At 30.1% G+C, this 62,396-nt stretch overlaps 6 protein-coding genes across 10 annotated transcripts in view; 4 read left to right on the forward strand and 2 right to left on the reverse strand.

Moving 5' to 3' along the window:
- Positions 1–7,280: 7,280 nt before the first annotated feature.
- On the forward strand, positions 7,281–14,238 carry LOC111684757 (putative uncharacterized protein DDB_G0271606). Its single transcript, XM_046951038.1, has 3 exons — positions 7,281–9,599; positions 13,646–13,862; positions 14,028–14,238. Exons 1-3 carry the CDS (start codon positions 7,668–7,670, stop codon positions 14,066–14,068), a joined length of 2,190 nt encoding a protein of 729 aa, XP_046806994.1. The 5' UTR covers positions 7,281–7,667; the 3' UTR covers positions 14,069–14,238.
- Positions 14,239–23,015: 8,777 nt separating this feature from the next.
- Positions 23,016–24,866, forward strand: LOC111684753 (esterase-5B-like). The gene is made up of 3 exons (XM_023446950.2): positions 23,016–24,459; positions 24,527–24,647; positions 24,713–24,866. The coding sequence occupies exons 1-3, from the start codon at positions 23,064–23,066 to the stop codon at positions 24,816–24,818; spliced, it is 1,623 nt and encodes a 540-aa protein (XP_023302718.2). The 5' UTR covers positions 23,016–23,063; the 3' UTR covers positions 24,819–24,866.
- LOC111684758 (THO complex subunit 6) lies at positions 24,790–27,970 on the reverse strand. 2 transcript variants are annotated; one of them, XR_006940929.1, is made up of 4 exons: positions 27,668–27,970; positions 26,607–27,599; positions 26,451–26,539; positions 24,790–24,851 (listed from the first exon to the last, which is right to left on the reverse strand). XR_006940929.1 is itself a non-coding variant. In XM_023446956.2 (2 exons), exons 1-2 carry the CDS (start codon positions 27,808–27,810, stop codon positions 26,696–26,698), a joined length of 1,047 nt encoding a protein of 348 aa, XP_023302724.2. In that variant the 5' UTR covers positions 27,811–27,970; the 3' UTR covers positions 26,604–26,695. The 2 variants fall into 2 exon arrangements, 1 of the variants encoding a protein (XP_023302724.2); XM_023446956.2 differs by lacking the exons at positions 24,790–24,851; positions 26,451–26,539 and having other exon boundaries at positions 26,604–27,599.
- A 2,086-nt stretch (positions 27,971–30,056) lies between these two features.
- On the forward strand, positions 30,057–37,830 carry LOC111684751 (myb-like protein X). 3 transcript variants are annotated; one of them, XM_046951416.1, is made up of 10 exons: positions 30,057–30,214; positions 30,291–30,422; positions 30,482–30,679; positions 30,736–31,846; positions 32,200–33,468; positions 33,794–33,832; positions 34,043–34,078; positions 36,337–36,584; positions 36,645–37,086; positions 37,156–37,830. In XM_046951416.1, exons 1-10 carry the CDS (start codon positions 30,203–30,205, stop codon positions 37,371–37,373), a joined length of 3,705 nt encoding a protein of 1,234 aa, XP_046807372.1. In that variant the 5' UTR covers positions 30,057–30,202; the 3' UTR covers positions 37,374–37,830. The 3 variants fall into 3 exon arrangements, with proteins under 3 accessions (XP_046807372.1, XP_046807373.1, XP_023302717.2); XM_046951417.1 differs by lacking the exon at positions 34,043–34,078; XM_023446949.2 differs by lacking the exons at positions 33,794–33,832; positions 34,043–34,078.
- Positions 37,831–41,323: 3,493 nt separating this feature from the next.
- Positions 41,324–45,687, reverse strand: LOC111684754 (mitochondrial import receptor subunit TOM22 homolog). 2 transcript variants are annotated; one of them, XM_023446951.2, is made up of 4 exons: positions 44,463–44,667; positions 44,241–44,377; positions 44,087–44,128; positions 41,324–41,720 (listed from the first exon to the last, which is right to left on the reverse strand). In XM_023446951.2, coding segments are annotated over exons 1-4 (489 nt in total). In that variant the 5' UTR covers positions 44,464–44,667; the 3' UTR covers positions 41,324–41,411. The 2 variants fall into 2 exon arrangements, with proteins under 2 accessions (XP_023302719.2, XP_046807374.1); XM_046951418.1 differs by lacking the exons at positions 44,241–44,377; positions 44,463–44,667 and adding an exon at positions 45,497–45,687.
- Positions 45,688–56,117: 10,430 nt separating this feature from the next.
- The window catches only part of LOC111684756 (calcium-binding protein E63-1), a 20,908-nt gene continuing 14,629 nt past the window's right edge, over positions 56,118–62,396 (forward strand). The window contains exons 1-2 of the mRNA XM_046952470.1: positions 56,118–56,122; positions 60,541–60,689. Of these exons, the coding sequence (XP_046808426.1) occupies positions 56,118–56,122; positions 60,541–60,689 (154 nt within the window). The remainder of the gene's footprint in view (positions 56,123–60,540; positions 60,690–62,396) is intronic.

The following is a 62,396-nucleotide window of genomic DNA, read 5'->3' on the forward strand; positions in this document are numbered from 1 at the left end:
CTAGTCTATAGTCTAGTCTATAGTCTAGTCTATAGTCTAGTCTATAGTCTAGTCTATAGTCTAGTCTATAGTCTAGTCTATAGTCTAGTCTACAGTCTAGTCTTATTAGTCTTTACTGTCTGATGCGATAACTTTAGTCTGGACAACAGCCTGAACCATTGACTGATTTCCAGTCTAGTGTAAAGTCTGGACTATAATCTGCTCTAAATTCCTAATAGTCTGGACAATAGTCTTATCTATAGCCTGGTCTACAGTCTGAACTATACTCTGGAATATTGTCTGTGCATATTCTATAGTATGATCTATGGTCTTATATATACTATATACTCTACTCTGATCTTTAATTTAGTATATAGTCTGGTAGTCCGGTGTTTAATTTGCTTTACATTCTAGGCTACAGTTTTGATTATTGGTCTATATCCCTATTTATATATAGGTTTATAGTCTGACTAATACTTGTCTATAGTCGTTAGTGATGACTGGTTTTCGAATTTTAACTTTAACGGTTTAATACAGAATAGTAGTTTTTATTTGTGAGGCCCACTGTCGAAAAGAATGCAACCATAAAACCGTACATAAAACAAACAAAACAAAAACTAACACATGCCAAACTAGTTTAAATTGTTTTAACATAGACTAAACCGTTGTTGTTGATTGTTAGTTGGTTGGTTGCTTAGCTGACTGTTGGCTGTTGGCTCAAATGGTCCACAATTAATGGCCATTTATACAGGCAGCAAACGAAATGAATTTTCTAAACGTATAAAATAATAACTACTGTTGCACTATATATGTATGTATATTCTTCATCTCATTCTTAAAAATAAAATAAAAGTGGAAGAAGACGAAGAATGAATTTTTCAAAACTATTGAAATAATTTGAATTTCTCTTGAGATTAAATTTGATATTAATAAAAAACACACAAACTCATACATATGTAGTTGTGAGCAAATACTTTAATGGATTTAAAAAAATGTTAAAATATTTTTTAAAATTTATTCCATGTTCTATAGAAATGTTAAATATCGATCAATCTTTCAAAATAGATTGATCTATGAAAAAATCTTTTTAAAATTTTCAAGATTTTCTTCAAACCGATCTATCAATATTGATTGATCTTGTTATTAGAAAATTCACAAGATTCACAATATGCCTATAATCAATCAATCTTTATAAATTTTTCTATAAAATATATAAAAATATGAAAATTTTCAAGATCGAAATAAAATCTTTTATAAAAATTCGATCGATCTTTAGAAAATAGTCTATAAAAAATGTCAAAATCGGGCGATCTTTCAGAAAATTGTCTGTAGAAATTTTAAATCAAGATCGTTCTGTCTTTTAAAATGTTTTACAAAAATTGTCGAGATCTTTAGAAATTTTTCTATGAGTTCATAATTAATCGATCTTTATAAAATGTTCTATAAAAGTTCTACATATTGATTAATTTTTAGAAAATGTTGTACAAAAATTCTGAAGATCGATCGGTCTCTGAAAATTTTATACAAAAATTCTTAAGATCGATCGGCACAGTTATCTATAAAAATTCTGAAGATCAATCTTTAAAAAAGTGCTAATTTAAAGTTCTCAGGATTGATTGATCTTTTTGACAATTTTGACAATACTGAAAAATGATCGATCTTTATAAAACTTTCTTTAAAAGTTCTGAAGATTAATCGATCTTTTACCAAAATTCAAAAGTCATAAATTCAAAAAGTCTATAATTCTTAAGATCGATCGGTACAGTTATTTATAAAAATTCTGAAGATCGATCTGTAAAAAAAGCGCTAATTTAGAGTTCTCAGGATTGATTTTACAATTTTCTTTAAAAGTACTGAAAAGCGATCGATCTTTAAAAAACATTCTTTAGAAATTCTGAAGATTAATCAAACTTCTACCAAAATTTAATAGTTATAAAAATATTTTAATGTAAAAATGTATCAATGAATAAATGCTGTAGGTCTTCTGCTGATATTTTCAACACCGCAAAGGAAGATAGCAAAACCTCCCAAAAAAAACATGAAAAAGTAAAAAAAGTGAAATTTTATTATTTTCATACCAAAAACAAAGTACAACAAAAAAAGTTAATAATAATAAATTGACAACAAAACGAAATATGATGAGATGAAATGAAATACAAATGAAATGTATTTTAAGAATGGCATGAATTTTTTATTAATCTTTAAATTGTTTTAAAATTAAAAGTAAAACAATAAATACAGACAGACAGACACCGAAAGTAATAAAATACATAAATAAATAAATAAATAATGGACAGCATATACAATGATATTTTATTTAATAATGTTTATTATTATGTTATTTTATTTATTAATGCGAAAAACTTTCGTTTTTTTTCTGTTCATTTAGTTAGATATTGTTAGGAAATTAGCATAAGAAAAGATTCTTTGCCAGCAGCAGTTAAAAATTATTAGGAAGAAATTTTCAAAATATTACGTAAACGTTGAAGACTTAATCCAGTTATTGTTTTTTGGAACTATATTAGTGATTAGTGGGTATTTTTAAATATATTAAAATTTGTTAGAAAATTACTTAGTGGGTGAAAGGAAGGTCGTCGTTTTATGTTTAACACCTGTCAGCAATAAAAATTTGGTAATTAAACAGAATGTATTTGGAACTTTGTTAAGAAACTTGTTTTTTTATGTAAAACAATAAAAAAGATTTCGAGCTGATTATTCAATATTGACTCAAACATTGATTTTAATTTCCATAGAAGATCTGTAGAACTGATTATAAGTAAGATTTGAAATCACAAATACATATACACGCCTTTTACGGTACATTTTCAAAAAACTTGTAGAACTTGGTAAGAAGTGCATATATAAGTCAATGGACCTATCTGCCTTATTTTATAGACTATACTAGTCTAGTCTAATCCATAGTCTAGTCTTTAAGAAATCGTCTTGTCCATAGTCTAGTCAATAGAGTAGTCTATAGTCTAGTCAATAGTCTAGTCTATAGTCTAGTCTATAGTCTAGTCTATAGTCTAGTCTATAGTCTAGTCTATAGCCCTGTCTATAGTCTAGTCTATAGTCCTGTCTATAGTCTATCAATTCTAGTCCTAATCTATAGTCTAGTCCTAATCTATAGTCTAGTCCATAGTCTAGTCTATAGTCTAGTCTATAGTCTAGTCTATAGTCTAGTCTATAGTCTAGTCTATAGTCTAGTCTATAGTCTAGTCTATAGTCTCGACTATAGTCTAGTCCATAGTCTAGTCTATAGTCTAGTCTATAGTCTAGTCCATAGTCTAGTCTATAGTCTAGTCTATAGTCTAGTCAATAGTCTAGTCTATAGTCTAGTCTATAGTCTAGTCTAATGTCTAGTCTATTGTATAGTCTATAGTCCATTCTACTGTATAGTTTAGTATACTCTATAGTCTATAAATAAAAAGCAAACTTATACATAAAGGGTATTAGGATTCGGCATAGCCGAAGAGATTATATCACACTAACTCATTATAATGTGACAGTAAAATTGCCATAAAACTTCCTGCGGAATATGAATATTATTTAGAAGAGAAATGATGATAGACTTCTTGTCAACGAAATTGTTAGATACAAATTAATATAGCATGTCGGTGCATTTGAGAACATTAATAATTTGGTTCAAGCGTTAAGAGTTAATAGAGGCCTTTTAACAAGTTTAATTATTGAGAATAAAAAATATATATGTATGTATTAAACTAAATGAACTTAATAAAAGTAAATATATTTAAACATAATATTTCCTGTTTTACCTGAAATTTTCAATAATACACTCTCATATTAACCTACACCAAAATTATATGCAATTTCAATAATCTAACAAAACTTGTTTTAATTCGAAATTTTAACCGCTGCAACTTTTAATTCCAATTTGTACTTATTCTAAAACTTAATAATGAATGGTGTTTAAAACAATTTCATAATCTGCTGCACAACCTATCATTAAAAACAACAAAAAATTTCTATAAAATATTATTTCTTATTATGAGTATTTTTCATACTTGCCACAAAATGTGGCAGCAGTTTAACCACATTCTTATAGCAGCTGATGAATTTCAAAAACAAGAAGTCAAAGAATCTATAACTTAATCTTTAGGCACAACTTTATAGCATTCTATGAAGCTCATTAAAATTGTTCGAGTAATAATTATTTTTTTTTAATGTTTATATTTGTTGGTTTATTATGAGTACATTTTTGCACAGACACCTGTTAAGTTAAGAAGAGCAAGTCAATTAAAGAAATATCTTTCACCGCCTTAAAAACGAACTAAAATTAAACTTGAAATCACCACAATAGTAATGGCAATTCTATAGTTTTCCAGTTTTCAGTGTAAAATAGTATCGATACTAATCTAAACTAGATATTCACAAGACTTTTAACATCATTTATCCAGTATGTAGACTAGAGTCAATGAAAAAAAATGCAGGAAATTGTTGATAGATAAATATTAACCAGGTAAAATGTAGATATTGATACACTTGAAATAAATTTAAGTTAATAAATGTAAGTTCTTAATAGCATATCCAATCAACAAACACAAAACGATCGAACCGCTTAAAAAAAGTAATAGTTGGATCATGTGGTAAATTCGATTGGCACCTGAGGTACTGATTAAGCTGCGGGCAACAGGCCTAATAGAGGCCAAGGTATATTTCTTCGGATTGAGGTATATACATCTCAACTGACTAACTATCTAACTACCTAACTAACTAGTGGTCCCGGAAGGTTAGTGGTTGGTGGGGTGTGTCTGGTAGACCGGAGGTGGTGGGTTCGATTCCCACCTGAGTAAGGTTTAATAATTTAGAACTTGAAGCTCGATCTAACGATTCTATTCCTAATCTCTATAATCCACTATCGTTCACGCAAATAGTGCAAGATCTATACTTCATAATCCTCTCTCGCTGAAGCAAACAGTTCAATTCCTAGTTCTTTTTGTTAAGAGCAGAGTCGCTAACTAAGTTTATCAGAAACGGATAGATATTATTGATTTAGACCTTGTTACTGGATGTAGTAATCCCATCTAGACCAAAACAATCATCGAAAGCTAGCAACTCTTAATCCTTACTTTTTACGAATAGTTCAAGATCTGTTTCTTCGAATTGAGTGCCAAGTAAACTTAAGTTTAAAAGCTTAAACAATCTCATCTAAATTATTGTATTAATACTAGCGAATCATGTGGAAATCGTGCGGTAATGTCAATTCCAAGGTAAAATGGTGTCTTAGGTTTCACTCTTAAATCAGGAATAACTAGAATTCCTATCACAAGAACCACAAGTTAACCGCAAGACTTCTCCTCTTAAGATTATTTAACGTGAGAAGATCCCAATGTCGTGAAAAGATTTGGCTAATAATTGAGAATCTCATACCTTTGTATCTATTTCCGAACTTTGCCCTCACTGTTTAAAGGTCCAGACTTATCTTCGTTTACTTCATACTTGGGATTTAACTGACATTAGAGATGCTTCGTCGAGCAGTTCGTTTCGGTAAAATGCTTTAGCCAATTTTATGTTCTGGACAACTAACTGTATTTCAAGAATATTGAGAGAGGATACTGCTAGATTTTACAACCGATATTCTACTCTCCTCAGTGTTGAGAAGAGAGCTTTCCCTAATTCATATTAAGTAGAGGTGTTCATTCTATTAGTAACAATTTCCCAATTATTGATGATCTTACCCATTAAAAATAAAGCAAAATACTTCCATAAAATAACATTTATCACCACTTCAAAGTACTACAATTTCAATACAATATCACTTTCTAAACACTTTCAAAAAAGAACATAAAAAGAATGACTTAAATAAAATAAATAGATATATACTTCAATGGAACAAATTCTACTTATTTTTCGCTTCTTTGGAAGTTCTTTCTTTGCTGGGTATATAACGAATTTGGAATTCAGATCAGTCAGCCTTTATTGATAACTTTCCTTCAGTTATCAATCTTCCACAAATTTTTTTGGCTGTGTTGTCGAATGGAGACGTTCTTTCCATTAGCAACAATTTCCCAATTATTGATGATCTTACCCATTAAAAATTAAACAAAATACTTCCAAAAGAATAACTTCAAAATAGTATTAAGTAAATTTGTTTATCTTCTGTGTAAGTGATGTTTATCAAGTTCCAATGAAGTGAAAAGAATCCAATTTTGTTTAAAACGGAATTGATCTATAATACTACAATTTCACTTTCGAAAAACTTCCAAAAAAAAGAACATAAAAATTACTTCCTAAGAATGACTTCAGATGTAGTGAATTTGAAATCAAATAAAAAGATATATATGAAAACTTCCAAGGAGTAAATTATACTTCTTTTCGCTTCTTTGAAATACTTTCAAAATGATAGCATTTATCACCACTTCAAAAAAAGCACTAAGTGAGTTTGTTTACCTTCTGTGTAAGTGATGTTTATTGACTTCCAAAGAAGTGAAAAGAATCCAATTATGTTTAAAATTGTTTTGATACTACAATTTTACTTTCTAAAAACATAAAAATTACTTCCCAAGAATAACTTCAGATGTAGTGAATTTGCAATCAAATAAAAAGTTATATTAGTACTTCCATGGAGTAATTTCTACTTCTTTTTCGCTTCTTTGAAAGTTCTTTCTTTGCTGGGTATATAACGAATTTGGAATTCAAATCAGTCAGCTTTCAGTGGTTAGCTTCCTTTAATTATCGTCCTTACCCAAATTTCTTTGACTGTATTTGAACCCATCTATATATTTTATATATATTTATAGAAAAAATAAACTTTATTTCTATCAATAAAATTAAACCACAATTTCTTCTAAGCTGTGTGTGATTGAGTATCGTTTCCAACATAGTGATCTAGCAAATAAGTATTTTTGGTTAAAGTTAGTCAGACAAGATGAATAGATAATAAAAAGAAAGAATATAAACAACTAGTTCCAAAGAGTCTTTTGTAATTTTAATACCATACTCGCGAAGTGTTTATATGTATATGAACCATATGTGTTTGGTTCAACACTACGAAATACAACAAACAATAAACCTTTCTTCGCGGCTCAAATGTAAACAACAAACACAATGCTTATAAGAAAAGCAACAAAAAATAACAAGAAATGCAAAAAAGACGAAAACTTGAAAACTAAGAAGCAACACAACATAGCGCAGGCGCAACACTCAAACTCAAACAAGAAAAGAAAAGTTTAAAATATATATAAAAAAAAATTAGTTTGTTGTTGTATGTGTTTGAAAGAAGAAGAAGAAAAAACTACATATAATATGTAGTCAGTCAGTCTTTTATTTCAATGACCATGGTCTTATAGTCTTTTGGGTAAAAGTTTAAGAAGTTGCAAGCAAGCTACGCTTATAGAGACCAAACCAACGGTATATTAAATGTAAACTAGACGTTGGCAAAAGAAGACGTTAAGAAGCAACTAAACGGAATAAAAAATTATTTATTTAAAAAGAAAATTAAACACAAAAGTTATATCCAGTTTAACTTTAAAGCGTTGAAATGTTTAGGTAAAATTTATTGAAAATAAAGAAAAAACAACTGTTTAAATTAAATTGTGTAACGATCAATCAATTCGAAACCTAACAGACACCTAAACAACAACAAAAAAGTAAAAGTGTTAAAAGATAAATATACAAAAAAATATATATAAATTAAAAACAAAATATCGAAACAAAAAAAAAGAAAAATGTTTTATTTAAAACCATCAATAAGTGGTTTATTAATTATAACCTTCTATGGTTTATTAATGTGTAGTGCTGAAAATATTAATAAGCAACAATTAGCTTTACAAGAAAATAACGAGCAATTAAATAAAACTTTTCAAGAATTAGTGAAAAATGTTACGAGTTCAAGAACGGGTCGTACGTTATTGCCACATCCTAGAACGCCTACGTTTACGCTGAGACGCCGACAACCGATTAAAATACGCGCAAGGGCAGATCATTTCCCTATACGTACTCAAATACGTCGTGTACATAATGGCGTACAGCCTCAGCAAAACATGCGTTTTGGTTATGAGTCCTTAAAGAGTTCAAAGTATGTTCCCTCCTCTAAGGGAGCCAATCCAGGATTTTTTAATAATGGCAAAGGATCTGCCTATAGACCACAATTAGCAGGAGCTCATCCTAATTCCGTGCATGCACCAGCTTTGTCACAACAATACATACACAATTTCAAAGCTTCGCCCGCTTTCAATGGTCAAGTGGTGGTACATCCTGTAACCCAAACTCAAAACCAAAAACCCAACACAGCTCAACCGGATAACATATATCCCAAATTTGTTAAGCCCCAGCAGCAATTGACACAAACTGCAGCAACACAAAATCAACAACAACAACAACAAAAACAGCCTCAGCAAACGTTGACCCAATATCCCGATTTTAAACAATTTCCCATACCCGATCAGGAGAAAATGCAAAAATACAATGAGCAACATGAAAAATATTTGCAACAACAGAAATATCTAACACCCAAAAACCCCATAGCCTACTATCAACTGCAACACACCCAACAACAGCAGCAAGAATTACAAGCACAACAACAACAGCAGCAGCAGCAACAGCAAAATTATGGAGTTCAACAACCTCAACAGTATTTGCCACAATCACAACAGCAACAGCCATCCATACCCATACATGAGAGTCCACAATCGAGCAGTATGAATAACGTAGCCTTTCCCGCAGCGGCCTCAGTGCCACCTAAAATGTATTCGGTTTATGAAGAAAACGACATGACAGAGTTACAAAATAACAATTATCAAACTGCCACATATCAAGGACTGGACAAAGAAGCTCAGGAATATTTACGTTTTATGAATACCAATGAATATTTTCTGCCCAAAAAAGATCCCAATTACAAGCAGATAGATGAGGAAACCGATAAACGCCAGTACAATGTTCTAAAGGCTCAACAACAGCAACATTTGCATTCATTGCAGCAATCACAACAACCCACACCATATCAGCAAACACAACCACAACAGACGCCATACCAACAGGCGCTACAGCAACAGCAACCAAGTTATGCAAGCTCCTCCTCCTCCTCTTCTGCTGCTGCTATAGCCAGCAGCCAATATTCTAATAATCCTTATTCAGACCTATCCGATGCCTCTTCCTACAATTTGGCTGCAAATCCTGCTTCCCAGTTCTTCTATCAAACACATGATCCCTCTACAGCAGCTTCCTCTACCGTGGTACGCACTAGTTATCAAACTGGTTATAATCAAAATCAATTTGTGGTCAATTCTCAAGATAATAAAGTTTCCAAATACTCCTTACCAATTGTCTCTACACCCAGTTCTATTGTCATATCTACTCAAAAACCTCATGTTTATGCTCAATTAAGACATAATTCAGCTGGTAATCGTACGCCAGAACCTTTACGTTTTGAATTTACCGAACGTGATGCTATGGTAGGAGGTGTTGCCTACACTCATGCTCCACAAGTTCAACTAAGATATAATTCTTTGGCCTCGAGTGGTATAACGCCCAGTGTTGAAAGTTCAACAGTTAGTTCGTTGGGTTCAAAGTTGCAAATTAGCAAACATCCAGTTAAACCGATAGTGGAAGATAATGATGATGATCCGGAAGATGGTGATGATATGCAAGAAGCGGGCACAGTAAGTTAATTTTAGATTTTATTTTTCGCATAATGTTGACTTTTTAAAATCGGTGATATATTCTTATTCTAAACACTGACACTCTCACAAAATGTTTTTCTTTATACAATCACTTTAAATCACAATTTTTTCTGTTTATTTGTATTTTTAAGAAAATTATAAAGAAAATGTTTTCTAAGTTGAAAAAAAGTCTGCTCGAGTGCTGCCATGTGTTCTATTGTATTACATTCTTTACCGTTAGCTTTAAAATTAATTGTTTTCACAGTGATGCCAGATAACTTATTTGAGTTTAAGTCTAGACATAAACCCTTTTTTTAATACAGTGTGTTTCATAAACAAAACAAAATATTATTTCTTTATGCTTAAAAGAATTCCTGCATATTTGGAAAAGTTTTTGTTCCGAGAGGATATACAAATGTGGAATTTCGAATTGGCACCTTTATTGCATAATTTGATTTAAAGTCAAAATAAGGCATTTAGATCACCACCGATCGCTATACCATCATTATTTGAGAGGTCGAAAATCGGGTTTAGATCGCTAACTAGTAGTGAATCCTATAATATAGAGAGATAACTGTCAAGTCACCTCCACTCACCCTATGAATACGTACTGTCATATTCTCTATTGTCGCAGTATCTATCAGTATTTTCTTACAAGAAAGGCTGTCTCTAACAAGAACCCTCTCCCACGAAAATTTTGACAATTCTGCCTGAATGTCAAAAATCCCATTAAATCCAAACTATAGCGAGGCCTTAGTCTGCGTTCTGCTATAAATAGCACATCCGGTTTATGTCTGTCTAAAAACAGTACTAAGTAGTGTCTCTTATGTCGTGAGACAACAGAGTTCGCAATGATAAAAATGCACTTTCAACACCCCGGGTTGAACCGGATGACGCTGCCGAAGCATACGCCTCAATCTTACGCAACAATGCAACCCTACGTGAACATTCCCTAGACGTAGGATGGTCACACCATCCACACCACAATTTACACATCTAACCTGATGAACTGTTCTTCTAATAGCTTGACCAGTGAAAGGATCAGTGACCAGAGTTTCCCTATTATCCTCACCTTTCGGAGGAATGCTACAATTTTCAGGGCCATGAGACGCCCCGCAGCAATATGGTAGTATGCCTTCTCTAATGAGTTGCTCTTTTCCGACCTTAATTGAGCCAGAATGATTCTTATATGATAAGGTAGGTCTGCTGAAGAATGTGGGATTCTGATATGAATAATCGTGCGCAATAATTCAATCCGAGGGATGTTTCGTAGGGGTAAAGGATTAAAAATGTTATGTTACTTTTACATATGGATTTTCATCATATGCTGGTCATTCATTAAAAGACCTTCACGATTTATGATCAGGAATTAAACCTGTTGTTCTAATCCTTCAGATGTGTTAGAATTAGTCTTGACAGTTGGTGACCTCTAAATACATGGCGTCGCTATGAATTTCAATTAAAGCTGCTGCATATATACAAGTTTCGATCCAACGGATCATATGTTCTAATCGAAGATCCTTTTAGACAAATGTACATCAGGGGAACATCCAACGGTGTTATTGAAAGTTACATCGTCCTAACTGTGGGTGGTGTTCAATATCAATATTTCTCAATATCCATCGTTTTATATGTAGTCAACAAAGTTCCCTTTAAAAGCAAATGATTTCGTTCCCACGACAATTTGATTTTTTCTCTCTAGGACGTTCTGAGACTCAATCAAAGACATTCAAATGAAAAAAAAAAAACAGTGTTAGCTGTGAATTTGTTCTCGATATGGTAACAATAAAACTGTTATAGTAATAACCGTTACAAAGAACTTATTGATATCTTTTATTAAAAATGAGTGTTTCCTTTGGAATAACTTTTGATTTATATATGTATAGGTCTAATATCGTTTGTGTTTGGATCTAATTTCGGCGGAATGTGCATTTGTCATATTCTCTTATTTGCTGTAGTTGTGCTGTGATCCTGTGTTTTCAGTCAGAATACTTTTCGTTTGGTTTACACCATAACATTTTTGTGTTCCTACTCTCCGTTCCATCATTTCAAGCTATAAGATCCGCACTCCTTTACACGAACTGTTTTCAAGTTAACAACTTTTAGAGCGGAGTTTTGAGTTTACAATCAAATGTCAATTAATAATTAGGGTTCTATAAATCGACTTTCGAATAATCGAACAATCGACTTTTTGTTGAAAAAAGTCGAAAAGTCGAAGTCGACTATTTTGTTCCAAAAAAGTCGATAACTCGACTATTGTCTATGAAAAAAGTCGAAAAGTCGACTTTGTAAATAAAAGTCGAAAAGTCGGAAAGAGTCGAAAAAAGTCGAAAAAAGTCGGAAAAAGTCGAAAAAAGTCGGAAAAAGTCTAAAGAAGTCAAAAAAAATCGGAAAAAGTCGAAAAAAGTTGGAAAAAGTTGGAAAAAGTCGGAAAAAGTCGAAAAAAGTCGAAAAAAGTCGGAAAACGTCGAAAAAAGTCGGAAAACGTCGAAAAAAATCGGAAAAAGACGAAAATAGTCGGAAAAAGTCGAATATAGTCGAAATAAGTCGAAATGTCGAAAAGTCGGAAAAAGTCGAAAAGTCGGATAAAGTCGAAAAGTCGACTATTTATAAAAAAATAAAAGTCGAAAAGTTGAAAAATCGACTATTAATTAAATGAAAAAAGTCGAAAAATCGACTTTTAACTAAATGCAAAAAGTCGAAAAGTCGACTTTTCATAAAATGCAAAAAGTCGAAAAATCGACTTTTCATAAAATGCAAAAAGTTGAAAAGTCCACTTTTCGTTTCAACTATAGAACCCTATTAATAATCAGATTAGTTAATCTAAAAATAATTTGGTTCTAACCCTAATCCTCTTTGATGTTTTTGAGTACTAGATTAAACTTTGCAGAAAACGTCACTGTTTGTTATCAAAACAATGCATGTTTTATAAAAAAAGAAGAAGACAATTGAAATGTAATATGAAAATTAATAAAAACTTAAATTTAAAACAAAGAAATATTTTGTGAAGTCCCCATAAAGTTGTATTAATGTTTTTTTGGCATCAGCTGTTAACACTTTTGTATTTCTTGCTCAAGTTTAAACCTCCTCCATTGGGCGCTTAAACTAGAAAAAAAATTAACTGATTGAGTATTCAAAAACAACTTTCGAAGGATTAATTTTAATTTAATCCCTAATCGTTTACATAAAGATTGGCGCTTAATTATTCTTTTGAATATCAATAGGAAATTGCAGTTAAAACATGAATTTTTATAATTTTTATAATTATAAGCAAGTTCGACAAAGAGTCAATGCATACGAAAAAGAAGGTAATTTCCACTAATAGTTAACCACCTGGATGATTGTAATTCGTATGTTTTGGGTTATTCATCACGAATGTACCCTTTGTAATCGAGAATGAAGACAGTCGTCACTTTAGTGTCCCCTTTGTAAGCGAGAGCGTAGGCAATCGTCTCTTTACTGTCTTTTTGTAGGGTGTAGAGTGACGATTGACTTTCCGTAGGACAAGCCCATGTTAAAATGGTTGGTCATCTAGGTAGTCAGGTGGCTAGGGGCCACCACAAGTGGTAGGTTAAGTGGTCAGTTCGGGACTGTCCCATCGAACTGATGGGTTTATATAAAAGATCTCTACAGAAAGTTGACATATTGAAATTTACAATAAAAAATTGACACGATTAAGAATTCTATATATTATAAAAGTAACGCGATTTCAAAGAAAAACCAAACATGATCAAATTTCCAATAGAAAATAAACACGATCAGGATTTCTTTATATAATACAGATGCGAGCATTTTTTATGGAACCTAAATACATAATTGGATTAGTTATTTTAAAATCAATTGCTACAATATCCTTAAGATCTCCTAAATGTCTAACCCAAAATCTTAAACCTTAAAATTGAAATAAAATATAAAAAAATCTAATTAAATTTTAAATTAAAAGAGAAATTTAGTTTATTAACCTCCAAAACCTCACACTTATATAAATATGCATGTGTGCAAATGTAAAGACCTCAACAAAAAAAAAACTAAACTTATTATTCTAGAATTTGTATGGCCGACAACCAGTTGTTAGTAGTGAATCAAATAAAACGACCACTACAACAGAGGCGCCTCCCAGTGAACAAAAAGACACCGAAGAATATTGTGAGCGCATCTGTGCAATAGTTGAAGATGAAAATGAAGAAATTGTTTGCGGTTCAGATGGTTATATGTACACGAGTGAGGCACAAATGGAATGTTATGCATCATGTTTGCATATTGGTAAGTTGTAGTTGTTGGTGTTGTGGTGCTGAATGTTTAACAATTAAGTTGTAAATATGTATGTTAATGTTTTTTTTTTTTTGTTGGTTGGTTGTAGTGGGAATTTTAATTTCGTGTGAAAGTGTTTTTAAAATTTACATTTTTAATTGTTTTATTTCTTTACAGATGTAACGATACAAGGAAAGGGCTCTTGTTCAACGCGATAAGCCATCCTGTTTAATATGTATTTGATATTTTAACTCAATTAGTGAAATAATTAATTTATTTTTTTTTTAGTTTTAGTTTTATACGAAAATGATAACTGTTAACTATTAAGGCATTCGAAATGAAAATAACGTGAAAATAATAATAAAAAAGTGAAATATTTTTAATTGTATGTGTTTTTGTTGTTTTAATTAGGAATCCAATTGGCGCAGTATAACAGATAACACTATCAACTAGGAACTAAGTTTGATTAAGTACGATTTACTAACTGATAAAATTATTATACCCTTCACCTTCGTGATATGGGTCATTCCGTTTGTAATTTCTATAATATAATTTTCCGACCCTATAAAGTATATATATTCTAGATCCTTATAGATAGCGGAGTCGATTAAGCCATGTCCGTCTGTCTGTCTGTCTGTCCGTCTGTCTGTTGAAATCATTTTTTAGAGGTCCCCAGATATCGGCGATATCCGAATCTTCAATAATTCAGTTACACATGCTTTCGAGAAGATCGCTATTTAAAATCAGCAAAATTGGTCTATAAATAACGGAGATATGAGCAAAACTCCGAGACAACCTCTGAAAATTTCATCAAAAAAGCCACATTTTTTCATGCTTTGTTAAAAAAGCAACAACAACACTGTGAATTGGATAAAGATGTACATGTGCGTGTGGAGATGTATTTGGTTTTATTCAGCTGTGTATTTATACCCTACACCATTATAGTGGGGAGGGTATTATACGTTTGTGCTGATGTTTGTAACATACAAAAATATTGGTCCAATACCCACCTTAAAGTATACCAATCGATTCAGAATCATTTTTTGAGTCGATTAAGACATGTCCGTCCGTCTGTCCGGCTGGCTGGCTGTCCATGTAAACCTTGTGCGCAAGGTACAGGCCGCAATTTTCAAGATAATGAAAATGGTTGAAATCGGTCCACCGTACCGATTTGAACTTTTTATGCCATAATTATGTCAAATATTCTATTATCTCTCTAAAAATTAGTACAAATAAGTTTTATTAGTATAAATGACACTGCAGATTTTCGAAAGGATTGGCCCTTATTTGACCCTAGCCCCCATACAAACCCCCCTTCAAAAAATGTCTTAAACGTCTAAAATTGACTTGTAACCATTTGTATCGCAATGAAACTCAACAAAACTAACTGTTATTTAAAAATATATCCTTTTCCAAATTTACCGAGGATCGGCCCATATTTGACCTATATAAAGCCTCATTTAGAAATTTTGTTTTTTTTATCAATAAATTGCTTAAATATTTTGGAATAATATTCAACATAAAAGTTTCTTTATAAAAAGTAAAAATTTTAAAAATATACTCATGGTGTAGGGTATTATATGGTCGGCCATGCCCGACTATACTTTTCTACTTGTTTTTTGTATGTTTGGATGCTGTTCTGTTCTCACGAAGGTAACAAGGAGATAAAGCAGTAATATGTTGGTAATACAGCTGATATTTGTTTGAGGATGGTAATACAGTTTGACGGTAGTATTACAGTACAACGGTTAATATTTCTTTCAACTTCAGTTTATATTTGTTGGTGTGTATGTTATGTGTGACATGAGTGCAGAGATACAAAATAAATAAAAACTGTTTTTTAAAACATACTTGGTGAAGGGTATATAAGATTCGGCACAGCCAAATATAGAAATATTACTTGTTTGATATGTGTTTGATCACATGTAACTCTTTAAATTTGAGAGCGCTTGAGAAGAAGGTTAAAAAATATTTGAAAAAGGTTAGGAGTTGTCTGGGGAGGAAAATTTGACATACATGAAGTCGAAGTGTTTTACGTGATCAACTCAACACTGCCCCTTTGTGTATCTTACGCGCAGGTTGCAATTTACATATAAAGATGTCCGGTCCATTATACGTATACCTTGCTCAAGTACTCAAGCTATCTAATCTCTGACCATTGCTGCCCCGTTGCTTAACTTCCGAGATGTAAAACATCAATTCCGTTTACAACCACGCAGATGGTATGGCCTCTGTTGAGACGGCGACAGTACCTAGAAACGTATCCGGTAGACCGAGGTACGAATCCATAAAATAAACAGAAACTTTGTTCTTACTCACAGAGACACAATATGATAATTCTGGTATGAACAGAGTTTACTCTGAACATACCTGGACAAGGAAGGAATATTGGTATCTCTTATATATGATACCTTTCATACATAATCATTTAATCCAGTAAACTTCCCATTTATCCGAAAGAATCATAAGAAAAAAACATACGACACACTCATTTTAAGTATACGTATCATATACAAATGACACCAACCCAACGCTTAGTTCCACTGTCACTCTTCTGTGGGGTATCTGTAGTCTTCAGCAACAGCAACGAACTTATCCCGAAATATTGACTTTCCCTTACATCAGTTTTTTAACCGCCACTTACTCTTTCCGCGAATTTGGCTTTAAACCACAGGCACTACGTGGATCCCGAAGCAACCTCAACCAACTGAACAGCCAGGACTTAGTCCTGTAGGGAACTGGCCACCCGTAGTACTAGATTGTGTGGTTCTCTGGTTAGACCCCATGTCAAATTACGCCAAGGACTAGCTGTAGAGTGAAGTGAATGATTAACAGTTTATAGTCCCGGCAGACTAGAGATACTGTTAACACTTCTTTACTCCGGATTGTAAACCACCAAGATGGAATTTGTCATTAAGGAAGCATGCCCCGTGGGGAGGGGAGGTTTAAATTGGACATACAATAGAAACTAAAGAGAGAAGGTAATAAGGTGAATTGAAGACTAGAAATAACATAAGTATAGCAGGAATTATCCAGTGTCGCCGGGTATTGTTCTGTTGGGCTATCTACGCGGTTGTTATGATTACCCTTTAGAGAAACTTGTGGTGCTCGGAAGTTTAGTGAGATGGCACTGTTTTCCGTTGAAATACCTCAAATGAATGCAATAAAGCAATGCCGGGGACCCTCAACACTATTTGGAGCATTTCTAAACTAGTTTTTAATAGATTTCCTATGAGTCATATTTGGAGTCCAAGGGATATCCATCTGAATGTGGTTACTAGAAACTAAAATGAAAAACTATGTAAAGATCTTGTAGAAATGACGACGATGAAAATATATAAAAAATCTGAAGGGAATTATTTTGATAATACTATGGGTTTGACTCTGATTTACATTTACGCTATAATTTTAAAGGACGGACTTCATATTATATATAGACCTGCACATAGAGGTCAAGGAAATGGCAAAGACAATTATTTGAAAAAGCCATTGCTGTTCTCAAATTAAGGCTCAGATAGTTTTTATGTTCTATGATGAATCAGCTGATTCGATTTTGTGCTTACGGAAACCTTTGCAAATCACTAAACCTGAGGTTTCCATTGGTGTTTTGTATGAAAAATACAAATCAGCTGATCCGTCATGTGCTGCAAAATCTACTCGGGATCTAAAAAAAGCAATCATAAGAAATCCTCTCTAAAATGACGACGATTTATGACAGATAATCGTCCTCATTTCACATCCATAAAGATATACAAAACGAGCTTTTCCAAGCAATTAGGTTGTAGTGGCAGATTACCTATCGTAATCAGAATATGAATTGTAATTGCCTTCTATTGGTATAAAAACTACACATTAGTACCTTTTCTTGATATAAATGGAGCTTTCAAAAACGTTAAATCAATTTCTATCAGTCAATCTCTTTCTTAAACAAGGCTTGACTGGTCCGTTGTAAGTTTTTTTGGGACACTTCTCTAGGATCATATATACTCTTTTGTTAATACACTTATCTTTAAAAATGGTACTCTACAAGCTGGCGTACTACCTCCGCTATTATCGAATATGGCCATCAATAGTCTTCCAGTATAAGAAAACTACCAGTCTTTCAGTTGCCTATGCCTACGATGTAGCGGTATCAGATGATCATCCCGAAAACTTGCCTTAAGGATTAGAATAAACATTAAAGCTATAATCTTATCTGTTTGGCATCAATCCAATTTGTCCAAGTTTTTATGAAAATAAAACAAAATAAAGTTTCAAATTTTATGAGACGTAGATCTCTTTTATTTAAAACCAAATATTACCTCGTAGAAGGTTTGCAGGTTTTTTATGTAAAAGATAATGTGCACGTAGTGCTTGTCGTAGACAACATCAATATCTTAAGACCGTGTAAAAAAACAAGCTTAATTTGGTGGCAAACATTATTTAAGTACCGTTAACGGTTTACTCGTTAGAATCTTCCAGCAAAGATGTATAAAATTGGCATTAGATTCTAACGTTGTTAAAAATAGTATTATTCATTAAAAGGAGCAATTACCAAAATGCAGCTCGCAACAAAACTCGCTTAAACATTGCCGGCCACCTTGCAATATCTCAAGCATATTGTAACTATTAATTCATTCGCAATATCTTAAGCCGAATGAAGCAAATTAAAATATAATAATTCATTCGCAATATCTTAAGCCGAATGAATCATGGTTGGTTTTATGACAGTTCCATCAACTGTATAAACTAAATACTTAAATATTAGGCAAAACGTAAACATATTTTAGTGAGCTTATTTAGTGATAATGAAGTAAATTTTTCGATAAAAGTATTTCAGTTCCTATGCGACCAAGTCGAATATTCCGGAAAGTTAATAACTGAATTAAATTGATTAGGATTAACTGGACCTTTCAGAATCCAGCCAAAAATCGTCTTTTGTGCTAATAACGACCCTAATAAGTTTCGTTGTATATCCGGTAAAACAATCCAAGGGTATAGATCAGCGCCAATAAGGATATCAATAGGTCGGCTATCAAAAGGATTAAGATCCGCCAAACGAAGATTTGGCAATAATTTTTGAATGTTGGCGTTAACGAAAGTCGTAGGCAAATTTGTCGATATTTCTGGTAAAACAAATGCATTTATATTTAGTTCTACGGAAGAATCGAAGTAAGATCCGATTTTCAAACTACTGATGCAGTATTATTGACACCAGAAATTTGAACATTCGTAGAACGCGAGGAAATGTTAAACCTTTTTCGTAATCGCTCAGTAATAAACGAGCATTCCGAACCCGGATCAATCAAAGCACGGACCTGATACTTATTGTTATTATGTTTTATATTAACAGTCGCTGTCCCTAAGAGTACGAACTGATTATATCGAGTATGAAATACTTGACGGTTTGCTATAATATTATTCGATGTATTCGGTGTTGGATAATTTTGTAGCGAGTTAGTGGTTCGTAGAACCGCGTCTGAATTGCGTTCAGTAGAAACAGAAGGCGTTTCTGTATGCTGAATATGAAGCATAGAATGGTGCCGATTATTGCAAATAAAACAGTTACTATTTTTACAATTGCTGACATTATGTGTCCTCGAAAGGCAATTATAACAGCAATTATATTTGTTTACGGTAGAAATTCTATCCATTATTGAAAGATTTTTAAACTTTAGACAATTTCGCAAAAAATGAGACTGGTTAGGACACAAGATACACGACATTTTAGTAGAAGTAGCATCGTAAGAATGTTTTGAAGATTCCACGTCAGAAGAGTTTGTCCCTTTAAGGTCGTGAAGACATTGCAATGTTTGAATTCTTTCCGTCAGAAAGTTATCAAAATCATGCCAAGTACTCAACACAGATTTGTCCTTAACGCCCTGTTCCCATAAAATCACAGTTGACCTAGGCAGACGCTGAATACATATGAAAGTAATAATTGGGTCCCAATTCTCAGTAGGAATTTTATATAAATAAAATAGCAGTAAGGCAACTATTAATTCCTCGTTGTAAAGTTTTTAAGGGCTGTTATTGATTCCTTGTCAAAGGAAGGAAGACCAAATAAAAGTTGAGTTGGTTATGTACCAACATACGAGATATTTCATATGTTTCTTTCAAATCGCGCCAGGCTAAGTCAAAACTTTCATTAATTAAGGGATATTTAGATACGATATCTTTAGCTTCACCCTCGGTTTTACGTATTAAATGGCAAAGTCGTTCTATATTACTAAGCCGCGTGCTATTTATATAAATTGCCGTGAATAAATCTCTAAAAGTAGGCCAAGAAACGTAATCCCCACCGAATGTGTCAACATCACAAGGGGGTAGAGTCAGATTGTGTTCTGAAGTGGCAGTATTTAAATTTACCGTTGAAGAATCACTATTCTTCGATTCACGTTTAAATTTGTCCATTTTCTGATTAATAGAGCCTAAACATTGAAAATAAGCCATGTATGTGGTCTGATATTTAGACGCTGCCACATCTACATCACTAGATTCACTGGGGGAAGAAGTTTCGAAAAACTTCTGAAAAGAAGTATAAGTTGTTCTAACTTCCTCCCACAGTCGTCTTATTTCCTCGCCCTGTATCTCTAAGGTAAAAATGTTATGAATATCCTCACCTAAATCATTAAACATCGCGCCGAAAGTAACAAGAGCATCCGATGCTCTAATAAATTCGTTTAGTGGCGTAACAGACATGTTTAATATAAAAAAAAAATAATAAAATGTAAGGAAATTAAAAATCAGAACTAATTCACGACAAAAAATATTATAATTAGTTTTAAATGTCAAACAACAAACGTGACAATGGTTAAACTGACCGACCGTAGGGTGACCAATATAATGGAAGAACAAGAATAAACCGTATATGTATATTGTTTTTATATTTTACAGATGTAAATCTGTAAACAAATGAAGCACAAAAGAAAATATAAAAACACTAATTTATTGAAAATAAAAAAATAACTTTAATTTATTTACAGTCGGAGCAAAAAAAAAAATAAAATTTCCAAAAAATTAATTAAGGGATAGATTGCACTGTATTAAATATTAAAAGTACAAATTACGAAAAAATACAAAAAGAACTTTGTGTATGTGTGCGCGTTAAAACAACCGAGTTTTTTATCACTTCACTTTTGCTCACAAAATATATTTACGTACCTTAATTATTTCGTAAAAATAAATAATAAATATATTGCCAGTGGACTGTATTATTGAGAATGATGGACTTCAAAAGATGCCAATAAAATCCAGTACTCAATTCAGGAATACGGTTCGCTAGGACCAAATGTTTGGCATCAATCCAATTTGTCCAAGTTTTTATGAAAATAAAACAAAATAAAGTTTCAAATTTTATGAGACGTAGATCTCTTTTATTTAAAACCAAATATTACCTCGTAGAAGGTTTGCAGGTTTTTTATGTAAAAGATAATGTGCACGTAGTGCTTGTCGTAGACAACATCAATATCTTAAGACCGTGTAAAAAAACAAGCTTAATTTGGTGGCAAACATTATTTAAGTACCGTTAAATGTTTACTCATTAGAATCTTCCAGATCCAAAGATGTATAAAATTGGCATTAGATTCTAACGTTGTTAAAAATAGTATTATTCATTAAAAGGAGCAATTACCAAAATGCAGCTCGCAACAAAACTCGCTTAAACACTTATCAGTCTTTCGTTCAAAGAATTCAGTAGGAATGAGGATGAAGTAGAGGCTATAACTCATCTTTTCTGTAATTTTCAAGCTTTGAAAGAGTATCAAAGTCGGACGCTAGGGTCGGCTTTCTTTGCCGGTCTATCCCAATTAACTAATGCTCAATTGGAACTTTTTTAACATGTTACGATGATTTAATGGATGCCCAGTTGGTTGTTCTAGTTCTGCCCTAACAAAAACGTTCCGACTAAGACTCGCCTCGTTCGGATCTTTCACATTATTCTGTGAACAATTTGACCTCCACAAAGTACTGTAGACCTTCCAATTCTAGTTTTTCTAATTGTATAATTGTGGATTTTATATTTTAGTACTTTTTTCTAATAAAACATCTCTATCAGCTAAACTATCTTTCAAAAATCGTTCGGTTGAGTTAAAAATCTTTGACCGACTAGGACTCCATTCGTTCCGAGCGGACCTTCACATTGTTCTGTAAACAATTTGACCTCCTCAAAGTACTGTAAACCTTTCAATTCTTGTTTTTCTCTAATTGTACAATTGTAGATTTAATACTTTAGTACTTTTTTTTCTAATACAATCATCTCTAGCAGCTAAACTATTGACATTATCACTCTCAGCATTTAAAAGAAAACAAATATGAATGTATAGTCGGGCGTAGCCGACCATATGATACCCTACACCTGTCAGTATGTATGTTAAAAATGGGGATTATTTAAAAAAATAAAGCATTTGGTTTGTTTTTTTTTTATAACTTTATTTCGGAGTATTTTTACTTTTATTTTGGCAAAAAAAAAGAATTTTTTTACAAAAGGGCTCAAAGGGGAGTAGGATAGTAGGAGCCCTATCCTAAAAAATGTTGGTAGGGGGAGTTAACTCTTCTTCAATAATATTTATGTAGAATTTAAAAGTGTTATTAGTGTTTTTAAGTGAATTTTGACCTTTAAGTCATTTTCTGAAGGTGATTTTGTATGGGGGATAGGATCAAATGAAGCCCGATAATTACAAAAATCGGTAGTGTCATTTAAAGTTCTATAAAACTAAGTTTTATCGACTTTTGTTAACATAATAGATCATTTAAATTAATTATAAGCCAAAAGGCCCTATTTGGGGGGAACGGTTGTATGGGGGCTAGTCGAAATAATGGACTGATTTTAACCATTTTCAATTATCTTCAAAATTGCGGCCTATATCTTGCGCACAAGGTTTACATGGACAGCCAGCCAGCCAGCCGGCCAGCCAGCCAGACGGACGGACAGACATAGCTTAATCGACTCAGAAAATGATTCTAAGCCGATTGGTATACTTTAAGGTGGGTATTGAACGAATATTTTTCTATGTTACAAACATCAGCACAAACCCAATATAGCCTCCCCACTAAAGTGGTGTAGGGTATAAACACTGATAACAGTTTTAAAAACCAAAACATCTGTTAAATAATTCAGTTACCTAAAAGAAGAGATAACAAAATACGATTCAAGTCGATTTTGAGGTTCAAATCTCATTACCGTTTCAAGATTAAAATTGTCATTTTTAGTAAAGAACTCAAGTCGAGCACAACATGAACTTGAATAGTGGTCTAACATTTTCAATATTTACTCTAGTATTAATATTTCTAAATCGGGTACAATCGGATGAAGAAAATATTGATGATTTAATAGTGCAGTTAAATAATGGCAAACTAAAGGGTAGAGATAATGGTTACTATTATAGCTACGAATCGATACCATATGCCAAGGCACCAGTGGCAGAATTAAGTTTTGAACCACCTCAAGTTTACGACAATAAATGGAGAGATGTATTTGATGCTACTAAAAAACCAGTAGAGTGTATGCAATGGAATCAATTTAAAGAAGGTGAAAATAAATTACAGGGATCCGAAGATTGTTTATTCGTTAACGTTTATAAGCCAAAGACGGGTAAAGAGAAATATCCTGTTATAGCCTATATACATGGAGGAGCTTTTATGTTTGGCCATCCCGATATGTTTGGTGAGGATTTGCTTATGAAGCAGGGCAATGTTATATTGGTTAAGATCTCTTATCGTTTGGGACCCTTGGGTTTCTTAAGTACTGGAGATGAGGCTATAAGCGGTAATTATGGTTTGAAAGATCAGCAAATGGCTTTAAAATGGATCAAGGAAAATATTCAACATTTTGGTGGTGATCCCGAAAAGATATTATTAATGGGCTTTTCTGCAGGGGCAGCTTCGACTCATTTGCAAATGCTAAATCCTGCTCTACAACACATAGCCAAGGCGGCGGTGTCTTTAAGTGGTGTAGCCTTTAATCCCTGGGTTATAATTAAAAATCCCCTAAAGAATACTTTAAAACTTGCCCAACATTTAAAATGTCCCGATTTGGAAAATACTCAAGCGATAAAACACTGTCTCAAACAAAAAACTCCCGAGGAAATTGTAACAAGTGTTAAAGTATTATTAAATTTCGGTTATAATCCCTTTACCACCTTTGGACCGGTGGTGGAACATAAAAACTCAGCACATGCATTTATGACAGAACATCCTAGGGATATTATAAAGTCAGGAAATTACTCCCATCTCCCCTGGTTGGCTTCATATGCAGCTCAAGATGGTGGCTATAATGCTGCAGAATTATTGCAAATAAATCCCAAAACTGGAAAACCTTTCTTAGAAGATTTAAATAATAAATGGTTGGAATTGGCTCCACAAAATCTATTTCTGGAAAATATCAAAGAAGATCCTGTAAAATATGCCCAAGAATTGAAAAACGAATACATGGGCAGTCTAACATTTTCCGAGGAAAATTATTTAAAAGTACAAGAAATCTATACAGATGTTTTATTTAAAAATGGTGTCCTAGAAGCCTTAAAATTACACAGTCAACATAATAAGGCTCCTGTTTATGCCTATGTCTATGATAATCCCTCGGATTATAGTTTTTCTAATGATTTATCTCAAAGAAAAGATATGAAATTTGGTAGGAATTTACTAGAAACTTGATAAAGTTTAAGTTAGAAAAATTTTAATTTTTTTTTATTTTTTAGGTACCGTTCATGCAGATGACTTTACTTTAATGATGAGTTATCCTTCACGTTCTTTAAGATCAGATGAAGAGATTTTATCTCCAAAATTTATAAAAATGTTGGAAAATTTTATACAGCAAGGGTAGGTATCTTACCTATTGTATTAAGTAACTTTTGCTAACCTTTTAAAATGTTGAATATTTTTAGGGAACTTACCTTTGATAACTCCCAATTTGTTAATAACGCTGGTAACACAAACAAGCTGGACTTATTGTTAATCACTAAAGACAAATGTGGAAATATTGTTCAATAAAAGATTTGTGTGTTTTTTATTAATAAAGTTAATCTGTAAAGAAAATAATGAAATGTAGTGTTGTTAGTTAGTTTAGTTAGTTAGTAAGTTAGTAAGTTAGTTAGATAGTAAGTTAGTTAGTTAGTTAATTAGTTAGTTACTTAGCTAGTTAGTAAGTTAGTTACTTACTTACTTAGTTAGTTAGTTAGTTAGTTAGTTAGTTAGTTAGTTAGTTAGTTAGTTTGTTAGTTATTTAGTTAGTTAGTTAGTTAGTTAGTTAGTTAGTTAGTTAGTTAGTTAGTTAGTTAGTTAGTTAGTTAGTTAGTTAGTTAGTTAGTTAGTTAGTTATTTAGTTAGTTAGTTAGTTAGTTAGTTAGTTAGTTAGTTAGTTAGTTAGTTAGTTAGTTAGTTAGTTAGTTAGTTAGTTAGTTAGTTATTAAGTTAGTTATTAAGTTAGTTATTAAGTTAGTTAGTTTGTTAGTTAGTTAGTTAATTAGTTCGTTAGTTTGTTGTTGTAAACTCGGTGTGGGTGGATTGACAATCCGTGGTCGTTGTTTGTTGAACTCCTAGTCTTTCTGGTTATCATCATCAGTTTTAACATCAGTTTTAATGATAAACAAGTATGAATGTATAGTCGGGCGTAGCCGACCCTACACCAGTCAGTATGTATGCCTGGTGTAGGGTCGTATGTATGATAGGGCAAAATATGGCCCAATCCTTATAAATGTTGGTAGGGCGAGTTAAGTCTACTTTAATATTATTTATGTAGAATTTAAAAGTGTTATTAGTGTTTGTAAGTGAATACGGACCTTTAAATCATTTTCTGAAGAGGAGCTTGTATGGTGGCTACAAAGATCGGTAGTGTCTTTTAAAGTTTTATAAAGATATGTTTGGTCGACTTTTATTGACATAATAGATCATTTAAATTAATTAAAAGCCCAAAAGCCATATCTGGTGGTTAGGGTTTTCCACTACTACCTCAGAGCGTCATTTTATATTTTTTTGATTACTGATAGCTCTGATCACATATTCTCAATAAAATTGTTTATTAAGGATACTCTACCAAATTTTTATTCTTTTCTTACAAAATCGTTTTTAGATTAAAATAAATTTTTCGAATTTTAAATCTACTTAAAAAATGTAAATATCCATTACCTTTTCCTAATCTTGATTGTTTAAATTTTAGTAATTTGCAATAGGCATCATCCTTGGGTCAAAAGAAGCGTGTGTGCCAAATTTCATCCCATTATCTTGGAAATTGAGGCCTCTACCTTGCGCATAAGGTTTACATGGTCAGCCAGCCAACCAGACGGACTGACATAGCTTAATCGACTCTAAGCCGATTGGTATACTTTAAGGTGGGAACAGGACGAACATTTTTGTATGTTACAAAGCATAAGCACCCCACTAAAGTGGTGTAGGGTATAAGAAGTATGATTTCAGATTTTCACTACTACCTCAGAGCGTCATACTATTTTTTATATTTTTTAATTACTGATGTCTCTGATCACATATATTCGGTACTTTCTCAATAAAAGTGTTTATTAAGGATATTCTACCAAATTTGTATTCTATTCTTACAAAATCGTTTTTAGATTAAACAAAAATTTTCGAATTTTAAATCTACGTAAATAAAATGTAAATATCCATTACCTTTGCTAATCTTGATTGTTTAAATTCTAATCAGCAATTTTGTAATCTTGAATTGTAAATAAAAGTTTCTTGAATTTCAAAGTTATAAACTGCAAATATAAATGTTTAAAAAAATAAAATTTTCTCTATACAAATTATGGCATAGAATTTAAGTACCTTTTAACAATTTTCAATTTATTGAGTACAATACAATGATCGTTTTGCTAAATATTCCTTTACAGGAATTTCTGCAATTTTTTCGCAATTTAATTATATTTCTTATCATTGCTGCTTTCCGAACTTTCTTTCGAAGTATACAACTCAATTTTACTATCCAAAAATCGAAAATCATTGAGAAGCGATAGCCAATTGCTAAAACCCGCAATAGACATGAAACGTTGTGGTTCCAATTGCCAGACGGCAGAATATACTGCAGTATTCTCAGTCTTGATGTCAGCTCTTAGTTTACCATTCATGGCATAAAATTGAGCATTTGTACTTTCGCCACCCACAAAAATCATATCCTCCACAAAGTCGCATACATGAACTTTTGCCGAAAATGGAAAGTCATTGGTACATTCCATAGTACGTAAATGCCATAGTGATAATTTGGGACCACCACCACATACCAACCAGTCTTGGTTAACTGCTAAAGCTCCTTGCCATTTGCCCATTTCAGGACGACATAAATTCTCTTTTTCATAGGGTTTTATAAGGCCAACACTTTCTTTTTCATTTGTGGCCCAAAAACGCACTGAACCATCTTCAGAGGCGGAATATAGTTTATTGTCGCCAAAACCACAAACACCATGTATATAATCTTCATGACCCTTAAAGTCTCTTACTATGCGTCCATCTTCCAAGGTAATTTCGTAAATAACATTATCACCACAGCCCACAAACAAGGAATCCGTGTCCGGCCTCAACCACATGTAATTGACATCGGGCACCTCTATAGCATCTGCCTCTATGGGTATTTTTATTTCCCATGATCTTTTATTCACCAGCTCACCTTTTTCCTCCAACCATTTGAGACCATAAACTACACCAATAGAGCCGACTATCAAAAAATCACGATGGAAACATAAACAATTTATTTCCACTTCATCACCTTGACTGTAAATCTTTAGAGGATCATGAGGTTCTTCGGAATCTTGTAAATTGTTTAATCTATAAGTATTTTCAATAAATAAATAAAATTTTCATGTTGTAAATAATTTGCGAGGGAAAATATATACTTTTGTACAAATATGTCACCATCTCTATTACCGGCAAACAAAAACTTGCCAGAACTCGATATAGTTTGGGCCAGAACACAATTGTAGAAGCGTTTTATTTTGTAATCGAAATGTGGATCTCGTAGTGAGGTAAGTGGAGACATTTTTACACTATATTTTATTAATTTCTTATTAATAATAACAATATAAAAATCGAAAAATAAACTGCAAACAAACCGACCAGCAAACAAAAACTTGCGGTGACAAACACTATCAGCAACGGCGGTGGTTTCAAATCGGTTATAAGCGGCTATGTTTTCTGCTGTGTTTTTATCGTTTTTAATAAAAGCCAATTTCAATGTTAATTTAAAACATCTTTTTATTAATTTAAAAATATTAATCAATTTAAATTGAGATTTTCTATTTAAAATTTTTTCTTGAAATTTTGAAATGTCCAAAACAAATTAATTTTTTCAAAGAATTTTTATTTGAAATTTGGCATGTAAAAATGTTTTGTAGTCAGAAATGTATCGAGCTTTTGAACAATTTTAAATTTTCTTTATTTTATTTACTTATTTAAGTAATTTTAATCAAAAACAACCACTTTAGTGGGTAGAGTATTGGATTTGTGCTGATGTTTATAACGCACAATAATATTGGTCATATATCCACCTTAAAGTATACTAATAGGCTTATAATTATTTTTTGAGTCGATTTAGCTATGTCCGTCCGTCCGTCTGTCCGTCCATGTAAACGTTGTAATCAAACTACAGGTCGCAATTTTGAAGATAATTCAATGAAATTTGGTACATGATCTTCTATTCATCCCAGGGACGAAGCCTTTTGAAAATGGTTACGATCGGTCCATTATTTCACCTAGCACCCATACAACTGAACCCTTGAATAGAGCTTGTAAAACTTGTAATCAAACTACTGGTCGCAATTTTAAAGATAATTCAATGAAATTTGACACATGATCTTCTATTCTTCCCAGGGACGAAGCCTATCGAAAATGGTTAACATCGGTCCATTATCTCACCAAGCCCCCATAAAACTGAACCCCCGAATAGGGCTTGTAAACCTTGTAGTGTCTGTTACCGGAGACAAAGCCTGTTGAAAATGGTTAACATCGGTCCATTATTTCACCTAGCCCCAATACAACTGAACCGGAATAATAGGGCTTTTAAGTTCATAATTATGTTTAATATACTCGTAACTCAACAAAGAGCTGCAAAACTAAGTTATATACTAGCCTTGATGACCCTCATGAATTTTTTAATTATAGAGTCTCATTTGATCATAGCCCCTACTCAAAGCCCCCTTCATTCGACTAAATGTCCACAATTTTATTCAACAATAAAATGCTTAAGTATATCTGAGGCAAGGTACAACTCAACTTAAATGATTTATAATACAAACTAAACCAAATTCGGTAACCTCAAATCTCCTAAACTAGAAAAATTACAAAAACAGTTAAAGATTATCGTCGTTCATTTAAAAAAAAACGGACAGGTGTCCGGTAATTTTTTCAAATTCGGCCCCTTTAGGGAATAAACGGGTAAAAAATGTAATTTGGTACTTCTTTTGCACCCCATGTATCTTTTAAACCAGAGAACATTAAAAAAATATTTTTGAATCCTTCATAAGACGACGAACGTTTATTTATTTTTGGTACTTTTTTATGAAACATTGTTTTTGGTTTATTTACTTATACATATAAATACATAATAACGGGCTCCCAATACGATGTTGCAACTTTTTAGAACAGAATTTTTATTTCGTTAATGGGGAGAAAAAAAGTACCAAAAGGGGTAAAAACGGGAAATTTTATTTTATTCAACAAACACAAAATATGCTAATGGGGTGTATTTCGAAACACCGGTACCATGTGATATTTTTTGGTACTTTTTCATTCTCCAACTGGTACTTTTTGAGTTTTCTATGATATTGAAATCGAAACATGAAACATTGTATATCTGGAAAACCATTGTAGTTAGAATGATCAAAATCGTTAAGTTTCTTATTTATATTGCTTTAGGGTAGCACAGCACAGCACACTGGGTATAGCTAGTAAATAAACAATTTTATTTGTTTTGTTTTATGTTATTGATAATTTTCTTAATGTACAATTTTTTAGAAACAGATTTTTTGCAAGATGTTTTATATGGAGAATGTAGTTAAATATCAGCTGATCCTCGTAAAACTTGGAGAAAGGATTTGTTTTTAATTTTTAAGAATTTTTTATACATCCCTGCATAATTTCTCACACAACTTTTGAGGATTCCGTTTTTATTTAAAATCGTTGAAAATTTAAAAACTAAACGTTGTTGAAACTAAGCCGGCTTACAGTCGAATTTAAGCCGCCGCCGACATATTTAGTATCAGTCGACGCCGCCGTTAATATTTGTCGGCGCAGGGCTCTGGCCATAAGCCAAAACAAAAAAAAAACTACTTTTCATTAAATTCGCGCAAAACAGTGATCAATTAAATAGATTTTGATAAAGCTTATAATAAATTAATTCGAATATACAAATTATATGTAATACTTTTCCTGAAATGACAGATAATGTAATAACAAGGATTTAATACAAATACTGTCATTAAAACTATTAAAAATCATTTATTTGTGTTCAACTTTTTCAAGGCGTCATTTACAATGTTTATGGAAATAAATAGTCAACGCATTCCTTTGGATATTGGACAATTGTATCTGCTGGGCAAGCAAAACGAAGAGAGCATTAATAAATCAAATAACTTTATTCAATTAGAGTCTGAAGTAAGTAAAAAGAAAAATTGTTTTATTTGAGATTATTATTATTTTTTGTTTTGTTTTAGGAAGATATTGAGCACAAGCATTGCGTCATAGAAGTAGGCCATGGAGAAGATGTATATGTTTTCGATTTATTTAGCTCTAAGGGCACTTTAGTGAATAACACACTTTTAAAGGGTCTGGAAAAGTTGCGTTTAAAAAATGGTGATATTTTGAAAGTTGGTAAACAGGAGATCAAATTTTATCATGATCAACAGGAAGTGGTAAGTTAATAGAGCTACAGAAGTTTCTTTAAAGTTCTATTTTATGTTTTTTACAGTCTCACGATAGCAGTGGTTTCCTAGAAGTCAATAAAAATACCTCCGATATTATACCCTCGAGTCCGGATTCTACTTCGCAACATGAAAGTCGCATTAAACGTGCAAACTATAACAATTTCTTAGTGCCAGCGTTACCCACTAAAAAATCCGTGACTCCCAATAATAGTTTAGTTATACCAGAAACAGAGGCAGCCAATGCCAATAGAAACTCTCTAAACATTTCAACAAATAGTCGACGTAGTGATAGCTTTACTATACCCGAAACCCAATATTGCAGAGCACGTAATTCCTTAAATGCCTCCGATATTTCGATAGCCGAAAGTAATCCAAATGTCAGTGGAAATAAAATAAAATTCAACTTTGGCAATTTAGATGACTTTGATAATGATGATGATGATTTTTGTATACCAGAAACACAGGAAGTTTTGCCAGCTGGAGGAGGTATATCCAGCAGTCAAAGGCCACGTTTATTATCTGAGGTCAAAGAAAAAAGCATATTGTTGGAAGAATCAACCAAAGAAGAAGCTGGAGAAAGTACAAATGAGATAGATGGCAGTCAATTTAGAATTTGTACCCAGGATTACAATGAAGGTTTTGGTGAAGAGGCGGATCAGGGTTTACATTCTCAAATTATACCTATAATAAAACACCATACAGTCATTTTGAATACTACAGCAAAATCTTGCAACGAAAATGTAAAAAATCAATCGAATCTTGAGGAAGATAAAGAAATATCCTCCGTTAAATGGTCTAACTCAAGAATTGATCAAGAAACAACGGCCTTAAGAGCTGACTGCTCCACTCCGGATATAGTTGATTTTGAGAATTTGCAACCAGATGCCGCAAAAGCTAAAGAACCAGACAATATAACAAAGTCGAATTTAGAAGAAATGCTAAACATGCCGGTTGAAGATGAAGAAGATCTATTGCCAACACAAGCTTTTATACCTTTAGGTACGAAACATATGGGAAATAAAGGATCTAATGTTGAGGATAAACCTTGCTTGGAAAATGAAAAAGAAGAAGTTTTAACTTTAAGTGATAAAGAGAATAGATGTCCTGTCACTTTGGAGCCCATAACAGATGTACCTCCCACACAACTGTTTGAAAGTAAGTTATACTATTTCGTTTGATATATGTAAATAGATAGATAGATAGATAGATAGATAGATAGATAGATAGATAGATAGATAGATAGATAGATAGATAGATAGAAAGATAGATAGATATAGATAGATAGATAGATAGATAGATAGATAGATAGATAGATAGATAGATAGATAGATAGATAGATAGATAGATAGATAGATAGATAGATAGATAGATAGATAGATAGATAGATAGATAGATAGATAGATAGATAGATAGATAGATAGATAGATAGATAGATCGATTTGACATTATTCTTCTCCATTATTAAATTAATTCATCTATAACATTTATTAACATTAATTTCTTTAAAGTACCATCTTCATCCCGTTCAAATACATCTAGCACTTCTCGCAACAGTTTAACAACAACTGCAAATGACAACAAAAACAAATCTAAATCTATACTTGATATAGATGCCGATGAAGAAGATGATCTTTTAACTCAAGCCTTTCTACAACCGACTAATGCTCCCTCTACTTCTAATGCAGCAGCCCATAAAATTATACCCATTAAATGTTTTAACTCGACGGTTTTAGAAGACAAACTAAATGTTAAAAATCCTGCTACATTCTTTGCCGAAATGGAGAAAACTCCTTTAAAGCCAAAATCTCCACCAGTGTCCTATTTCAAAGTACCCGTTTTAAAGAAAACTTCTTCAGCCACCAGTACTACCTCAGAGACAGATTTAGATTTACTTATGTGCACACCTCAACTAATTAAGGAACATTTACATGTAGATCAAACAGAAGATTTACGGAAAAATATTTTAGCGGTCCGAAATAAACATTTGTTTGGCGATGATACTGATGAAGAAGAAAAGGAAGAAGATGATGATCAAAGTGATTTGGTTAAATTAATAAATATACCCAAAGATTCTTTAGATTTTGATAAATTACTTCCTCATTTGAAAAATCAAACAGAGGCTGGTAAATTAAATAAAGAAAAACAGGCCGCTAAAGAAGCTCAAAAAGTTTATAAATTTAATATCTCTTTTGGCAAAGAACAAGATAAAAACCAAGCAAAAGCTGCACAGTCTAAGTCCTCACAAGTAAGTCGCGATGAAAGACATGCAGCACGAGATAAAGAAAGAGAAATAAACGAACGTAAGGGTAGATCTAAAACAAAAGATAGCAATAGAAATCATAGTAAGGATCAGAGTAAAGAAAAGTCTCAAGAAAGGAAAACAAAACAAAAGGAGACAAAAACCAAAAAAGCACCGCCTTCAACTAAGGAAGACCAGCAGGCTAAACAAGATCAAGTAGAACAAAAGTCTTCTACTAAACAAGAAGAGGATGAACACAAGTCAAACACTAAACAAGAGCATGATGAACAGAAAACTTCAACTAAACCAGAAAAAACTACTAGACAACGTAAAAGAAAGGCATCTTCTGATATCACAGAGTCATCAAAGGAAATGAAAAAGGACGAACCAGCAAAAGAAATGCCTGCTAGACGCATGACTCGTGCCAAATCGAGGCATGAGGAAAAACCCTCTACTAGCAAGGATGCTGTTGTAAGCAAAGCTACCAAACGTAAACCTGAGACAGTGGATGATTTGGATAGTATTTCCACACAACCCTGTAAGTTTAAGAAAATAAATCAAAGACAATCTTCATATAACCATCCTAACTATTCTTTTTAAATGACTCAAAAATATCCTTTATACATTACAAATTACTTGCAAAAACAACTATTCATCAAACAAAATTTGTTTCCCTAAACAACTAAATATATTACATACAATACAAGAAATCATCAGCTAGCCCAATTAAGCAACAGTTTTAAACATTTTAACAACCATTTTATTCCCATCCAAATACTTTTATTCACAAATGAATGTTATTTTAAATGTTCTGTTCTTTGTTTTAACGATTTCTTTGTTTTGCTTTAAATAAAACTAAACAGATAAAGAAGACGATATGGACAGTATTGCTACTCAACCATGTAAGTTTTACCAATGACTTCCACAAAACACTTTAAAACACCGACACATTTTCTTCTTATTATTTCACCAAACACATCTATACTTACATAAAAATATTTATAAAAACACATTTGCACATTTTATTCACAAAATCCATTTTACTCAAATTTGTTTTTTAATTTTTTAACATTTTTGATTTTAATTTTACCATTTTTTGAATAATATTTTAGATGAAGATGATTTGAATATAGAATTAACCACATCGAGTAAGTTTTAGCTTGACATCAGTCTGAATTTTTTTTTTAAATTTTATGTTTGATTTTATGTATATAGTTTCACTGTAAATTTTCTCTTTTTAAACTTTTAATGAAATGAGTTTTGTATAGAAAAGTTATAACTAGACACATTACTTCTATGGAAGTAATTATGTACTCGTTTTGTTTTCAGTTTTCTAGATATCATGACATCTCGATCAGTTTTATGTACGATAGTGATCACTCGATCAGATTTCTATGGAATAGTGATCAGTCGATCAGTTCTTTTTAGAATAGTGATCACTCGATCTGTTTTCTATATAATAGTTATCACTTGATCTGTTTTTTTATGGAATAGTGATCATTCGATCAGTTTTCTATAGTATAGTGATCACTCGATCAGTTTTCTATGAAATAGCGATCACTCGATCTGTTTTCTATAGAATCATGATATCTCGTTCGGTTTTATGTAGAATAATGATCACTCGATCTGTTTTTTTATGGAATAGTGATCATTCGATCAGTTTTCTATATTATAGTTATCACTCGTTCTGTTTTCTATGGAATGGTGATCACTCGATCTGTTTTCTAAAGAATCATGATATTTCGACTTATATTTAGATTTATGTAGAATAGTGATCACTCGATCTGTTTTCTATATAATAGCGATCACTTTTTATAGAATATTGATCAGTCGACCAGTTTTCTATGGAGTTGTGATCACTCGATCAGTTTTTTATATAATAGTGATCACTTGACAAGTTTTCTATAGAATATTGATCAGTCGACCAGTATTTTGTGGAGTAGTGATCACTCGATCAGTTTTCTACAGAATAGTGATCACTCGATCAGTTTTCTATATAACAGTGATTTCTCGATCAGTTTTCTATAGAATAGTAATCACTCGATCAGTTTTTTATATAATAGTTATCACATGATCAGTTTTCTATAGAATAGTGATTACTCGATCAGTTTTCTATAGAATTGTTATCACTTGATCAGTTTTCTATAGAATAGTGATCACTTGATTAGTTTTCTATAGAATATTGATCACTTGATCAGTTTTCTATAGAATAGTCATCACTTGATCAGTTTTCTATAGAATAGTGATCACTTGATCAGTTTTCTATATAACAATGATTACTCGATCTGTTTTTTATATAATAGTTATCACTTGATCAGTTTTCTATAGAAAAGTGATTACTCTATCAATTTTCTATAGAATACTGATCACTAGATCTGTTTTCTATAGAATAGTGATCACTGGATCTGTTTTCTATGGAATGGTGATCACTCGATCCGTTTTCTATATAATCATGATTTCTCGATTAGTTTTTTGTAGAATAGTGATCACTCAATCAGTTTTCTATATAATAGTGATCACTTATTAAGTTTTCTATAGAATATTGATCACTCGACCAGTTTTCTATGGAATAGTGATCACTCGATCAGTTTTCTATAGAATAGTGATCACTCGATCAGTTTTCTATGAAATAGTTATTACTCGAACAGTTTTCTATGAAATAGTGATCACTCGATCATTTTTCTATAGACTAGTGATCAGTTGATAATAAAGTAATAAATCTATAGTAAAGTGGTAAGATCAATAAGTTTTCTATAAAAATGTTATCAAAAGACTATGATCACTCAATAAATGTTCTGTACAAAAGTCGTCGATTAGTTTTATTAAAGAATACTGATCACTCGAACAGTTTTGTATAAAATATTGTTAAGACGTAGAATTTTTTTATATAATACTGATGATTCGATCAATTTTCTTAAGTTTACTGATCAAGCGATCCTGTTTTTGTCATCAAATAATCAGTTTTTGATAACAGTGTGATCTCTTGATCAGTAAATGCTCGATTTCAATAAAATACTTATAACTCGATCACTTTAAAAAAATACAGATCATTTAATCCATTTTTTATGAAATACTTATTGATCAATAAATTTTCTATAGAATTGCGAATTGTGATCAGTTAAACTAATAACTTACTTAAACTGTGATCGAACGATTAGGTTTCTTTCAAAAGTGCTTGTTCGATCTAAATATCTAAAATAGATAATGAGTTATCGATCAGTTTGGAACTTCGATAAAAAGATCAGGTTTCCTTTAAAAGTAAACGCTCGATCGGAATTTGTTCTTATAGAATTCTGATCTTCTGTAGATTCATCATAGTTATTACACACTTAACAAATTCAACTAACTTTTGTTTACCATTCAACAAGAAATATGTTATGAAAACTAACATGATTTATTTTTTCAGTTGTTCGTCTTACACGTTGTCGCTCCACTTCAAAACAAAGTGAATCTCAAGACAGTATTACATCAAATAATGCATTGCGTAAAACTACACAACACAATAAAAGTAAAAATAATGATTCATCATTGTCTCATAATACTTCCGCAAATGGAAGTATAACAAAGATGACATCAAGTGAACGTAAACGAAAAGCTGAAGCAACTCCTTCAGTAGTAGCACAAAAAATAGAACGAAAACGTTTAAGAAGCACAGTAAGTTGTAAGACACTAAAACAGCTAAACTTAATACTAACATATTGTTTACCTTTAAAGCATTCCCAGGAATCATCCACAAACAAAACAAACTCAACATCATCAACAACGACAACAACAACTTTAATATCCATGACCATGGTGGATCCAGAACTATTCCAGGATTTAATAAGACATAATAAAGGATTTTGGAATGTTGCTAAATATCCAGCAGATAGTGAAATTTTAGTAATGGATAAAGCATTTAGAACATTTAAATTTCTCTTGGCCATGGCCAGAGGAATACCCATAGTTACATCTAAATATCTAAAGAAACTAAATGAATCAAAATCACCCAAATCGATTAAAATAAATGATTATCTCTTTACGGATGAAGAATTTGAAAAGAAACATAAATTCTCATTAGTTAAATCCCTACAAATGGCTAAAAAACATAAACTATTTCAAGGTTATGAATTTGTGATGACAAATAATATTTTACCAAATCCTCTGGAAATTAAAGGTTTGTTTTATGAGTATTACATCAAGTTAAGTTTGTTATTCTAATATTTATAATTTTCTTTTTAATTAGCTATTATTGAAGCCTCTGGTGGTTATGTGCATGAAAAAAATCCACCTGCTGCCCAAGATAATCAACAAATCTATTTAGTCAGTGCAAAGGAGGACAAAAAGGATTGGCACAAATACAGACGTATAAATAAAAATATAATAATTGTTTCCACTGAGGCTGTAATGGCGTCGATAATGAGACAATCATGTGAACGTTTAAACTGTTATACGTTGTCTTAAAAGTGTTGTTTTTTTATAGTTTAGTTTAGTTATACATATATTTTTTTAAATGTTTATACATAATTCCTATTTTTATACAAAAACTTCGTATTTTTATAGAACCTGGAGTTCATTCGTTCTTTATTTTCTTTTTCTTTTTGTTTATGTTTTTTTTTTCATCTGTTAAAATATGAGAAATCTCTTTGTGTGTACATACATACATCATACAAAATATGTTTAATCAAAATTATAATTATGTGTTTGTTTTATATACATACTAATCGTTTTAGATGCCAAGTTAATGTTGTTTTAACAAAGCTTATACGCGTATATAACTTACAAACAAAATATGTTTGAAATTCCATTTATTGTTATTACAAAACAAATCGATTTCTACAAATTTAAACTCCCTGTTCTAAAAATTATAATTTGAAATTATAAATAAAGAAAATATCTCTTTATTATTTCTTTCGTAAAAGTTGTATGGTTTTAATTAAATGGATTTGGAATTACATTTATTGAAATGTTATTAAACAGATATGAAATATTTTTGCAAGATCATTTCGTTTTTAATATAATATAATAATATAATAATACTGATCATTCAATCAATTTTTTGGTAGAAAAGCAATCGGCAGACTTTTTATGGATCAGTGATCATTTGATTCGTTTTCAATGAAAAAGTTATTTGTATAATCTGTTTCTTTTTAATAATGGTCTCTTTAGATATCGGTTATAAAATATAAACAATACGTTTTCTTTATAATACTGATCGTCAGCACAATTTTCTACAAAATACTGATCAGTCAATGGCCCCTATTCTGTATTTCAATTCAAATCGAAATTTTCTCCGATTGGCAACTTTGGTATACAGCATTTCGATTCGAATCTTCGCCACTTAAACAACAATTTACAAAAACGTAGGCACGATCGTATCGCAGAATACACACATTCGTAAAGCATTGAAACGAAATAGAATTGCTTCTTCTTTTTCTTACGATTCAGTTTTTTATTGGAATACCTTTTTTCGATCGTTGAGTAACTGAATGCGTAAACGTAATCGAAATGCAGAATAGGGGTGAATATATATTTTTTTTAGAAAAGCAATCGCTAGAACTTCTATCAATCAGTGATCGCTCGATTAGTTTTCAATATAAAAGTTATTTGCATTTTTTAGTTTTCTATTGAATAGATGAGTTCTTATAAAATAAAGATTAGTCGATAAGTTCTCTGTAGAATAGCAATCGATCGGCTTTCAATAAAAAAGTGATCTTTCTATGGAATATAAATTATTCGATTAGTTTTCTATAGAATAAGAAACGCCCGATTAGTTGTTTTATCGAATAGTCTGTTTTTTATACAATAGAGCTCGCTCGATCAGTTATTTATATAACAGCAATCGCTTCATCAGTTTTCTTAAAAACTTTTTTATAAAAAAGTATTCAATCGATCAGTTACCTATCGATTAATAAACATTGGATCAGTTTTCTATTCAAACATTTTTCTATAAAATAGTAATCACTCGAACAGTTTTGTATGGAGGACAAAGGAATTGTCACAAATCCTTTTTGTTATAGTGATCACTCGATCAGTTTTTATATAATAGTGATCGCTTGATCAGTTATAGTATAGGATAGTGATCATTTGATCAGTTTCTTATAAAACAAATATCAGTCTATCAGTTTTCTATAGAATAGCAATCGATCTGCTTTCAATCATTTGAACATGTTTTTTTAGAATAGTAATCGTTAGTTTTCTATAGAAAAGTAATTGTTTGATCAGTTTTCAATAGAAGAGTGATCGCTCTATTAGATTTCTATGTAAATGTAATAACTGGATCAGTTTCTTATATAATAAGTCTCGATTGATCAGTTTTCTACACAATAGTGATATATCGATCAGTTGTTTCATAGAATAGTGATCACCTGATCTGTTTTTGATAGAATAGAGCTCGCTCGATCAGTTTTCCATATAGTAGCAATCACTTGATTAGTTTTTGCTAATTTTTCTCTTGAATAATAGCGCAAGAACATTTCTTAAGTAGTGATTACTCGAAAAATTTTGTATTGAGGACAAACAAATTGGCACGAATACTTTTTGTAAAAGTGATCGCTCGATCAGTTTCTTTAGAATAGTGATAACTCGATCAGTTTTCTCTTGAGTATTGATCTTTTGATCAGTAATCGTTAGATCAATTTCCTTTAGAATAAGGGTCGCTCAATCAGATTTTTATATAATAGTTATGATTTTATCAGTTTCTATATAACAGAGATGACTTGATCAGTTTTCTGTACAATATATGTGTATATCGATTAGTGGTTCAAAGAATAGTAAAATTGTCTTGTTTTATAGAGCTCGGTGGACAGTTTTCTATATAATAGCGATCACTTGATCAGATTTCTATAAAATAGTTATGTAAGATCGATCATTTTTTTCTTGAATAATATCCGCTTCAACATTTTCTTTTAAAAAAATTTGTATCGAGTGGAAAAGAAATGGTATTTATAATTTTTTATAGTGATCGCTCGATCAGTATTCTATAAAACAATGATCGCTCGATCAGTTTTCTATTGAATAGTGATCTCTCTATTAGTTTTCTAAAGAATAGGGTTTGCCTTATCAGTTTTTGTTGTATATATCTAGTGATGATTTGATCAGCTTTTTTATAATAGTGATGACTTGATTTGTATGCTATTATATAGAAAATTTATTGAGTGATCTTTCAATCAATTACTTTCTATAGAATAGAGATGTCTCTAAGAATTTTAGTCGCTGGAACATTTTTCTAGTAAATAGTGATCACTCGATCAGTTTTCTATAGATTATAGATCAATCGATATGTATTTATATAACAATGATCACCTTTTTTCTATAAAACAGTAATCACGCTATAAAATTTTTAGAAACCGTAATAATTTTTTCAGTTTTCTATGGATTTGTTTAGGCTTAATTAGCTTTAAAAAGCGATCATAGTATCAATTTTTAAAATAGATATCGACCGATCAATTTGCTATAGAATAGTGCTTGCTAGATCAGTTCTATAGTTAGCGGTCAAACAGATATTTATAGAAGAGTTTACTAAATAGGTTTTTCTACATAAACTTTTTAATCATTATGTTTTATATAAAATAATTTATATTTTTTCTAAAATTTACCATTTTAAAAAACTGATATTTGCAAAAACCTTGGCAATACTAACAAAGTTAACTGATCTTAAATCCATAACTGAAAAACACAATCATCGGTTAAAGTCGGTTTAAATTTGTTCCGAGTTTAGTTTAACAGAAAGTTAAGCCTAGTTTAACTGAGTAGTAAAAACCCTCCCTAAATATCAAATATCTCAACATTTTTATATACAATTTATTGAAGTAAAACTTTATTAAGTTGTTTCTTTAGTTTTATACATATTTTTTTACAAATTACAATTATTTGCTTTTGTAAAAATGTTTTTTATTTATAATTACTAGGCAATCGTTTTAATTTTTGTTTGTTCGTAAATAACAATGCACACAAGTTTGTTAAAAATTAAATTTGAAAAAAAAATAAAAAAAATTTTGAAATGCAAATTCTAACAATTTGTAATATAACTCTTTCTAAAACATTAAACTTGTATTGTAATTAATGTTTTACAATTACATGACTACTACATTTTATTAAAATTACTTTTTCGTTTGGTTGGAGGATTTTTTAAAGTGATTTTTGTTATTAATTTCAAAGTATTTAACTTTTTAGGCATTATTTTTACTAAATCGAACATTTAACTTGACGATCCTTTTGGGTAGCCAAAATAAAAGACAATTTAAGAAAATCGTATTTCCTTAAAGAGTCCTTTTCATTAAACCCTAAGAGCACAAGTTAACATTTTGAAGATTTTATGGTAAAAAAAATGTAGTTTTATTTATTTGGTTGTTCTTTGTTAATTTAGTATTATTTTTTAATCAGCTATTAATTAGGGTTTTATTGTTTGTTTATTTTTATTAATTAATAAATTTCTTTGTTTTATTTTTGTTTCTATAATATAGAGTTTTTTTTTGTAATGTTTTTGTTTACAGAATAAGCTTATCGTATTAATGGCAATTCTGGTGGAGCACCAACAGCTGACATTGCAGAACCAGGTCCTAATAATACCTGTTTCTGTTGTGTTTTTTGCATTTCCTCCATTTGGGCACGTTCTGTTTCGAAGACAACGGGTGCAAATAGAATCACCGAACTGGTAAAGAAAATCCATGATGCATTGCAAGTGAATTTATAGAGACCCTTAACACTGCTTATGGTTCCATCTACCAATAAACTGGTAAAATCACGTACTGGTTGTGGGAACATTTCTGTTAAACCAATAAGACGTTCAACCAAGGTCTCATCGGGTTCCTGGTGGATAGGTTGAAATAGAAAGAGATAAAAATGTTTTTGATTTTCTTAAAAAAGTGTTTAAATTAAAATTAGTTTGTAGTTTTTCTTATTATTAGATAAATTTTGATTTTCTCTAAAATATAATTGAATTTTCTTAGGGCGGGTTTTTCTGATAAGATAATCCTCATTTTTTGGTTAAACCTGGTTTAATATATGTTTCGTGTTTTTCAGTAATCTGTATCCTAGATCCATAACTGGAAAACACAATCATGGGTTAAAGTCCGCCTAAATTTGTTTCGGGCTTTGGGCGGGTTTCTCATTCCTCAATTTAACAAGGCTAAACTTGCTGTTAGAATAAACTCGGAACAAATTTAGGCGTACTCTAACCGATGATTGTGTTTATCAGTTAAACTAAGATAATATGTAACTTTACTGATAACTGTAAAACTCGAAACATATATTAAACCAGGTTTAACCAAAGAATGAAGATTATCTTTATCAGAAAAACTTGCCCTTAATCTAACAGCAAGTTAAACCTAATTTAACTGAGTAGTAAGGAACCCGCCCCTAGATTATCATCATTCATTCAAAATAGTTAATTTTATAATAGATCAGTTTCTTTTCTAAAATTTTAATCGCTTGATCTGTTTGCTATATAATATTAAATACTTGGAATGTTTTGTTAAGAATTGTAATCACTAGATCGGTTTCCTATAGAAAATGTCTAACTATATCTGTTTCCTGCAGTCAGGTTATTACTCGAGCAGTTTTTTTTGTAATAATGATCATTTGATAATATTTTATAGAATAGTTATAATAGATAGGACCGATAGTCCCGATAGTCCCGATAGTGGTCTTTGTGTATTTCTTTGGAATTAATGTACATACTATACATCCTCCTGTCAACCTAACCTATAATAGCTCAGTTTCTTTTTTAAAATTTTGATCGTTTGATCTGTTTGCTATACAATATTAAATACTTGGTCTGTTTTCTTTAGAATTGTAATCTCTTGATCGATTTTCTATACGAAAGTTATCGTTTGATCTGTTTTCTGCAGTCATGTTATTACTAGAGTAGTTTTCTATGTAATAGTGATCATTTGATCATATTTTATAGAATAGGGATCGCTTATTCAGATGTTTTATATAATTTTGATCCTTCCTTCGGTGAGTTTTTATATAAAAGTAAACGTTAAGCTGGAGGTCCACACCACGCGTTCTACGCTTTCTCGCATTCTTTGTGTCTGTCAAAAAGTAGATTCAATGTATTTTTATACTGAAAGTTACAAGCACAAAAGCGTAGAATGCCTTAATACGCTTAAAGCGTAGAACGCGAAGCAGATATAAATTTTATACTATAAAAAGCGGGTAATGGTTTGCCGCGTAATGTGTACCTCCGGCTTTAGATATACTTTCTAGAGAATATTAAAAACTCTATCTACTTTCTTCATAACATTGATCAGAGGATCAATGTTCACCACTTGATTTGATTAAGAGTATTTACTTAAACAGTTTTCTTTAGATTGGCGATCAATCGAACAGATTCCTTTTAGAATATTGATCTTAAAATAGTGATCACTCGTCCATCTATTAATGCAAATAGTCGAATAATTTTCTATACTGAATGATGATCACCTGGTCTTCCCTCGATTCCTTGTTTACACAACAGTAGTTATTAGTTAAGTTTTCCATAGATTATCGTTATATTGATCTACTTTCTATGGTCATGATCTGATCAAGAGAAATGTTATCAATTAGTAATCAATTGAATAAAATTTCTTAAAACATATATCCTGATAAGTTCTTGTTGGAATAGTGATCGCTGGTTAATTTTTAGAATCATCCGACAACTTTTTTTATATAATAATAAACTATCGATTATACTTCTAAGGAATCAATCAAAACTAAATCAGTTTTTTTATCGAACTGATAGTATCTCTTCAAAAGTTCCTATAGAGTAGAGTTTATGAATCAATATTGTAATAAAAAAGCCTACAGGCAAAAAAACGTAATACAAAGCAATACAATCCTAAAAATAATAGTTTAAAATGTAAAAAAAAAACTAAATCAATTGTTTTGCATCCTCAAAGATTCCAAAACAATACTTTTTATATAAACAATAAAAGCCACTTGATTTTAAAACACTCTCTTTCCCTGCCAAACAATAACACTTCCATAAACAAAATATCAGGTCAAACAATCAAAAAAAATTCTAATAATAACAACAACAATAATAATAGATTGCCTAATACATACATAAAATGAGGTTATGTTGTTTTTTTTTAAAGAAATAAATGAATGAAACCTTAAAATATATTCTAAAAAAAACCAAAATAAACGTAATCTTAAAGGTAAAATTTAATAAAAGAAAACTTTACACTTACATCATCGTAATTTTCTTCATTTTTATTATCTTTGTCATTGGTCTGTAATATAAGGAAAAAGAGAAAGAAAACCAAAGTTAAAATCATACATAATTCTAATGGAAAAATTCGATTGATTTTAAGTTTTGTCCAATATAAAATCTCTCATTCTTACAGTGGCTACAGTTGTGGTGGTCTTTCTTTCAGGTGTTTCATCCTTGCTACCGCCTAGTGAAGACATGCCGCTATCTTTTTCGATAAACTCGATATCGGGATCGGAGTCTACCAAATCTTCAATCTTTACGGTATCCACTTTGAAAAATTTATAAAAAAAAACAACCGGAAAATCAATATAATACTCGAGCTGTCTATGGGCTAAAGAGAGGAGAATACGCACTTTTTATGTTACAATTTCGTTTTCCAACGCGTTACGTACAAAAACACTTTAGTTTTTCTTAATAAATTATTAAAACAAATTAAGTTTTGTGGTTGCTTTTCGATTTTACACGAATTTTCACTAAATTTTTAATAAAATTTCTATAGATTTTTTATTTTGCGCAACACACGACTTTTCTGTATAATTTTCTTACAAAAAGAAGACAAAAAATCACATGCGATAGTCAGAGCCGGCGGCTGGCACTAAAAATATCGGCGTTGGTTTAAAACGTACTGTAAGCCGGCAACTTAACTAGGCTTGTTTTTTTTTAAATTTACCTCAATTTTAAATAAAAACGGATCCAAAAACTGAAAAATTTACGTATTTCTCTCGCTATATAACTCATTTCTAGGAGAAATGAAATAAAAATACATCTCTTTATTTGTATACCCTTAAATTTCGTGAGAATTCATACAATTACATGGAAAGCTATAACAATTTATAGAAATTAATTTCCAGGGATGAGTTTGAGGAATTGTTTACTCTTTAATATATAAATTAATTTTAAAAGAAAGAATCAGGGAATGAATTATTTTAGAGCGTTGCATGGAACGAAACAACTTCTTAGAACCAGTTTAAAAGGCATTTTATAAAAAATTTATGGAATTTTACAATTATAAAATTAAATTATTAAGCGAAAGTGTTCTGAATTTTATACAAAATATGACGAAATATTCAAATCGAATTAAACTGAAACATTTTCGGCTATGGTGACTTTAACATTTTGTTCGGCGGCTAGATTTAGTTAACTTTAACCCGAATAGGCGCGTGTCTCTGGCAATTGTTGAAAAGAGAAGTGTCAAAATAAAGAGAAAGCATGATTTGTTATATATGAAAGCTTAATTGTATGAAATTTTTTGTTAAAACCTAGACAGCACTTTATTTTGCAAAAAAATCAAATTGCTTATTTTTAAATTTTTCTTATTAAATAAACTAAATTCGATGTCTTTTATGTATGTAATAATACTATGATCTAAATTGTATATTATATTTACCCTTCCTCCACCTCGTTTTCTATTTGGTTCTGTAAATTCTTGTACATTTTGCAACAGCTCTTCCTCACTTTCATTCCTTTCCATAATACTTGACAAATTTGTTGTTCTTCTCCGTATTGGTTAAAAAACCGTTAATTTTAAACTTGTTTTAGAAAATATATGCTGATTTTTTTATTTTACAAATATTTATATAAAATAAATTTATATTTTTTATTTGGTTAAGATTTATATGACAACTTGGAAATTTGTTTAGGATACTGAAATGTTAAAGTATAAATTCATTCAATTTAATTGAAAATGTCAATGACAAAATGATATTAAAATAAATTAATCGTATTTATACAAAATGATCACTAGCTCAAAAGCTTTTTATTAAAATCTAATAAATACTGATCATTTGATCGGTTATTATATAATTTTGTTAATTTGATTGTACATTCGTTTAATATAATGAATGATTTTTTTCTATCTGTTTTCTGTCGAAAAGTGGTTTAGAATACTATATATCGAAGATCACTTGATCTTGAACAATTCTTTTACAATAATGTTCCTTTCAATAGTTCTCTATAGAATATCAATAAATATATTAGTATTCTATACAACAGTGAATACATGATCCAAATTTTTATGAAAAAGTATCGCACTAACAATTTTCTATGAAACAATGATTTATTTAATATTCAAACTTGCTCAGATTTCTAAAGATTAATGTTTAAATGAAAATTAAAATAAAAATGATCGCAACATCCGATTTTCAAAAAAAAAAAAAAAATGTGATTATTCGATCTGTTTCTGTATAAAAGTGATCACTGAGTAAGTCTTCCATTTTTTATCAAATAATGTTTACTCGACTAATTTTCTGTAGGATCATCATTCTTTCAATTAGTTTTATTATAAGAGTGGTTTTACGATTAGTTTTATGTAACTTTCATTAGAATTGTGATTTCTTGATCAGTATATTATGGTTTATTGATAACTCTATCAGTTTTAATTAAAAAAATAAACATTACATAATTTTTTCTATAAAATTGTGAACTGGGTTTAATATAACCTAGCCTGCTTTCTATAAACGATATTTTTTTATCACTTGATCATTTTTCTGTATAATAGTTATCAATTAGCGATCATTCTATTAGTTATATGTATAATTAACTTCAAACTCTTTCAAATTATTCATAGGTTTTTTTTCACTCCTATTCTGAATTTCAATGCGAATCGATTTCGATTCGAAGCTCCGAAATTAAATAATAACTTATAAAAACGTAGTTACGATCGTAATGCAGAAAACACATAATAGTAAAGCATCTTCTTTTTTTAACGATTTAGTTTTTTGTTGGAATACAACTTTTCGATCGTTGCGTAACTGAATGCTGAAACGTAATCGAAATGCAGAATAGGGTTGTATATAATAGAAATCACTTGATCTGTTTTTTATTATAAAATAATGATCACTCGATCAGTTTTCTATAGAATAATAATTACTCAAACAATTTTCCATTAAAATGTATTAACTGTGATTATTAAATTAGTTTTATGTATAATTAATCGTATAAATTTGTGATCACTTGATCAGCTTTCCTTAGAATTATGATCATTTAACCAGTTTAAAAAAAAAATGCTTGTATATAAAAAGTATTATTAATTTGATTAGTTTTCTGCATGGTGATCGCAAGATTAGTTTTTTTGAAAAGTGATCCCTTGAACAGTTTTTTTGTATACCCTACACCACTTAAGTAGGGAGGGTATATTGGGTTTTGTGGTGTAACGCTCAATAATATTGGTCCTATACTCACCTTAAAGTATACCAATCGGATCAGAATCTTTTTCTAAGTCAATTTAGGTATGTCCGTCCAGTTGTATTTAAACTACAGGTGGCAATTTTGAAGATAATTTAATGAAATTTGGTACATGATCTTCTATTATCCTAGGGATGAAGTCTATTGAAAATGTTTAAGATCGATTCATTATTGCATCTAGCCCCATACAACTGAACCCCCGAATCAAACTACAGCTTGCAATTTTGGAGATAATTCAATGAAATTTGGTACTTGATCTCTTATGGTACCGTAGACGAAGCCTATTGAAAATGGATTACATCGGTCTATTATTTCACCTTTTTAATACATAATTATGTTTAATATATTCGTATGTCGACAAAAACCTACAAAACCAAGTTCTATACTAGCCTTGATGACCCTTATAAACTCTATAATTATAGGGCCTCATTTGACCCTTGCTCTTATAAAAAGCCCCCTTCAAAATTTGACTTAAAAGTCCAAAGTTTTATTTTTAACTATAAATGGTTTAAGTATATCTGAAAGATTGTAATTTCAACACATAAAACATATTTGGAAACCTTCAAGGCGTAATCTTTAGTTTATCATTCTTGGTATTATCCCTGGAATTAAACAAAATACTACATTTGTTTCTATTGACAACACTGTTTGTCTTTAAAAAAAAATGTCATCATAATTAGGGTTCTATAAATCGACTTTCGAATAATCGAACAATCGACTTTTTGTTGAAAAAAGTCGAAGTCGACTATTTTGTACCAAAAAAGTCGATAACTCGACTATCGTCTATGAAAAAAGTCGAAAAGTCGACTTTTTAAATAAAAGTCGAAAAGTCGAATAGAGTCGAAAAAAGTCGGAAAATTCGGAGAAAGTCGAAAAAAGTCGAAAAATTCGGAAAAAGTCGAAAATAGTCGGAAAAAGTCGAAAATAGTCGAAAAAGTAGAAAAAAGTCAAAAAGTCGAAAATAGAAAGAAGTCGAAAAAACTCAAATAATTGCAACAAATAGAAAAAATATAAATAAAGTTTTTTTTATTAATAATAAATAATAATAATATAATGTTAAATGGCAACATTATAAATTTACGCTTCTGGCAACTTTATAATTTTTTAACTCTGGTCGGAAAAAAAGTCGGAAAGTCGAAAATAGTCGAAAAAAGTCAAAAGTCGAAAATAGTCGAAAAGTCGGAAAAAGTCGAAAAACGTCGACTATTAATAAAATATTAAAAGTCGAAAAGTCGAAAAATCGACTTTTAATTAAATGAAAAAAGTCGAAAAATCGACTTTTAACTAAATGCAAAAAGTCGAAAAAAGTCGACTATTTATAAAATATTAAAAGTCGAAAAATCGACTTTTAACCAAATGCAAAAAGTCGAAAGTCGACTTTTCATAAAATGCAAAAAGTCGAAAAGTCAACTTTTCATAAAATGCAAAAATTCGAAAAGTCGACTTTTTGTTTCAACTATAGAACCCTAATTCTTGGTATTATCCTTTAATTAAACAAAATTCTACATCTGTTTCTATTGGCAACACTGTTTTTCTTTTAAAAAAATGTCATCATAATTTTCCCTCTCTCTTTTTCTTTAGAGGTAAACAAACTCTATAATAATGGGTTTCCTTGGCTAAATATTAATAACAATTTAAATTAATTACTTACCATGCTAATAAATTTAAATAAAAACATTAATTTAAATATATCTATTTGTTCTTTTTAATAATAATAATAATTTCTTTTTATTTAAATATGGTAATTTTTGTTTAGTTTTTCTCTGTTGCTGTTTTATGCTCTTAACTAAAACCCGTTAGTTTACTGTTTTGTTTGTAAGTCGTTTTTTTGTTTTTGTAATTATTATAATAATTTGTGTCTGTAGTTGTTGTGTCTATTATAGTTGTTGTTTGTGTAACTTACAAAAACAAAGCTGAGCAAGTTAAAATTAAACAAAGAAAATGGTAAATATTTATATTTTAACTTTATATACTGTGGTTGGTTTTGTTCGATTATATAGTAATTGTAGTTGTTGTTGTAGTTATACACACACACAAACATAAAGAATTTGCATTAAATTTGTAATTTGTGGTAAGACTTTGTTATTTTTTTGTTTAATAATTGTTTTTTGCCCATTTGTTAATTAAAATTTTATTTTGTTTTTTTTTTAATTTTTGGGTTTAATAGTTTATAACCATTTTATTTGTTTGTTTAGTAATGTATTTTTGTTGTTGTTGTAATTATTGCAGCACCCTTAACACAATATCACTCTCACTTTCAGACTTATCCGAGAAAATTATTTATTTATTATTTTTTTCTATTTATTAATAAATTTTAAATTTCTTATTCTTTTTTTAATTAAACATTTCTTTTTTTATTAAATAATATTTTTTAAATTATTTTAAAAATATGTATATGTTATTTATTAATTTTTTTTGTTGTATTTTGTGTGTGTTTTTTTCTTGTTGTTTTTGTGTTTTTTTTTATAAATTAAGACTTAAAATTATTTTTGCAAAATTAAGTATATAAATTAAATTATTGTTAACATTCATTATTTAGTTTAATTTAATTAAATTTTTAAAAATAAAAACTTATAAAACTAATTTTCTGTTTTTTTGTTATCTTTTCCATAATTTTTATATATAATTTTAATTTGTGTTTTTTTCTTTATAAGCTTAACAAAAATATTTATTTTTTTTTCTTTTTTAATTTTTTTCATAAAGTTTTTTTTGTAACAAAATTTATTTATATATATTTTTTTAAATTTATAATATATGCCTTTAATAAGGTGGTGTTTTTTTCAAGTTTTATTTTAAAAATTTTCCCAAAAATGTTTAGGCTTCTTTTAAAGAAGAGCCTTTTATTTTTGTATCTATTCTATACAAATATAAATTTTGATTATTATAGTAATTATGCATTATTTAGTAAAAATATATATAATTTTTCTGTATTGAGTATAATTATTATTTTTTTTTATTTAAATTTATTTTGTTTTTATTTGTTTAAGTAAGAAGATTTTTTTTGTAATGAGGTTCTTAACATGTAGCCCAACAGCGTCTCGCTCGCTCTCTCTCTCTCTCTCCCCCTTAGAGTAAAAGTCTTGTGAATTCTGTAATTAAGAAAGAATATATTTGTTTGTTTTTAATAAAATGTATTTAACATTTAATAAAGTTTACATTATATTTATTTAAACTAGACTTTGAACTGTAATTTTCCTAATTATACTGCCCAGTGGTTTATTTCGATAATAAATTATCATAATATAACTTGATCGGTACCAAAAAGTACCATAGGTTCTCACATAATTCCATGTTTCTAGGTTCAATATTATAGAAAATTCAAAATGTATCGCTTAAAGAACGAAAAATTACCAAAGGGTCCGCTTTTATAGATTCGCATAAACTCCGGGCTCTACATGCATAATTTAATGTTTCCAGGATCAATATTATAAAACAACACAAAAAGTACTTTTAAGAACGAAAAAGTATCAAAACCTCTTTTTTTATATGTTCTTATTTATCCCGGTCTCTTTTTTTAGAAATTTCAAAAAGTACCTTTTGAAGGACAAAAGAGTCCCCTTTTATGGGTTCTCACTTAATCCGGGCCATACATACTTAAATACATGTTTCTAGATTCAATATTATAAAAAATTCAAAAAGTACCTTTTGAAGAATGATAAAGTACCAAAAATTCCCCTATTTAGGTTCTCACTTAATATAGAAATTTCCAAAAGTACCTTTTGAATTTTCTTAATCTAGGCCATACATGCTTAATTTCATGTTTCTTGGTTCAATATTATAGAAGTTTTATGGGTTTTTGAAGGACGAAAAGTACCAAAAAGTGTTTTTAATAAATTTTATTTATTCTGGGATCTACTTGCTTAATTTCATGTTTCTAGGTTTCAATTAAAAACAAGTAGGAAAGTATAGTCGGGCATGGCCGACCATATAATACCCTACACCATGAGTATATTTTTAAAATTTTTATTTTTTATAAAATTTTTATTTTTTATAAAGAAACTTTTATGTTGAATATTACCATAATTCCAAAATATTTAAGCAATTTATTGATAAAAAAAACTAAAATTTCTAAATGAGGCTTTATATAGGTCAAATTTATGCTCGATAAATTTGGGAAAAGGATATATTTCTAAATAACAGTTAGTTTTCTTGAGTTTCATTGCGATACAAATGGTTACAAGTCAATTTTAGACGTTTAAGACATTTTTTGAAGGGATGCTTGTATGGAGGCTAGGGTCAAATATAGGCCGATCCTTACGAAAATCAGTAGTGTCATTTATACTTATATAAAACTTATTTGTGCCAATTTTTAGAGAGATAGCAGAATATTTGACGTAATTATGGCATAAAAAGTTCAAATCGGTACGGTTGCATGGGGTCTATGTGAAATAATGGACTGATTTCAACCATTTTCAATAGGCTTCGTCCATGTGCCAAAAAACATGTTTAGTCCAAATTTCATCAAATTACCTGGAAAATTGCGGCCTGTACCTTGCGCACAAGGTTTACATGGACAACCAGTCAGCCGGACAGACGGACGGACATGTCTTAATCGACTCAAAAAATGATTTTGAATCGAACGGTATACTTTAAGGTGAGTATTGGACCAATATTTTTGTATGTTACAAACATCATCACAAATGTATAACAAACTTAAAAATTACCTGTGTAGAACGAAAAAGTACCAAAAAGTTCCTTTATTATTGATATCAAGTATATACCAAAAATAACACCTCATTAGCATATTTAGTATTTCCAAATCTATAAATTTTATTAAAATTGGCTCGTTTTTACCCTCTTTTGGTACTTTTCTCCTAATCATTAACGAAATAGAAATTCTATTCCAAAGTTGCGAAACCGTAGCGGGAGCCTGTTATTATGTATTCATCATATGTACAAGTCAATAAAACAAAAACAATATTTTATGCAAAAAGTACAAAAAGTAGGTACAATGTTTACTCCTTTTAGCAAAAAGTACTAAATTCATATTTTATTTTATTCGTTAAGTTATAAAGGAGTCAAAAATATTTGTTGTATGTTCTTTGGTTTAAAAGATACACAGGGTGCAAAAAAAGTACGAAAATACAGTTTTTACCCGTTTATTCCCTAAAGGGAACGAATTAGAAAAAAGTACCAAACACCTGTCCGCTTATTTTTTATGCAAACGACGATAAGCTTTAAACTACTTTTGTATCTTATCTAGTTAAGGAGATTACCGAAATTACCTGTTTTTACCCTCTTTTCATTCGAATTTCAGCTCTTTAGCTTCAACCGTTTAGGCTGTGGGTTGATGAATCAATCAGTCAGTACCGTTGGAACTTTATATACATAAGCTGTATATATAGTATATAGATAAGCTTTAAATCCGAAGTGATCCATCTATCAGCTTTCTTTAAAGTGTGATCATTCGATCGTTTGAATAATAAGGGACTCACTCTCATTATTCTTTAGAATAGTGAACAGGGTTTAATAAAATAGAGATCATTTGATCAGTTTCCCTTAGAATATTGTTCATACGATCAGTTTTCAATAAAAAAGTACGTCATTCGATCTCCTGATCTAGTTTTTATACCCTTCACATTCGTGAGAAGGGTATATATAAGTTTGTCATTCCGTTTGTAATTTCTATAATATAATTTTCCGACCCTATAAAGTATATATATTCTGGATCCTTACTGATAGCGGATTCGATTTAGCCATGTCCGTCTGTCCGTCTGTCTGTCTGTCTGTATGTGTGTATGTTGAAATCAGTTTTCAGAAGACCCCAGATATCTGCGAGATCCGAATTTTCAATAATTCTATTGGAAATACGGTCGAATAGAACGCTATTTAAAATCAGTCCAATCGGTCCATAAATAACGAAGATATGAGTAAAAATCCGAGACCACCTCTGAAAATTTCATCAAAAATTTTGATTTTTCGTGCATGGTTATGCAGAAATAATAAAACAACAAAAACAAAATGGAGCATCAAACGGTAAATTGTTTTGTTATTGTAATTGCTTGTTAATAAACACAAAGCAAAGAAAGAACATCACTAGATAGATAGATAGATAGATAGATAGATAGATAGATAGATAGATAGATAGATAGATAGATAGATAGATAGATAGATAGATAGATAGATAGATAGATAGATAGATAGATAGATAGATAGATAGATAGATAGATAGATAGATAGATAGATAGATAGATAGATAGATAGATAGATAGATAGATAGATAGATAGATAGATAGATAGATAGATAGATAGATAGATAGATAGGTAGGTATATAGATAGATAGACAGATAGATAGATAGATAGATAGATAGATAGCTAGATAGCTAGATAGCTAGATAGATAGATAGATAGATAGATAGATAGATAGATAGATAGATAGATAGATAGATAGATAGATAGATAGATAGATAGATAGCTAGATAGATAGATAGATAGATAGATAGATAGATAGATAGATAGATAGATAGATAGATAGATAGATAGATAGATTGATAGATAGATAGATAGATAGATAGATAGATAGATAGATAGATAGATAGATAGATAGATAGATAGATAGATAGATAGATAGATAGATAGATAGATAGATAGATAGATAGATAGATAAATAATAGATAGATAGATAGATAGATAGATAGATAGATAGATAGATAGATAGATAGATAGATAGATAGATAGATAGATAGATAGATAGATAAATAAATAAATATATAGATAGAAATAACAACTTCCGTATTCAGTATCTCGAAAGTAATTTGGCTTTAAAACTTGCACTAGACGGTCCTATCTCAGTCCTTAGGTTTTCTGTTTAAACATTTTCTATTTTTTAATCTATTTTAAAACTTAGTGCGCCATAATATATTACTTTAATTAATTAATATAAAGAATAAAATTAACACTGCAGTTGAAATCTTAATTAAAAATATAAACAAAAAAAAAAAAAAATCCACACGATTTTCAATTAAATGTGTACTCAACCACTAAATCCCACTATGAGTTAGAGAGTATGAAAACGAAAGATTTAAGACACAAACTTGACATTAGATATTTCAAACAAAAAAAATACAAACAATTTTATTAATTTCATTAAATTAAGAACAATTAATTTAAGAAAGTATAACATTTAAAACCATTTTACTGAACATTTTTTTTAATTACATTGAAAAACTAGAACATAAACACTCCATCACTCACTGTCAATTACTGTTGCGCTGACAACAGAGACAAAAAAAAAAAACAGCAACGTTTTTTGTATTTTTTTATAAAAATCAAATTAAAATAACATAAATATTTGAATGTCTGGACATTTATTTATAAGCATATTTTTAAAATAAAAAACAACAAGAAATATTTACGATTTCCTCAAATGATAACACAGCACTCACTCACATTTACCGTTTGTAGTTTTTAATACATTCCAAAGCACAAAAAACTAGTCTAACTTCTGAAAACTTATTTTCTTGTAAATTTTTCTTTTTTTTTTTATTTATATTTTTGATTTTCTTTAATTTTGTGTTAACATTTATTATTTGTTAGTTAATATATAAGTATTTAGTATGGTTGTTATATATTTACATTTTTTTTTTGTAATTTTATTATTTGACACACTTGATGAACAACAAAAACAAAATATATCTCACGAATAAAAACACATTTTGGTTTATTTCTTTTCAAACCGATTTTTACACAAAAAAGATGAGTGTGTATAAACGAACGTACTGCAACGTTGGGTATTTACGGACAACCAACAACAACAATAATAATAAAAAAATTTAATCATAATCTATTAGGCGGACGTACTAGACGAACGTTTTGGTTAGAGCTAGTGGTTGGTTGGTGTCGGTGGTTGATTGCTCTAATGTCTAGTATTATCAAATGTAAACTGACTTTGAGCAGTGGTCAATAAAATCTTTAGACTCATGTGAATTTTTGTATTTTATTTTTGTTTGAAGAAAAAAAAAAAAAAACAACTTCTCTGCTAATGAACGAATACAAGTGTAAAATAAAATATAAAAAAATTATAATAAAACCAAATTGTTTATCTGTATGTAGATATGTTTGTTGTTTGTATGTATATTACACACATATTATAAATAGTTTGTAGTTTTTTTGTTTATTTCATACTTATAAGTATGTAATCTCAACTAGGTACGCTGGCTGTGCCTCTTGGGCCGACTGCTGGATAAGTTGTTTGATTTTGGTTGGTATTTACGTTAGCATACATGCATATGTATTACTTACGGATATTTTATACCATGCTTTAGACTATATAATCAAAGAAGAGAGAGATTCAAGAAGTAGCAAGACAACAACAACGATCAGTACTTTTTAATCAGTTAAGAAGCGTTGATAGGTTCTTTAAAATTTTGGACACTAGAATATTTCACCATATATCTATCTAGCTATCTATCTATCTACCTATCTATCTATATATTTATTTATTTATTTATTTATTTATTTATTTATTTATTTATTTATCTATCTATCTATCTATCTATCTATCTATCTATCTATCTATCTATCTATCTATCTATCTATCTATCTATCTATCTATCTATCTATCTATCTATCTATCTATCTATCTATCTATCTATCTATCTATCTATTTATCTATCTATCTATCTATCTATCTATCTATCTATCTATCTATCTATCTATCTATCTATCTATCTATCTATCTATCTATCTATCTATCTTCACTTATACAAATGTTGGCCTCCTCCAGCTCCATGGGTTAAATTGAGATCTTGCATATGAAGGGAATAAAAATATGTAAATAAATTCCATTCTAAGTATAACATAAATTATAATTAAATCATAAAAAATGCGGTTCTAGCACAAAAAAATGGAATAAAAAGAGTAGTAAACAAAAGCGCAAACAAGACTGAGCAGTCAGCACTCAAGCAAGAAATTTGATCATAAATCATGGAATATATATAGTCTCGGTAAGGTTTTTTAAGATTTTCTCACTCTTCAAATAATTCGGCTCTCAGTTTGGGGAAGATACATCCAAAATGTTTTTATAAGTCGTTAGTAGAGAAGGTTGCATATAAAAGAATGAATTGAGTTAAGACTCCGTTACAACTATTACAAATAATCGTAGTATGTAGGCAATATTACAATTATTTTAAAACAAATAATCAATGAGCGAATACAAAGTAAGAGCAGTTCTTACATTTGGCTGTTACGACTTAAAAGTATAACATAATCATCTTAAAATAAGGTATATAAATTTTCGGCGATATGATATTACTGTATCAAGAAATAATATTGATACACTTTACTTCATATTAATCATGTTGACCACACTGGATTTCATAAAGTTACAACAAATACGTTTTTTCTTATGATTTTGAATTCACTTTGTACCCTATCTTCATAAGAAACACTATGAGAGCATTTCTATTAAAAACAACTGCATCTGATGCGATTTATATTGCTGTTTATAAAATTCTTATTATTACTCAAGTTTTTTCATTATTAAATTTTCTTTTATATTTTGTTGTTTTTTCTTTTCTTTCGTTTTTTATCCAATATTTCTAATTTTATGATTTTATTTGTTTGTATTTCTTAATTTTCTATTTACTTTTGTTTATTTCGTACGTATGAGAGTGAATACTTTGTAACAAAAACAATTTTAGTGGGAGAATATAGAAATAAAAACAAATACAAGATAAACAAAACAAAAATAACTAAGAAATAAAAACAAAAACTTGTTATTTTATTAATATAAGTTGGCTATGGTTGTTGTTGTTTGTTTTCTTAAGATGTTTGTTTTTATTTATACATTCGCTTTGTGGTTTCGTTTGAGTTGAGGAGAATGGAGAAATTGAAATAAAACTAACTAGGTGTTTGTTGTTGTTGAAAAAAGTATAGAATTTATAATTTATAAACTAATCGTTATTGTTTGTATAAATTAAAATGAGTGAAGTTTTTACTATTATAATTAAAAGTTTAAACTGTAGCACCAAAAAGTATACTTTGAATTTTATGTTTAAAAGTTTGTATTTGTTTTTATAATTATAACAGAGTTATATTAAAATCTTTAACTGTGGAATTTGTTTAAAATTTAAGTATGTAATACCAATGAATATTTATTGCCAAAATACGCATCTCGACGTTGCGGGTTGTTATGATTTACAATGTACAGTGAAAAAAATCCATGCCTAATATATAGGAAAAATGTCGTACATTGTACGAATCGTTCGTTCTTTCGCACCACGAAATTATTTCGTAATATACCTATACGAAATTGTACGAAATATTTTAGTATAATGCAAAATATTCTTGAAAAAATTAATTTACATAAATTGAAAAAAGGGAATTTTGAATAAATATGGTAAAATTTACGAAATATTAGCTTTGTTCCAGAACTTTTCTGGCTAAAGAGAATTTATGAATTTTTTCTTCGTTCAAAATTATTCTATACACGAATTTTCAATTTTTTTTAATGAAAATAATTCGTGAATAATATACTTTTTTTAAATTTTATAAAAATGTTGTAGTTTTATTTAATCATAATATAATTAATATCATTATGTTTAATTTCGCTAAAAATTAAGAAAAAAATTTAACAAAAGGTTTTCGTACTTTCGTAAAAATAGAAAGGCGTTTTATTACTAGTCTATAGTCTAGTCTATAGTCTAGTCTATAGTCTAGTCTATAGTCTAGTCTATAGTCTAGTCTATAGTCTAGTCTATAGTCTAGTCTAAAGTGTAGTCTATAGTGTAGTCTATAGTCTAGTATATATTCTAGGCAATAGTTTAGTCTTTAGTGTGGTCTTTGGTTAAGTCTATATTTGATTGTTCTGGCTTGTCTGTAATCGAGTCTATAGTCTATATATTCTATAAACTCTTCCATAGGCTAATGTTAGCGCATAATCATGTCTATACATTGCTTCAGAGATTAGTACACAGGCTAGTCCATAAATCCGCCGTCAGGCTAGTTTTAAAGTCCTTAGATTAGGTTATAGTCTTGTCCTTTCTGTTTTACATTTTTACATATATTTAGAAATGTTGTTTTGCGTAAAAAAATACCACCCTAATATTATACATTTCCATCAAGTGCAAGTTTATCGTATTGTTTTTCAAACGCATGTTAATGACAACATTGATGAAATAATATAAACATGAACATGACACTCACAATCAACAAAAGAGACAGAAAAAAGAGAAATCCTTTTCATTGATGGTCATTCAAGAATGCAATGATAAACTAAAAAGATAAAAATAGAATTAAAACAGTGAAAATCTGTAAAAGAAGTACTTAACAATTTAAAACTAATATCGACAAATAGTGAAAAAATAAAAACATATATCGGCAAAGAGCTCAGAAAATGCTCTTTGCTGATTCTCGCTTTTAACCGTATTCTGCAGGATATTCGTATAAAGCTATTTAAAAAATTAAAACTTAATGTTGCTGAATAAAATTGTTTAAACTATTTTTTCCAAACTGTTATGTTAGCTATACATATATGGCTTCATTAAAACAAAAACAAAATGCTTACTATTTTAATTGACCTCACATTTTTTCTGTTACACCTTATTGTTGTTGTTTTTTAAACACAAATTCTATTGCATAAACATTTTGCACAATTTGTAATACTGACCACTTTGTGAAATGCTGCTGCCTCCCACATTCATGTTTCTATTTTATTGTGGTTATTTTGTTTTTGACAATTGATTGTGAAATTTGGTCATTATAAGTTTAAATGTTCTATATAATGAGATATAAAGTACAATTTAATGAGAATTTAAATTTGCCAATCATATGTTTTGTGATATTAAGGAAATTTATTGACAAAAAGGAATAGAAGAAAATCAATTAAAAATCGTTTTAAATTAGATGTTTTGCAGAAGATATATTGAAATTAGGATACTTTGAAAGTGATGGGACAAACTATAACTGTACAATTATTAAAGCAAAATATATAGGTTTTGAGCAGCTACTATTCTAATCTAAATTAGGTCCATATAAAGATATACAAATAAAGCCAAATATGGACTATATAAAGATCAACACGACCGAAGACAAAGTTGAAGTATAACCTTCAAACCAAAACTGTATCTAAACCATCAACTAAAGTTTAAATCGTATCATATAGATATCCACAATTGAGTTTTGAGTTGAGTTTTTTTTTCTAGAAATGTTGATATCTACATATGTATGGAAACCATTCCATATAAAACAAGTATGAATGTATAGTCGGGCGTAGGCGACCATATGATACCCTACACCAGTCAGTATGTATGTTAAAAATGGGGACCATTTAAAAAAAATAAAGCATTTGGTTTGTTTTTTTAACTTTATTTCGGAATATTTTTACTTTTTTTTAGCAAAAGAAGAGAAAGGGGAGAAGGGCTAAATATGGCCCTATCCTTAAAAATGTTGGTAGGTTGAGTTAAGTCTTCTTCAATATTATTTATGTAGAATTTAAAAGTGTTATTAGTGTTTGTAAGTGAATTTTGACCTTTAAGTCATTTTCTGAAGGGGAGTTTGTATGGGGTATGGGGTCAAATGAAGCCCGATCATTACAAAAATCGGTAGTGTCATTTAAAGTTCTATAAAACTAAGTTTTGTCGACTTTTGTTAACATAATAGATCAAAAGGCCCTATTTGGGGGGTACGGTTGTATGGGGGCTAGTCGAAATAATAGACCGATTTTAACTATTTTCAATAAGCTTCGTCCTTAGGCCAAGAGAAGCGTGTGTGCTAAATTTCATCCAATTATCTTGAAAATTGTGTACCTTGCGCACAAGGACAGCCAGCCAGACGGACGGACGGACATAGCTTAATCGACTCAGAAAATGATTCTAAGCCGATTGGTATACTTTAAGGTGGGTATAGGACGAATATTTTTGTATGTTACAAACATCAGCACAAACCCAATATACCCTCCCCACTAAAGTGGTGTAGGGTATTATGATAAAATTACTTTTTAATGGGACATTGAGTAAGTGAATAGACTAGCAAACATAAAAAAACTGTAAAACCAGTTTAAAATCCAGAAAATTCGGATAATAAGATTTGTAACCATTTATTTTTTGGTCATCGTTAAACAAAAATAAGTAGTTATTTACCCAAACAGTAACTACTTACACTTTTTTCGAATATTACTTGCCTACTTACCGTAAGTAAGTAAAGATTTTGCTGGGATATAAAGACCAACTTAAAGCCAAGCCAAAACCACATTACTTTAACTTAATAACAAAATTAATTAAATTTATTATTTGTTTTGTCTTTTCCAGAGTCTTTGATCGCGATGGCAATGGCTTTATAACCCGTGATGAACTACAAACCGCCATGGAAATGATTGGTGAACCTTTGAATGAAACACAACTGACACAACTATTAGCCATAGCGGATTTAGATCAGGATGGTAAAATAAATTATGAAGGTAAGTCTATAAAATCAATATTAAAGTAAAGAATTTTAAGTCGGGGATTATAATTGTTTTTAAAAATCATTTAAAGAAGAATTCACATAAGTTGGTGTTATGAAATCAGCTGATAATTTACGTATGTTTACATTTGTTTACAATGACCGATTTATATGAAAAACTTTTAATTTGACCCCACTGTCATAATTATAAAGACAATTAAAGGCGAGAAATATCAACAATTATATTATTGTATTTCTAGGGACTATTTACTTTAGTAAATATGTCTATGAGAATCAACAATTTATTGTAAAACATTACTAAATAAAATACTAACACTTAGAAAAGCTATAAATTAAATTTTAATAGCCAATCAGGGATTCACTACGTTCATGAATAGGGTATTAAAGAAAGATATATCAATGCTACAAAAACTGTTTTAAACATTTCAATTTCAATGAACAACAACAAAACCATTTAAAATCAAAATTTTCAAATTATCTTTAAGCAAACAACATAATAAATTGTTTGTTTACAGTCTGCTTCTAATAGTTGGCAACGCTAAATCTTTTTCTAGCAAATTTCTACTAACAGTAAATTTTCTATTTACATTTGTTTTAATTCTTCTTTGTTTACAAAATTAAAGAGAAAAACACTTTATAAGAAGAAAAGCAACAATAAAAAGTTTAACTAACTAGATTATTTTTAAAAATAAGTAGTTTGTGTATTATTATAAAGGTTAATAAACTTGTTTAAATATTAAGCAACAGCTTGATAAGTAAAAACAAAATTAAATTCCAAACAAAAACAATTCATTTCAATCGTTTTCTTCTTCTTCTTGATTTTCTCTTTAGTTTGTGAATTAATAAAGCAATAAAATTTAGTTAAAACAACTGTCACTACCAAACTGTCTAGTTGTCTAACTCATTCTGTTCTGTTGTAGAATTGAAGGACAATTAAATTGCAGAAAAAAACTCTAAACAGTGGGACAGATGGTTTTTATATTTGTGGAAAACATTTTCTTGTTATATTTCTTTAATAAATAGCAAATTTTAAATAAAATTTGTCTCATTTAAGCTCAAATCAAAAGCAATAAAAACAAGTAAGAGTTCTATATTCGGCTGTGCCGAATCTTATATACCCTTCACCATGATGTGTTTAAAGCCTTTTGTACCTTTTGAAGAACGAAAAAGTACCAAAAAGTCCCCATCTATGGGTCCTCAGTTAATCCGGGCCATACATACTTAATTACATGTTCCTAGGTTCAATATTGTAGAAATTGTAAAAAGTACCTTTTGAAGAACAAAAAAGTACCAAGAAGTCCCCTTTTACTGGTTCTCACTTAATCCGGGATATACGAACTTAATTACATGTTTCTAGGTTCAATATTGTAGAAATTGCAAAAAGTACCTTTTGAAGAACGAAAAAGTACCAAAAAGTCCCCTTTTATGGGTCCTCACTTAATCCGGGCCATACATACTTAATTACATGTTTCTAGGTTCAATAGTGTAGAAATTGCAAAAAGTACCTTTTGAACAACGAAAAAATACCAAAAAGTCCGCTTTTATGGGTCCTCACTTAATTCGGGCCATACATACTTAATTACATGTTTCTAGCTTAAATATTGTAGAAATTGCAAAAAGTACCTTTTGAAAAACGAAAAAGTACCAAAAAGTCCCCTTGTATGGGTCCTCACTTTATCCGGGCCATACATACTTAATTACA

This window comes from Lucilia cuprina, chromosome 5 (genome assembly GCF_022045245.1).
Source record: "Lucilia cuprina isolate Lc7/37 chromosome 5, ASM2204524v1, whole genome shotgun sequence".
Lineage (NCBI taxonomy): Eukaryota > Metazoa > Arthropoda > Insecta > Diptera > Calliphoridae > Lucilia > Lucilia cuprina.

Excerpts from the sequence above, each read along its gene's own strand:
- LOC111684754 (XM_023446951.2), bottom strand. Across the intron at positions 44,129-44,240 it reads CCACCACAACTGTAGCCACT|ACCAATGACAAAGATAATAA; the intron begins GTAAGAATGAGA and ends CTTATATTACAG. Across the intron at positions 41,721-44,086 it reads ATGAAGAAAATTACGATGAT|GAACCCGATGAGACCTTGGT; the intron begins GTAAGTGTAAAG and ends CCTATCCACCAG.
- LOC111684751 (XM_046951416.1), top strand. Across the intron at positions 30,680-30,735 it reads ATCATGATCAACAGGAAGTG|TCTCACGATAGCAGTGGTTT; the intron begins GTAAGTTAATAG and ends TGTTTTTTACAG. Across the intron at positions 36,585-36,644 it reads GAAAACGTTTAAGAAGCACA|CATTCCCAGGAATCATCCAC; the intron begins GTAAGTTGTAAG and ends TTACCTTTAAAG.
- LOC111684758 (XM_023446956.2), bottom strand. The coding sequence starts at position 27,810 with ATGTCTCCACTTACCTCACTACGAGATCCACATTTCGATTACAAAATA. Across the intron at positions 27,600-27,667 it reads GGTGACATATTTGTACAAAA|ATTAAACAATTTACAAGATT; the intron begins GTATATATTTTC and ends AAATACTTATAG.
- LOC111684757 (XM_046951038.1), top strand. The coding sequence starts at position 7,668 with ATGTTTTATTTAAAACCATCAATAAGTGGTTTATTAATTATAACCTTC. Across the intron at positions 9,600-13,645 it reads ATATGCAAGAAGCGGGCACA|AATTTGTATGGCCGACAACC; the intron begins GTAAGTTAATTT and ends TTATTATTCTAG. Across the intron at positions 13,863-14,027 it reads TGCATCATGTTTGCATATTG|ATGTAACGATACAAGGAAAG; the intron begins GTAAGTTGTAGT and ends ATTTCTTTACAG.
- LOC111684753 (XM_023446950.2), top strand. The coding sequence starts at position 23,064 with ATGAACTTGAATAGTGGTCTAACATTTTCAATATTTACTCTAGTATTA. Across the intron at positions 24,460-24,526 it reads AAGAAAAGATATGAAATTTG|GTACCGTTCATGCAGATGAC; the intron begins GTAGGAATTTAC and ends TTTATTTTTTAG. Across the intron at positions 24,648-24,712 it reads GAAAATTTTATACAGCAAGG|GGAACTTACCTTTGATAACT; the intron begins GTAGGTATCTTA and ends GAATATTTTTAG.